The following is a 72,089-nucleotide window of genomic DNA, read 5'->3' as shown; positions in this document are numbered from 1 at the left end:
TATTCCCCATTGCTGCAGGAAAACTCGCAGCTCCTTGGATCGATACGCTGGGCCATTGTCAGTTTTTAAAATTTTTGGGATGCCCAACGAGGAGAAGGCAAGTAACAGGTGTTTAGAAATGTCTTTTGCCTTCTCCCCTGTGTGGGCAGAAGCAAAAACTGCTCCCGAAAAGGTGTCCACTGAAACGTGGACATACTTGGATTTCCCGAACTCATTAATATGAGTTACGTCAGATTGCCACACCTCACAGCTCATCAAACCCCTAGGGTTTGCCCCTGATGGAACCGAGGGGAGCTGGAAGGACTGGCAGTGGGGGCATGTGGCCACAATGGCCTTGGCTTGGTCCCGACTCAGATGGAACTGTCGGACCAGACCCGGTGCATTCTGATGGAACACCTGATGGCTGAGTTTTGCCTGATGGAACTTATCGGGGAGCGGGGCCATGCTGACAGGAGCAGCAAGAGCATCTGCCCTTCTGTTTCCCTCAGCAATGAACCCTGGCAAGTCTGTATGCGATCTCACATGCATCACGTAATACGGTTGCTCGCGGTGGGAAACTAATTGTATTAACTCGGCGAGCAAGCACCCAAGGACTACATTGGATACCTCCTGCAGAATTGCATGCTCTGCGCGCATAACCACGCCAGCTACATATGCCGAATCGGTGACCAGATTGAATGGTTCTGCAAATCGTCTGAAAGCTCGAACAACTCCATCCAACTCAGCCACTTGAGGGGAACCTTCCACCTCTTTAACATCAGCTTCCCACCGCTGAGTTTGGGGGTTCTTCCAAGTCATCACACTGACTTGTGAGAAGCCCCGGACGCGTCAGTAAAAACGGTCAGAGCTTTCAGAGGAATTCTGCTTTGAACCGAATTTAGATCAAGAACATATTCCGAATTCAACAATTTATGTCCGGGTGCATGGATGGAGATTTGCCCCGGGTAGCTGTCAAGAGCAAACTGCAATTCTTCATTTTCTTGCAGCAGGTGTTCCAACATAGCCTTGGTAAAATGGCCAATTGATAATTTGATTGGAAGGTAAATGCATGTGAAATCCAGACCAGCCAGCTCCTTGATCCGCAGGCGGGCCTTACGGATCAACTCAGCCAACAGTTCTTGTGGCCTGGTGATTCTTTTGGACCTATGGTGACTAAGGAACACCCACTCTATTATTAAGAGGGGGTCCTTAGTCTTCCGGTCCTCCTTAGTCAAAGCCTCCCACTGGAAAATCAGTCCATGGAGGTGTGGCACTTTTCCAAGCACTATAAAGTTGAAAGGCAAGCCCGGATGACAACGATGGGCTTGCCTATCTGAGATGGACTTTTGAATCTTTTTGAGAGCAGTTTCGGCCTCTGGGGTGAGGGACCTAGGAGAACACAGCTCCTCTCCCCCCTTCAATAAATTGAAGAGAGGGGCTAGGTCTTCCGTGGGAATCCCTAGCCAGGGTCTCACCCAGTTCAAGGACCCACACAGTTGTTGGACATCGGCTAATGATCGAATTGAGTTCCGAATTTGTACTTTTTGAGGTGTAATAGTTTGTTTGCCAATTAGAAGGCCCAGGTACTTCCAAGGTGGCATCTTCTAAATTTTTTTGTGCTGGAATTCGAACCCTGCAGCAATCAACGCATTGGTTGTTAGATCAAGGCTGTGGGCAAGCTCGTCGTCAGTTGGAGCACACACCAGGATGTCATCCATGTAATGGTAGATAATAGAATTTGGTGCCGCAGCCCTCACTGGGGACAGCAAGGAAGACACATACCATTGGCAAATAACTGGGCTGTTCTTCATGCCCTGGGGTAAAACCCACCAATGGTAGCGCTTCCTTGGGGCTTCTCGGTTGATGGTGGGAACCGAGAAGGCAAAGCGTGGGGCATCTTCAGGGTGTAGCGGAATTTGAAAATAGCAATCCTTTATGTCAATCACGGCCAGATTCCAATTTTGGGGGAGCATTGTTGAGGACGGCATCCCTGGTTGGACGGGACCCATGTCTTCAATGACATCATTAATTTTGCGGAGGTCGTGGAGGAACCGCCATTTATCCTTGTTGGGTTTTCGGATGACAAACACTGGGGAGTTCCATGGAGACGTGGTCTCCACCAGGTTGCCCTTTTGTAGTTGTTCCTCCACGAGCTCTTGGAGCACTTTTAATTTTTGCTTTGAGAGCGGCCATTGCTCTACCCAAACAGGAACATCTGTTTTCCAATTCAACTTTTGAGTAGGACGCTCCTCAATGGCCGCTGCCTGAAAAACCTGGGGAGCCGGAGGAAGGTCAATTTTGGCTCCCCACTGGGATAGCAAGTCCCGTCCCCACAGGTGTTCCGTGAAATCTAATACAAACGGGCGTACAGATGCCAATTGCCCGTCTGGCCCCGTAATTTGAACAATGCTCTTTGATTGACGAGCTAATTGGATGCTGCCAACACCCTGGATATGGTCTCCCACTGTTTGCAGTTCCCAATGTGCCGGCCATTCCCGAGAGGGAATAACCGTCACATCTGCTCCCGTGTCCAGAGGCCCATTGAGGAGCTTCTGATCCCCACCTTTCTGCAGACTGCAGGTGATTCTTGGCTTGTCTCGGCCTAAAGTCTGGGTCCAGGCTACCGACGGAATATGGTTAAGGATGGTAGGCTTTGGTGAGCCTGGCACCCAAGGCCACTCGCGGACAGGTATGGCCTGTCCACGATCTGACCACAATCTGACCCCGAGGCAGAAAGGTAGGTGGGCTTGATGTAAAAACGGCAATAGCAAATTGGTCCGGGTCTGATGACAGGAGACCCGGGATAATGGTGACATCTGGTGGTGTAAATTTTGTGTCTCCAACTACGACGAACCTGCCACGGGTTCGTTGCCAGGTACCTTGCTTCTCTGTCCTGACGGAGATCAAAATCACTTCCGAGGTGTTAAGTAGAAGTGGCTCGGTCAGGCGCAGCCGAAACGGTGGGTGCGTCGAACTAGATGTTAAAACTGGTCGCGGCACCTCCTGAAACAAAGCAGAAGACAAAGACATGTCAGGTAAGAGTTTAGTCAAGTCCGGTAAGTTGAAGTCAGGATCAGCAACAGGTGCACCCTGCTGGAGACTTTCCTCCATCTTTCCCTCCCCGCACGATGGTACTGGTGCACCTTCCCTACTTTTTTCCGCACGCGGGGAGGACACGCGCTCTTGCCCTAGTTTTTTTTTTGGGACCCGGGCGTCCCCTGAGGCTGGGACTTTCTTTTAAATTCATGAAATTCCCGCCTCAAGGGACACTCCGGCATCCAATGCCCCATTTTCCCGCATAGATGACATGGCATCTGTTGCCGACGAGGGAGTCCAGGAGTTGATGGATTTGGTGATGTCACTGCGGCAGTGGTGGAAACTTCTTCGATCTCTGCTGCTGCAACGCGGCGGGCTGGAGTTTTTGGCTTGACATCTGCATCATCTTGATAGGTGGTCACTTTGAGCTCGCAGACGTCAAGCATTTGTTGAAGCACAGGTGGGGGGTCCATAGGCAGGCTGAGGATTGCTGCCTGACATGCAGGGTTGGTGTTGGTCTTGGCCAGTTCAGTGAGCATCCCTAGCCTGGAGGACTCATCCCGGACCTGTGCCTCAACGGCCCGCCGCAACCTTTCAACGAAACTCATAAATTATTCGTTAGGCTGTTGCATGATTTTTGTACATGGCATAATAGGAATTGCAGTCGATCGAAGTGATGGAAAAGCCCTTTCTGCTGCTTTTGCTCCTTCCTTTAATACGGCTGATGGGATGTGCCACGCCTGCACAGCCCCATCTACCCAAGGCCCTGTTCCACACAGGTGGTCTGTTGATATCATGGCCCCCTGCTGGTCTACGGCAGTTGCTGTATCATCCCAAAGACGGGGTAGTAATTTAACAATCTCGCTTTTCCAACGGGATTCCCACACGAGGAATTCCGTTGGATTTAACAAACACGAAAACAGCTGCCGCAGGTCAGCAGGGACCACCACTGAATCCGAGAGGGTGGCCCTTAACAACCCCCGGAAGAACTCGCTCTCCCGGGAGTAGTCCTTTTGGGCCTTTACCAGCTCCCGGATTGTGCTGTGTGGAAGGGGGATCCATTGGGCCTGAGTCCCCCCACCCCCTCCCTGCAGGTAAGTAACCGGGGCCGCCGTGATGGTAAACGGCGGCTCCAGTTTCTGGGCCTCAGCGCCCCCCCCCCCCCCAGCCCCAGATGGACCGTGGGAACCGGAAGGAGGACCGTGGGAACCGGATGCAGGGGTGAAGTGGGAGGAGCCAGTGATGGGGGCGGAGTCCTGAGGTGACTTTGACTCCACCTGTGAGGCGTGGTAGGAAGGAGGGGCTTTCTCCGGAAGGGGAGGAAACAAGGGCGGAGCGGAAGGCGAAGGAGGGTCAATGGAGTAGGAGCAACGGAAAGGGTTATGACGTGACAGGGATAAGGGATTCTGGGAAGGAGAAGGCTCTTTGGCGGGAAACACCATGTGGTGTCCGCCATTTTCTAGATCTTGGGAGCCATTTTGTAGGAAGGGACGAGGGACACGCGAAGGGAATAGAGGGGAAGGAGGAGAGGGAGGAAGGTTAAAACTGACTTTTTTGCAACTGGGAGAACGAGTAACTTTGGAAAATTGGGGAAGGGGTGAACCCTGAGGAGTCTGGCCAGGACTCCTCGAGTTGGGGGTTTGGGATTCCTGAAAGGAGCCCGAGCGATGGTATTTGCTCGGCGCGGTGCTGACGTGAGCTGCCCCTTTCAGGATCCCAGGTCTTAGGAAAGAGGGCGAGGAAGAACGGGTTTCGGGAAGACGGGGAGAACGAGGGACTGAACAAGAACTGGCAACATTAGAATTACACACAGAACCCTGATCGTTTGACTGTCTTTTCGATTCCTTCTGGGTCTGCAGTGCCTTCTTAACCTGAAGGGCCCAGAAAGTAATTCGGGACAGTGAAGGATCCCCCACCTTAGCCGAATTCTCCAAAATTTGACACACTCGTTTCCAGAAATCCAAATTCCTAATTTGTTCGGGGGAAACCTCCGGGAATTGAGAGGACAGCCAAAGGATGAACTTTCTAACTTCTTTCTTTTTTAAATGGGTAAAACCCCCATTAAACAGGATTCCCACAACTACATTAAAAAGCTTCTTCTCAGCCGTCGAGAGGTGCGCACCCATTATTAACGATGTTTGACAACAGCTTTAAAATCCACCCCTTTCCAAAAATATGAAACACAAAATAAAAAGGTGAGTTTCGACCACGCCTTGCCGCCGGACAAAACTGGCAGGTGCTCTGGCCAGAGACTTAGAGAAAGAAAACCAGACAGAACCGGAGTATTTAAAAAGGCAAGGCGGGTTGGGGGAACGGATAGGGAAAAAGGAGGGGACACGGATTACAGAAGACTTACGGGAGGTCGAAACTCAACAGAAAGCGGAAAAGGGATGGCTCCAGCGGAGGATCCGACTCCTTGGGTGCCTGGAGCTGCCGGATCCGGTCCTTGGGGAGCGCCACCCACAACTGTGGGTCTGCTCACCCAGAGGTAGCTTGATGCCCAGAGGATGTCCAGAAAGTCCAACGGATTGAGCCGATGGTCCCTGGGATCCTCGTCCGTGGGGTCCGGAGATGTTCACGGCCTTGCTTTGCCGCACATTGGGCGCCAAATTGCAGCGGCGGTGATTGGCTTCCTCAAGTCCTGAATGCCCACGCTAGCTCGGCCAGCACCGCCGGCAGCACTTGGGGCACTCTCCCTCTCGGATCAGCTGACTCCCGGGGAGAGCGCCTAAGGCTTTCGCCTTTCGGGCAGAGGATCCACAGGGAAAGATGTTAGAATGAGGCTGCAACCCGCTGGAGAAGAAGAGGCTGGAGTCCGAAAGACGGTGAACCAGGGACGGGTTTATTGGACGGGGGAGGGCGTCTGTCAGACTCGACTCACCTCGAGCAGACAGTAACTTAAATATGAAACTAAACAACCAATCACTACCAAGAACAAGGGAGGAGCAATACAACTGACAAGAGCGGGAATCCAACCAGGGGGTAACTGGGGAGGGGCCCTGGCCCCTGAACCAATCACAGGGTAGCCTTTACAGAAGCTTCTGGAAAGATAGGGGTGGCCCCCTGTGATAGACAAGGGCTCAGGGTGGGGTTAACAAAGTAACATTATACAACTGGGAGGAACATTGGGAGGGGAGCAGGGTAACTGACAGGGCGATCTACAAAGCTGGAGAGAGAGAGGGAGGGAACCTGAGCAGAACCATATTATAACATGAGAATATAAAATTATACAAACAATTTTAAGAAAAAATGACACACCACTACATCGCTGTAATTTTGAAATCTATTTTTTAGTATCAAGCTACTTTGTGGTTGAAATTTTGTTTGCATATATGACATTGTGATGTATTGGTTTTCAGTTTATTTTGCCAGTTGGAGCCCAGCACCCTGGGAATAAGGATTTTATCTTCATTTTCATTCTACTTTGGAGATGGGGCATAATCTAGTGCTCCAAAGGGTTAACTGTGAGACTTCTTGTCTTCTGCTTTGAAAACAGCTTTTAATAAACTCACATATATTGTGAAGCTATTATTGGTTTTGCAGATTGGCAGGGTTTATCTGTTATCAGAGCTGCAAAAATTGCTTTTGAGATGGAAATTTGCTTTGAACAGTTTGGACATACCCAAAGAATGAACTTACCTAGGATAGGTAAGGCAGGTTCTCATATTCAAAAATTCTTGAGATTTAATTAATTGTTGTCTGATTGTCATTATTAAACTCCTTTTCATGGTAGCTACTCTGTGAACAAGAGGTGTGAGCTGTGTGAAAAGAGAGGCCTTATTCTGTCTGAGTGAAAGAAAATAAACAATTGTGTAAAGGCAGTTTTTCCCATTCTTCCCTCTTTGCCCAGATCTTTTTTCTGAGGGTACCCTTGATCTTATTAAAAGCCAGGTATGTTAACTGAAAGGCCCTGAGCTATGAGATAGCAGGGATTATGTTGGAGAGCCAGTTGTACTTAGCACTGTTAGTAAAATTTAAAAAATATGTAAGAAACAAGGGGCTCCACAAATCATAGGCTTCTCCAGATATGTGACTGTTCCTAGTTGTTCCCATGTTAAGGGGTTAAGATTAGCAGAAGTTACATAATTTTTAAACTTACTTAGTTTGTTTAGGAAGTAAAAAAAAAAAAAAAAATCCTGTGTTTTCCTTTGTATTCAATTATCTCACTGCTACTATTCATATGGTAAATAATAAAAAATACATTGACGCAAAATACTTTACACTTACAGAGAATACTTCTAATCTAAGCCCTGCCTTTTTTCTCCCAACACTTGCTGTTTCTTTCTGATCTTTTTACCTAATACATTACACAAAAAGACACTATAAATATATCAAGACCAGATTTTAAAAGAAAATATTTATTTGCAAAAGCTGTGGTATTAATTCCTTTTGTGAATTGCCTCTGTCTATTAGTGTTACATCTTACTTCTATGGATCATTAAATCTCACAGGATGAATAAAAATTACTTCATTCTTCGTTTTGCTTCCATAGCTGAGAGCTGGACATGCTTTATTTGCTCAAGGTGATTATGAAGTAATTGGAGCTTAATATGAGATAAGGGTGTCTTTCAGCGGAATAGTGTTTTGGCTCCTGGTCTTTCACACAGGAACCTGTGAATCACAATAGATTCATTATCTAACAGTGTCAGATCACAATTTAAAAGTTATTTCAGAACTGTGGTGACACCAGTAGACATATCTGCGCAGCATATTAGGAATGGTGGTCAAGGAAGATACAATGTAGCTCTCCAGTTATGGCTCTCCCTCCCTTCTCTATTGTAACAATCCTGAAAAGATAATGGGACATATTGTTAGTGGACTGTTTTTCAATTTCTGTTAAGTTTTATGAGTGAGTGAGATTGGATTATTTAGGCATCATGTCCGCAGGTAAAAATAAAAAGGAGAGATTTGGGTTATTAAATAGTCTACCCAGCCTAAAAAATTCACCAATCAGAATAAATGTAAAAAAAGATGCTTACATCTAGACAAAATTTTTCTTGCTTTTTAAGGAAGACAGCAAAATGCAACATCCACAGAGGGTTTTATCTATCCTTAGGAAAACATACTTTTGGTCACTTGAGATCTTTTAGATCATTCAGACTAAATACAGGTTTATTATATTTTAGACCTGCTTTTCATGGTTCTTGGTATACACTGTGTCTCAAATTTGATGGTATATTAAAAAAAGCAGAAACAGTATCTGATATTCATCTCAGTGAATTCTAAACACATTAAGATTTATTCTTTTCTCATATTCTGTGAATATTATTGGGTGATGAATGTTTTTTGAGAGGTGATTGCTGTGTTCCACACTTAACACAACTGGACCATTTAGGAACTTCGTGAATTTTTATGTGAGTATAATGCATTGGGAAAAATCTATCTGAAATTTTAAAACTATATAAAGTTCTCCAGATTTCCTTGATAATAGCAATTTCTTCTTTGTAAATACTGTGAGGTTCACAAAAGCATTGCATGCACTGAAGCATGTCCACATCACTTTGTAATGACATAGAGAAGAAGTGGTGGGAAGTAGTCTTGGCCAGCATGATCATTCTGTGATGGTTCTTCCAAGTAGCTGCACCCTTCATCGGATAGTTAGCACTTGGGGTCAGGCCTGCTCAGGGAAACCAAGGGGAGATTCTAAAGAAATTTTTGCAAATTTAATCAGATTTCCCTTGTCTTTGCCTTTCTCTACCCTTTAGGTGTTAGACTTTGTTAATTGCAATATGCTCTTTTTATTTTTCTTAAACTGGGCATGGTATCAGAGCCATGTACATTTGCAGACTACAAAGTATATATATTAGTTATATATATTTTCTTAGCAATAACTCCAGTCGGTTAAAATACACTTGCTATGTCTGAAGTGCAGCTGCTGACTTGTCATCCTTTTTTATCATGCAGTGCAATATCTCTCTTGGTGAGTATTGACCTTCTTTTTCTTTTCTACATCATCTTTGACTCTCTCATCATCTAACTTTCTCTCTTGAAAGTTGAAGTATTTCAAAGTAAATGGTGATAAAACCTTGAGTGAACCATGTTTATCTATCTACTGCTGCACTTAGTATTAGCTGATCATTTGAGACATCAAGGCATTTGCCTCCTTTTTGCTAGTGAGATACTATGTAGTGTCATTTGTATTCACCTCGGGCAGATGCTGAGCCTCTGTTCATTTCATCAAAGAACTATTTATGAGGCTGTAAAAAAGATTAGTTTCTCCGAATAGCCTCCAAATTAAACTTTTAAAACTTTAATGTTGGCACACAAGAATAATTACAGTTATAAACGATTAAACATTTAGAGGAAATTTATAGTATTGGAGGAGAAAATTTGCAGTAGTGGTTAAATGCAATAAATTTCCTTTTAAGAGCATTTCCACAGAAACATTTCTGAGAATTAAAAAATGTAGTGCTTTATTAACAGCACAAAAATTCACATATGATGTCTTTAGACATTAATAAGATAGGAAGATGTATATTTTTATACAGTGCTATCAAAACCATACAATACATAGTCACATATTTGTTTGTTTTTACATTAACAAGTATGGCTCTCTGAATTCACTTGTTATATTAGACCACATATACTATGTGATCCCAGAAAGGCAGGCAATAGTTCACAATTTTTTTTCCACACATTACACCATGCCTTCAGAGCAGTTAACATCTCTAAGGCTTCGTGAGTCCTTTAGACATTTCCTATTTTTCTCTGTTACCATGCCTGTGTTTTGACATTTTGCAGAATAATCTCACTTGGATCCTCCAAATTTTTCCAATCATAGAGAAAATTTTATGGAACTCTACCTCTGCTCAGCCTCTTGATACCTAATAACCCTCTGTTTTCTAGAAATATCCTCAAATTAAATAAATTTGTTTGAGACCAAGTCCAATGTATAAGTAAGGAAGTAAAAGGATTCACATTAGTATATCTGATCTTTGATTCATGCTTATTTTGACGTTAATATTGCATGCATGACCCTATTGGAAATATTGGAACTTTTGTCTTTTCAAACGAAATAGGATAAAACATACTTCCTTTCAACAATTTATGCCCAAAAAGAAGCAGTATTATTTCAGGCTCCTCAGCTAATTTTCAGTTTGACTCAGTTACATAATTCATTATTCACAGCAATCCATCATATAGTTACAATTGTTTAAAGGGGACAGTAAAGCCTCTCACTGAAATAGAAAAAATCAAATATGCAACTAAACAGGTAAATTAGACTGTAAATATTTGGGTGAGAAACTGTACTTTTTATGATTATAAGTTTGCACCTCACATTAGGACATGACCATGATCTCACAGTTTAAAAAATTGTGTGTTGGTGTTTCACAGTAAATAATTATACAAATAAATATAGTTATATAATTTATTGTGCAGACGTTGTGATGAACTCTGTTGCTTGTTTACATTATGACAGGCAACACTATATAGCACAAAAATCTTGTATTTACCTTAACGGTGCAGTGCTTTTTTTGCAATCTTTTCTTAAAGATTTGAAGGGATTATTAAATTCTTATTGATTAAAAAATACTGATTTAGACAGTATTTTCCAGTCTTTTAATCAGTGAATCAGAAATAAATAAGCTAATAAATTTGAGTGGAGAATCAGGCTCTTAGGTGCCTTCCCTGGAATTAGATGCACTTTTTTCAAAGGTACTAGATGCTACATAGTATTCTTGCTGAGACAATTTGGATGTTATAGGTCTCAGCCCAAGATCTCTAAAGAACGTAAATGGACACAACCAATGGTTTCGTGCAAATTGGGAGACACTATTGTAAGACACTTAGAGATGAAAAATACTTATATGCTGTTAAGATCACTGAAAGATTTTTCCCACTGCAGCAAAATGTGCAAAGAAGCAAATGCTCATCTGTGCCACTGAAGCCCACCCCACTGCAGAACACGCCTCCTGGATTCTGGAAAATAGGACCGTGAGTTAAGCTACCTAATGGGACCTTGTGATAAGATAAAACTGGTACTTATTACCCAAATATCCTAGGTCTAGGGTGAAGCAAATAAGGCTGGAGGACAAGTATGTATCCACAAGGAAAGCCACCTCAGGAGATGTGCTGAAGTTTGGCTCTGGATGGGTCCAGAGGTGGGAGGCCATAGCCCCCAGAATAAAGATGCCCACCCACTTTAAAAAAGAGAAAGAAAGACCACAGGGCTAATTGACTTAGAAGCAAAGAATCTTTTAACCAGTAGATGAAGAGAATGTGTAGCCAATTTGCATCAATTACTTTGTTTGCCAAAATATGTAAATATTGAGAAGTTTTGAGCTATGTCAGGACCCCCACCATGGAGAAGCCAGGCTGAAAAGGACTAACAGAACATCATCTGGATCCACAGGGTGGTGTCTATTTCTACTTAATCTGCCTCTTTCTCACTCCCTTTCTTACCCTATCTTTCTTTTCTATTTCTTTCTATCTCTGTATACCTTACATTTGATATTAAATAAAATCCATGCTATTGACTTCAGCATATGATCTTATTACACCTTAATTCTGAGAGGGACATCTCTCTCTAGCAATTAGATCTTAACAACTATGTTAACTATGTCAGCAAAATGGAGTGAACATAATGTATATTTGTACACATGAGACCACAGCTCAAATAGTAAGTGAAGGACCAAACAGACCTTTGTATCATCTCATTTTTCCTTCTGTCCAGCTTCCTCGTATCACTTTTATGCATTTCACATCTTTGCTAACTTTTACAATACCTCCTTAACTAAAATTAGTCTTTTCATTTGAAAAGCAGTGAAAAATGTTTTGAAATTACTTTTCTACTCAAATGTGGGGAATTTTTCTGAGCAAGGGTATAAGAGAAGGTGACTTGTCTCAGACAATTTATTCATTTACACAAGCTGACAGAGCAAATGAAACAGAAATTGCTGCCTGGCAGCATTAATAAGTGTTCAGATTGATCAAAAGGTCTGGACAGGTGAAATCTAGTCATTCTAGCAACTTATTGATAGTTATTGACTGTAGTCAGGACTTCAGGCTTCATTTGCACTGGCTGTTTATGATTCTGGCTGTACAGTACACACAATCAAAACCAGATAGATCAGATAAATACTGGTCTATCTAAATAAATAGAATATAGAAATTTTATGTAATCCGAATTTGTTTCACACTATCTTAGATTTCCCCACACAGATAACCAAGAATGCAATATTGTGATAGTTTCTACCAGTCACCAGGAAGAAACCTGGGTTTATGCCTCCAGATCTAAAGGAATATGCATTAAGCATACTGCTGCTGGATGTATCCTTTGTAGAGGATGGAGACAAAAAAAAAGAAAAAAAACCCCACCCCAAAAACAACAGAGGACAAAGCCCAGTGAAAACAGTAAGGGAAAGACCTTCAAATAACCCCAGAAGTTTAGGCTTCTGTTCTGGAAAAAAATAAGGAAGAAGATAAGTGGAAAAGAGAGTATTGATTTTAACATGGTTAATGCTTACTTTTATAAAGTTTGTATATACGGAAGTTGCATTACATATTAATATTATATATTGTGATACAATTAGCTAAGGGCGAAACAGTGATGAATTACTACAATTTATGTGATACTAATGTATTTTAATGTTGAAATGCTTTCAAGAGGTGCCATAGTTGCAACTATGCACCATAATTGCCATGACTCCTGAGCAATGATCACAAGAGTTTGCAAATACATATTGATTAGTATATTACTAAAATGTAGCTTTGAAATCAAGAAGTAGGGCAGCTCAATTGTAGCTAGCAAATGTCCAATCTGCTCAGAGCTGCAGATATTCCTGACGGTGAGGACAGATGCAAGAGACTTTTTCATGCTGATTTAATTATAAAATATAAAATAAATATCTTAATAAAACTCACTCCTCTACTTCCTCCTTCAAGTGATGAAAAAAAAACCCAACCTGTTTCGGAATGAAAATTGAGGTTAAAGTTTCTTTGTGCAGCAGATACATGAAACTGCTGACTGACTGCTTGAGTTAAGCTAAAGGTAATAATTATCATTTTGATGTTTATGTGACAGAAGATCTCTCAAGAAATCTATACCTGATAAGTTGAGCTATTTGCTTTCATTAGTTTGATACATAGTCATCAGTAAAGTGTAATAAACCTAATTTCGTATTTGTCTTAGGGATGATTACAGGCTTTATCACAAGACAAGAAAATGGTTGTTTCCTTATCTATGCATTACCATTTCTCCTGCTATTAAAGAAATTCATGTATGGTAAAGTCCTGTGTTGTAGGTTGGCTTCCCTAATAATGGGGAAATGAGGTGAGGATGTAGGTCTAATTGAAGTACTTTTAATTAAATTACTGTTAATTTGAAAAAAATATTTTTGTGATTAAGAAAACAAGCATATTATCTGAAGGGCTGTGTTTGGCATATTCTGACATCTTCTTCCCCTGCCTAAATTTTTGAGGCTTTCTTTTCTCTTCTATGCTAAATGCTAGGTTAGGGAAACCTGTCAAAGAAAAATAAGAATTGAAAACTTTCTAGATTGATTCTGTCCTACTTCTTCCATAATGACTGTAACTGCACATTACAGAATGAATCACATTGTTAAAAAAATAATCATGCCTTTCAATATTAGACAATTTATGTACTACAGTTCTGGGACACAGGATGGTGCTGGGATAGTGGCAGTGTAATAGTACTAACTATCTCAAGAAAGAAGATGTTGAGTGTTTATTGTTGGGCCTCATATTAGGGAACCAAAAGTACTAAAAATATTATTGAACCGCTAATGCAATATAATTAGTTACTGAAGATCAAGTTTCAAGCTAGAGTTTAGTTTATAATGACATAACAGGTGTCAAGCATTGGTAAATGCATAGGCTAATATTTTTAGCACACATAGGAAAACAAGAATGTGAGTAGATTTAGCTTTATTTTTATTAATGTGCATATTAACAAGCTAGAGACTACTCCTGTGGCCCAAACTAAAAAATGTTGGTGGATCATGTTAGGACAATGATTTTCATCCGAATAGTTCCCCACATCTCAAAAATGCACGTCTTTTTTGCTCTTTTTGTTCTTTTATTCCCATTTCATTAAAAGTTAATTGTAGAAGTGTATGTTGGGTGTAAAGGAGTATCTGTAAGTTATCCTTATGCACACGATGAAGTACAGTCATCCCTCCAATGAAACGCAGCAGCTGTACAGTAGATCATGCACAGAGGCTAAAAATTATAGAAATGGAATATGAAAACAGTACTTTTTTTTGCACCCTCTTCACAAGATGGGAAATTCTAAACTTCAGGCAGAAAGAAAGAAATTACTTGAAACTCAAAGGTTTTACCCACTTCTTAGCCTGTGCTTGTATCTAGCACGTCTTGACAGGCAAGTGAAATAAAGTCTTACCATTTCGTCAAGTTTCCACATCTACATTAAGAGCTTTTGCAATTGTTTCATAGCAATCATGTAACCAGGAGCTCGTGGTTCAGTAGTTTCCTGGGCAAGATTTGAAGGATGATGTTTTTTTCTCAGTAACAGTAGAGAGCAATTTCATCCACTTTTTTTACTTCTTGTTGTTGTTATTTGGGGTTTTTTCCCTTGTTTTTTTTTTCTTTTTATTTTTGTATCTGCACATTGTGGAAGCAGACACACATAGCTAAAACCTTTCAAAGTTTTTGTAATAATAATTAGCACCTGCTCACATCACTGCTATTAAATATGGGAACTAAATTACCTTTTCCAGAACAAGTGTCCTTGCATGTAGGAAACTGGGGGATAAACTAACTGATCTTCTTTTGCCTGTAAAGTTAGGGGATAGATGAAACACGAAAACCAAGTTAATTTTGACAGCTCTGTGCTGATCTTGAAATGATTTTCCAGTATTTTGTCTGCAAAGCCACCTGGAGAGGTCAGGCACAGATTTAATGTCCCTGGACAAAGTAAACTTTTTCCAAATGAGCTTCTTGATTTGGGCAGGGGAAGCTAGTGATTGAAAAATAAAACTAAAACTTGGACAGCAGTAAGTCCAGGGCAAGGACCAGGGCAAGAGGAGAGAAAAATGAAAGATAATTGCAAGTTGAAGAAGAAGGTGCAGGGGCAATGCGGTGATATGAATAATGAAGATGTTGATTAGAAAACTCTGTATAATTGTTTTGTTTCTGTATCTGAAAGGAAATTTTTGACCAGACTTTCTTCAAATGTTCATGAAGTCCAGCAGTAAGCCGTGCCCCTCAGTTCAGCAAGACTGCACCAGTTCCAGATCACAACTGTTTCCCAAGTTATTGATCTTCCCCTGCATTTAGTTACTTATGTCTGAAAGGCCAATTTTTGTCCCTGAAACCAATCAGGACTTAGGTCCAGGAGGAGATGCTAACAAAAAGCATCAAACAGTGCATAGTAAACAGGCTGTGGTGTTCATATGAAGTAAATGGAGGATACAATAAATCAAATTGTTCACTTATCCATGAAAGGTAAGAAATGTCTGTGGTTCTATGACAGTGATGTCAATTAAATATCAATTGACAGTTAAAAGAGCATTTACTGAGACTTAATAGGAAAGACGTTGTGTAATCTAGTTAAAATATAATTACATTTTCCACATATAAAAATTGTAACGAATATTTAGACTTTTAATTGGATTTTTAGAAGCTGGCTATATTGAGTTAATAATTGTGACAACTAATAGAATATCTAAGTAAATGTCAGTATGCTTATTAATTGATATTTAATTTTCTGTAGGCTGTCTTGGTAAATGTTAATTAAGTGACAGAAAATTCCTCACAAATTTTAATATATTAATAACCTTAAATTATGCCTTAATTGCTCACATAATTGGAAGTTAACTACACAGCTACATACTTCCTCTGTACCCTTTACACTGACTTCAGAAGGATGAGGTTTCTTATGGGTCAATAAACTTACCTGCATATTAGCTACAAAAAAGGAAAAGTGAAGGCTAACTCTATGTAATTGTGTGGTGTAGAACATAATGTCTGAGGAAGTCCTACTTCCAGCCAAAAGAATTTGAACCAGAAACAGTGTATATTTTTCATAATTTGTAGAATATGTATATGGTACAATTTCATTAACCAGGGCTGTAATGTCTGGGATTCAGAAAAACAATAAGTTGGAATTCTTATATTCCTGATAATCAAAACTTTGCAGTTGTTTTTGATGAGTAAACACTGCCCTTAACTTGTTGTAGCATTTTTAATTTAAATTATTCAGTAAGAGAGAAGAAAATTCAGGTCAGCATGACCAAATGCTTTGCCTTTTGTCAAAACACAGCACATATTTATTACTTGCAGAAATTAGTATTTCTCAGAAACTCTTTATCTCAGTCCAGAGGTACTCCCAATCTCCTGATAAAGCAAGTTCTTAAGGGGAAGGCTCAATACTAGCCAAAAATGAAAGCAAGTCCAGGACTCTTTTTCCTTCTTATGGTCAGACATTTTCAGGATCCTTATGGAGATACTTGGAATTCCACATCTAAGAGGCAACTAGGATCATGAACTTTTGGTGCTGTGTTTTGGTTAGATGTTTTGGGACTTAGCAAATTATGACGTGTCCATTTTAAGTTGTCTTACTTGCAAAGGAGAAAGCTTTACAAATATTGACTTATATCTGAGTCTATTATGTGTCTACATATAATTTTCTTTAATTAAAGGATGGGATACAGACAAGGAGCCATCAAAGAAGTAGACCTAAATTTTTTTGAGTAAATGTTTCTTGAACTTTCACTATGTGAAAGCTGTGGCCAGTCATATCTCAATGATTTACATGAACAATTTCAGCACTTGTGGTTTCCTTGTTTTCCAGAGCTTCTGTGCCAGAGTATTTTATGAAAAATGGGCAGTCCACAGAGAAAGTAGGTGGTCATGTCTTAGCTACTCTATGTGGAGTTCAGTGCACTAGGTATATGTACTCTTTTCTTATAAATACCAGAAACTATTGAAAGAAACATTGTCATATGAGTAAAAACATTGCCATCTTTGGGAATTCAACAGAAGGAAATTCATTTGTATGAAAAGAGCAGACTGTCAGAAAAATCACTTGGGTGCAGTTATTCTACTCCATACACCATCTCTTCTCAACGTGGCTGTTCACATATCTTGTATTTTTCTTCCCAATAAATCACTTCTTCTTTAATTTCTAGCTGAAATAATTTTCTTCCAGTCAGGGAGAATTAGTAACAAATGCATTCTTATATTATAATTTTTTTTTAATCTGTGCCATAGTAATTACATTGCTGCTCATAACATATAGAAAACTTCAGTGAACCAGGCTTCTGCTGTTTCTTTTTTCAAGATGGCACTTTGGAATTCAAATCCAAATTTTTGTAGCTAAGACATATTGTCCAAAGTTGGGGAAAAGTTATCTCAAGGGATATGGATGCAGCTAAAAGTCTGTTCTGCTGTCTTCTAACTGTATTCTGACTTTCATTGATGTTAGGTGATTTCATGCGTGTGATAAGGTATGATCTATGAAAAAATATTATTTTATTATTTAATTTTATCTATTTATTTTATTTAATTTTAACTTCCTGCCTAGTATCTGTGTACTTTGTAATTGTTGTGTTATATAGTGTCATGCGACTTTTTGTAAAATATGAATAATTTTGGCTAGTCATCTTTCTTATATTCCAGATTAGTGATGGTAAACACTGGTTTTTGACCTGTGTAATTTATTCTCATGTTTAATGGATTATATTTTTCTAAATGTCAACCCATATTTTAGAAATAATACATGGCAAACTCTATTTGCATTAATACAAAAAGATAAGTTTCTAGGTGTTTGTACATGTTTTTTTTAATTGTGCTATTTAGATAAAAATATGCACATAATTTATATTGAGGTAGTTTTTGATGTCACAATATGCATGTTGTATATGTTGATATCGAATGTTTTTGTACCTAATTTTGTTAATTAAGAATAAGGGAGAAAATCAGAGATCTCTTGGTCATGGTGGCTGTAGGGGATTCAAAGCATGCTCAAGTGATAACTTTCTGAGCTTAAGGAATGTTTTACTTCTGTTAGAAATACTTCTAAGAACTTTCTCTACCACTGAGCTCTTTACATTAATGTAAAAATATTGATGGAAAGTGAAAAATAGAATTTTTTCACACAAACACTCATATGAACAAACACACTCTTATTTGGTATAAATCTTATAGGACAAATGTGATTATTGCAGAGACTGTGACTTTAAACAGGCTAAGATTTGTTTCTGTATTCAGTCACATGAAGACACAAGTCATAGTTGTTTAACTCAGTAGTGCTAAGAGCTGTCTTGCACATATATATTTTTAATAACTTTCTTGTGTAACCAATATGAGAAACTGAACCCAAAACTTATTTTAGAAATACATTCTTAAGGGCATATTTTGAATAATACTCAGCTTATGGGATAATCATTACATTGCTTCAGGACAAAATTTCAAATTACTTATTTGCTTAAAAAAGGTATTGAAATTTTCATGTTTTATTAAAATTAATATATCCTTCAAGTAACTAGATTATATTAGTTTTATTTTCAGACCAAGTAGTTCCAGATATGAAAAATCCAATATTTAGGCTTTTTTTAGCCCTGACCTCCAGAAAATTTCTAGCAACAAATAATAATTGTTCTCTGTTTAGGTAAATTTTACAGAAGATAATTTTGAGGACAAGGAAACCGTAGGGAAAATGCATAGAATATTTAATCTTATATTATTTATTTTTACACTATAACAGTATAAATATGTCTGCGGGGTTAATCTGGGTAAGTATAAATCAGTTCTGAGTAATACAACTGTCCTTAAATTTCAAAAAGTATATAAACATATATTTTGTTTTCACTCTGCCTGGTGTTCATGGGTTCTTAAGGACATGGTGTCTTGAGTTTGGGTACTTTGATTTTTTTTCTAGTCATAGTGGAAATATTAGCAAAAGAACTTGTGTGCTGTTTTGTAAGAAGCTTTTTAAAGAACACCTCTGTGTGACATTTTTTCTTCCCAAATCCTCCATGACATGCTTGCAAGAGACCAAAATCCTTGTACACACAGTAAGCATATATACTACTCTGCAATACTCATCTTGCAGAATCCAAAATTGAGAAGACTTTAAACGTAATTCAACTGCTTTCTGTGTCAATTTGCATTGCCAATGGTTTGGGTCTATTTTTAAACACATATAAAAATATACATCTAATTATCATTAAGAAGGGCCCTTTGTGTATATTCATTTAAATTTCATATGTTAGAATATTGCATGAGTCATATTGCTCTTCCCTGGAATAAACAAGCTAACTGTCTTCATGATCCTGTAAACCTTCTGACATTCGAAGAAATTTTTTATTTTTTATGGTCAGAGCACTAATTAGTTTGCTATAACCCTGTTTCACTCCCAGCTAATTATCAGCATGTTAGCTGATAATTTTATGAGTGTGTAATATGACCTTGATTTTTTTAAGGAAAAAAAAGACTGCAGTGAATGCAGAGGTTTAGTATGCAATAGGTAAGTACCAACTACAATCCTCAGTTGCGGAGGTTAGGTTCCCCCCACTGAGGCACTACAAAAGTGTGTTGTTAACATTACAGTTGTCTGCTGCCCTACTGAAGGATTTCTAGGGATCAGCAGTACGTGTAAGAAAGTTCTCACTGAACTGGTTAATCCTCCACTAACCTGAAGTGAATGAGACAACATAAACATCACTGCAGTCAGATGGGTATTTTTGCCCTACATGGCATTTTTTTTAAGCTGGTTAATTTCAAAAGTTCACAACCTCAGACTTAGCTATTACAGGGTTTCTAATTTACAGTTATATATCAGATGTGCAATTTAAACTGAGATAAGAGTCCTGCAGTTTTGCTATAACTCCATAGAGAAGGTGAATTGCTGGAGGCAAACTAAGGAAGTAAAATAGTATTTCAGTGACAATTCACAGCTGACAATGATATAAAGTATGAAAAAGAAATTGAGAATAGCTGTTGTAAACTGCAATTTTTTAATTTTGAGGAAAACGAAAGTATTTTAAAGGTTGTGCTAAATAAATCTCTATTATGTGGAAAATGGGAAAAAGTAAATAAAACAGATGGATCTCAGACAAAAGAAGGTCTAAAAGATTGAGCACTATTAATTTAAATAATGTTTTGGTTTTTTCTGTCAGAACAATAGGAAGCAGAACCCAAAATGTTAGAAAACTGGGTAAGAGAAGACGTTGTTGATGGTAATAAAATTATATTTATTCTGTTTATTTTTTGGAACACATACTAGACCTGCTAGAGCAAAATCTGAGCTTAAGTACTTCTGATAAGAAAGTTTAAACATTTCATGGAGACCAGAGGAGTGAACACATTCTTCTTCCTTGCAAACTTACCAAAATTTACCCACTGAGATCAGAAGAGAAGCATCCTTTCTATTTGTGGACTCTGGATTGGATTAAGACTTGAATGAAATAAAATATTCAACTCAGTAAAATACTAGTATACTGCTTATATAAAAGTCCAGAGCTGTTTGGTAATGACTCATTGTCCTGCTTTGAAGAACTGCTAAGGAAGGCAGGAGCCTCCCTTGGAACAGAAAATGTAAACATCCTCCCTTTGAATTATTACAACTTTGAACCTAAGGGAGTCTCAGGCAAAGATATGACAATAGGAATAACAGTTCATTACTGGTATGTATAATAAAACAAACAAACAGCAACAACTACTTTGTCAGAAACTGGGATCTGCTTTTGCTTATAGGGTATGCAGCAAAAATGGTATAGGAATTACTGGAAAACAAGCCCCCTTACATTCCAGTTGGAACTAGCAGAATTGTTTTCCTGTCTGGGTCTTTCTGCCCTGAAGGTCCCCTTCTATACTAGGAATTTTGGCCTGTCCCAAGGAGATGGCACAGATGGTACAGGTAGGGTTTGGTGACTTTGTTGACACATGATTGCAGGAGAGTTTTCCTTCATTTTCATCCCACAGTGTGTGTAAAAGGATATGTTAAGGGGGCCTAAAGAGTGTCTCACTTACTTGTGGTCAGAATTTATAGTTGCCAAAAGTGATAGAATCAACAGTTTGATCCTCCTACAGAGTACTTAGGCAGCAGTCAGGGCTGACGGTCTTTGCAGGCACCCTTACTTACCTCCTTAAGGACTCAGACTTATAACAAGGGATGTTTTTCATGGTGAGGGGAGTGTGGCTATTGGCTGCTACAGAGGGAATGGTGCTTTGTTTCCTTTATTGAAGTAACACCAGTGCATGAAGCCTCTTCTTCAGTTCAAGCACTTAGGCGCTCAGATATTAGGCCTTGCTTGAGGCTGGTGCAAGATAAGAAAGAGTCCCAGATCATGTTTTTCTCAACCAGTCTCATCAGTTCTTCACCATATTAAAGCTGCCCTGTACAATTCTGATAATTTATAGCCACTGTACAGCAAAAGGAGAGAGTGTATTCTATACAGTATTCCTGTACTTCTGCAGCTGACTAATGTTTTGTTTTATTAGAAAGCAATTGTTGCAATTGCAACTTGAATGTGTCTTTCCCACCATTTTTCTGCCTACTGGGAAACCAGCTGCATCTAATTTTACTACCATTTACAATGCCTAATTAAATTTTGTGTTCTTGCTGGGGGGAAGGTAGACGGCCAATTTCCAGTAGTATGTATGCACAACACTCTGGCCTGGATATTTTCCCTATGACTTAGCTTAAACTAGCTTGTTAAAATAGCTTAAACTACTTGTTTCAGTTGTTAATTCTGATGTAAACTAAGTTGCACTTAGAAATGGTTTTCTTCAGAGGATTATTCCTTTAGTTTTTCTCATCACTGTCAGATATACTGACATATAGCTGGTCCTGCAAAGGACTGTTGACCTAACTATCAATCTTTTTTTTCTGTATCTTTTTTTTGTCCTTGCAAAAATAAGTTTGGCCCCTGACTGACATATGTCTTGGCCCCTGACTGACATATGTTTAGACATATCTAATTTTTCATCAAAGAAAGATTACTTGACACCACATCAGATTTGTGCTTGGCCTTACTCTCGTCTTTTAGCAAAATGGTACAGTCTGGCACTATATTACATTCCTTGAAAGACTGGAAAATGTTGGGAATTTTCAGGGAGCAGAGATGTGCAGTAACTGAAAGGGAATCCTGAATAGTACTGTTATCTCTTTGTTCAAAATGAAACTTTATTATGTCAGTTGCACAAAATCACTGACATAGAACACTCTCTTTTTTCTCTCATCCCTTAAAAGAAATTTAGAAGGTTTTCTATTATTGGCTCTGCTGCACAAAGAGATAGAACAAAAGCCAAGAGCACTCAAATGAAAATACTTTACTGAATAATAAAAGGATGCAATCAATATATTTTTATCTGTTCAAAAAAATTTCTCTATAATGGCTTTCTGGGCCCCAGAGCTCTAATACTCTATATGATTACTAATGGCTTTCTAATTTCATAATCTGCAATTCTAGAGTTTTAAATCTATTTACTTTAATTCCATGACATGTATCAGAGGCAAAAAGATGTATTTAGTGGCTTCACGTTACATGTCTCTATTAGATTAGAGAGTGCCCAAAAGTCTTCATCAGGAACTCATATTGCAAGTTCTTGAGGAGGGAAGGGAAAGAAAGGAAAAGTTACTTTGTTATTCATTTCAGTGTTCAAATAAAAAAGACACATCCTTCCTGTACTTTTGAATTGCAACATATCTGGCATTGCTTTCTGTCCAAATTCTTCTTTCAGGAGGCTGCAGGTAGCCTATGAGGGGTTGAACTTTTCCCCTTCCCTTCCCTTCCCTTCCCTTCCCTTCCCTTCCCTTCCCTTCCCTTCCCTTCCCTTCCCTTCCCTTCCCTTCCCTTCCCTTCCCTTCCCTTCCCTTCCCTTCCCTTCCCTTCCCTTCCCTTCCCTTCCCTTCCCTTCCCTTCCCTTCCCTTCCCTTCCCTTCCCTTCCCTTCCCTTCCCTTCCCTTCCCTTCCCTTCCCTTCCCTTCCCTTCCCTTCCCTTTTCCCTTTTTTTTTTTCATTCTCAGAAGGTACAATTTCAATCAAACTATTTGAGCATAAGTGAATATTTAGGGAGGGGAGAAAACTTGTTAATAACTTCTTTAATCTTCCTGATTTTTTTCCCCATCTCAGTGCAGAGTGAGTTACAGTTCTTTCTGAGAGGAGAAATTTTGAACAGGAATGAGGAGGAAATAGTTTGAAATGCACTGTCTCTTACCTGTCCCATAAGAGGACAACAATTTCACAAGCCTTGGATGTATCAATGGATCTCTAAATCAAAACCAGATGGGGGTTTTAGGTCCAGAGATCTTCAAGGTAGCTGTTACATAAACGCTGTTCACAAAAAAGATGAAAGCGCTGGGATTAGCAATTGATGCAAAATCATCTATAAAACTGGATTATTTTCAATCTGTAGACACTTGTAGATTTGACAGTGACCCCTCCTTAAAAAATGCAACAGAACATTTTACCCTGTGGAGAAGCTGGAATAGGAGGGAACACAGTGTGATGCTTCCTTCTAAAAGAACCATCTTGAGCTTATCAGTCAAGAGATGACTGTCCAATCCATGCTGACTCTCTCTATCTGACTTCCTTATGCTGAATGCTCAACCTGACTGCAAAAAAGACCTTCCTCCAATGTTTCTGACTTAGGAAGAGCAGAACTGGATCTCTCCCTCCCATTTTGGACCTGCTAGTTCAGTAAAAGTGTTTGATAGACACTGTAATGTGAATATAAAATTTGTCATTTTTGCTGATGAGAAGTAAAAATTGTACTAAAGACCCTCTTCTGGACTTAGCAAATATATTAAATGAACCTTGAAAAGTAGTGACACTGAGTTTTCCTGTATCTGATCTTCTGCCATGAGGGAGCAGGTGTTCATTGTAAGTTTAGATTATATTCAGGAAGTTTTCAACTAATCTGGGTGTCCTAGTAGAAGATTCAAAGCTTTTATTGCACTCTCCAGGAGAAAGCAAGTTGAAATAACACATTTCTGTTGTGATTGTAAGGGCCAGTTCAGGTTCTAGCATTCTACTAAATCAATTACTCTCAGAACAAGAGGACACAAATCTATCAGATCCAAACCTTGGATCTGCATTTTTTTGACCTTTGTTGAAATTAGATTGTTGCTATTCTGAATCACACCAGGAACCTTTAGAAGTTAAGAAGTTCAAAGGCTTCTTTGAACATATTTTTGTTTTAGTTTAATGATTCATATGTCATTTCTTTGTTCCAACTTCTGTATCCTGATGGCAAGCATCATGTAATAAATCGTGATTGTGCATTGTAGTAGTATTTCATGTAGTGCTTAAAACCATTAAAATACCTGATGGATATCGCCTGTACTAAAATCACTCAGGAGGATGAATCTCAGATGCAAACTATAAAGTATGTTTAGTCATTGTAAATTAAAAAAAAAATACTCTTGCATTCCGAGCATTATATGACATAGCAGTGGTGTCCAAAATAATGTCTAGTTTTACAGGATTACATGTGAATCTCAAACAGTTGTCTTTTCAGAAATAAGACCTAATGAAATATTAACCATGAGTACATACTATAACTGCAGAAAAGAAAAAAATAGAGATTAGCCTAAAAATAACATCAGTTAATTCATACTTTCAATATAATGAGCAATTGCTGCTGAAAATTAGAGGAAATGTTGCAGTAAATTTTGATAGTAGTCTTTTCTGGCACCTAAGAGGCTCTCTTAGAGGTCTTTTGGGAACATCTATAGTTAACTGCATCACCCCTTCTTTTAGGAGTTAGGACAGTGTGTTTGTCATTTATAGCTTTTTTCTACTTTTTAATAATACTTTTCCCCCCCCCTCTATTGTGTTTTGTTGATAATTGTAAAGGTTACTTGTACTTTCATGTCTCTTTTCTAGCTGTAAATGGAAAATATGGCCCATGCAAAGGAATAGGCTTGAGATGAAGTCTACTCACTGTATTTGTCTGACATGGCTTACTTGTGTGAGCATGGCCCATGTGATATGATGTGGTGAAAACCCTTAATGAGGAGCATTAGGAAAATAAAATAGAGCTGTGCTTCTCCCATGCTTTGGCACAAATCAGGACTAATCTGCTGGGGTGAATGAAAGCTGGTAGATCACAGGTACTGATGGTAGCAAGCTTTTTTTTCTTTTAATGTCAGTGACTATAATGCTGCTCCTATTTAAAGACATTGCTGTAGAAGGAGACAGAATATTCTGGACTGTTACTTTAAAAAGCCCTCACAATTCAAATGTTCACCCAGCTACATTGACATTATCTCTACCATCTGATCCTGCTTTCTTTCCAGCCTAACAGTATCCTCGAAAGAAAACACTCAGCTCACTTCTAGTGTATTTTTTTATGCTTTATACACATAAGATTTGAAAATAAAAACTGATCTGTACCACTTGCTTCTTCATCTGTCATTAAAACTTTTACCGAGCAGTCACTGAAAGGTCAAAAACTTTTTGATACCATTCCAAATTGATATCCTAGACACAACAAGAATAACCAGGTAAGGAAAGAATTCTCACACTGTTTTAACTCTTCCTCTGAAGGTCAAGAATGCTGCAGTGGCTGACTTTTTTTTTTTTTTTGTTTCACATAGAAGAGTAAAGGGAACACATAAATGACTGTCACAAATAATACTTGTGCATGGATTATGTTTAATTATTTCCTCTTCTTCTGCATGATTTAAATACAAGTTCAAAACCTTCAAGATTATACTGGGAGACCTCTTCCTTAAGGCAGGGTAAATGCTTCTTGAAAAAAGATAAAACACAATTTCTTTTCTCACCTTTTACATTACTGTATAAGAAAAGCTGTGTGGCACTTGTACGAGAGAGAATTACTGCATAAGATAGTTAAAGGGAGAGTGCTAGATTGAATTGGATGTTTGCTTGTCATAGTTGTCTTTTTCTACCTCCCACACAACAGTGTAAGAAGTGCTACATTTTTATTTATATATGTAGGATTGTCAGGTATCTGAACAAAGAATACTTTGGCTGAAGAAGTCTGAGAACTTTTAAATAATCTAGCTCTTTTCTCTCTCTCTTTTTTTCCAGGTCACTTGGGTTTAAATCCATTTGACAAGTCTACATATAAACACTGCTGCTGCTGATCATCTGTTGTTACTTTACAGCTTCCTAGCTCAATTACAAGGTCATTGTTAGATAGTTTTGTGTGTTTTTCAATAAATTCTCTATTGAAAACTAAGGGCAACTGTGTTAAATCACTTTTGAAATTATTTACAATTCCTTAGTGCTCTTTTCCATATATTGAAGAATATGGATTAAATATGTTTGCTGCCTCCAAACCAAATGGCCTCCAATGATTAATACATGAAAGCAAACAGTCAGGAGAGATTGATGCAGGTTTAACAACAGTGCAGGCAAAACAAGTAACTTATGAGTGATGGTGATTCCACCTTTTTCCCCAAAGAAATAGATGTAGTTTTAAATGGTTCAACAGGCTGTGTTTGGAGTAACACATTAAAGCTGTTTACAGCTCAGCCATCTAATAATGAATATTGCATTTCCTTGCTTTACCCGTGTGATCAACTATCATTCTAAAAGGGTCCAAAGTATGAATGGAAGAGTGTCTCCTTATAGCAATAAATAAAGAACAAACAAGCTATGGTGAGATGAATTCAAAGACTGTTTTGGATGTTAAACTCACCTGTCATAGCTGAGAAACTTCCTCTTGATTACATCCCAGTGAATGAACAAGTAGCTGTGCCCTAAATACTCCTTTCACTTCTTCATTCCAAGATTCTCTGAGCATTTTATTCTGTTTTTACTAGCAAACACTAAAGGTTGAAAAAATAATGTTATAAATTAATAACTGAGATTTTCTGAATTTTCTAAATTAATAACTGAGTATTTTCAAATACTGATCAAAAGAAAACTCCTTTTTTATCTTCTTTTAAAATGATTTTATTTACTGAACAGCATTTTCTTAGATGTACCTATTTCCTTATTTAGAATTTGTGCACCACCACTATAAAATTAATATGTTTTTTAACTGAGGCACTGCTAAAAAATTTAAATTCAAGTACTATTTTCTTTCAAACTGATAGGAAAATCTGTATGATAGTGTTTTCATGCTACTAAGCCTTTGTGCTGCTTTTGATACATTTAACTGGTCATAAGTACTATACTGCTATTACTTTCCAAAAATACATTATGAACTTCTTCAGTGAATTCCCATCTAACATGTGGGATTTTTCACAAAATATTTTTTGTTCTAGTGGAATTCTATTTCCATTCAGTGGAAATAGAATTCACTATCCATGGCACAACTTCATTGCACCAGCCTAAGTGAGCTGACTGAAGACATCAAAGATTGGAGACAGCCTGAGGTGCAGTGTTTGTGATTGGTAGAGCTCACAGCCCTGAGGGACATGGATCACGTGAGGAGAAAGGTTAGGCTCCTAACTTCCAGACTTCCCGATCTTCAGGGAGAGAGTCAGTGGAATTCCATGGAAGACTGCCCTCAGGGACAAAGGAGTAGAATGGTGCTGGCAGATCTTAAAGAAGCCTTCCACAGAGTGCAACAGTGATTTCCAAGAGTGAGAAATCAGTCTTGATTTCAATTGATTCTATTGCATATTTCAATTTTAGTAAATTTTATTCAATTATTTTATTATAGTCATCTAATAAAAGAAGAATAATACCAAGGCATTATTGCTATAATCTGACTAATAACACTAGCCATTATTGCTAGTAATATTGCTATAATCTGACTAAACACTAGAGTATCGCTTTAAGAATATTTTCATTAAGAATGTGTAAGTATGCTTTGAAAAGTTGATTGCCTTCATCTGTATTTTAAAATAAGTAATTTCAAAATGGTAAGTTTTAAGAGGCCAAGAAGAAACCATTGCTATAGCAATGATATATCTGTGTACTTGACACCACATGATTATTTGCACATAATTTTAAACATTTTTTCATTAAATTCTACATTTTTCATCTGACTCATTTTGAGAAATTTTTGTAAAATACTTCTATTGACAGTAAGAGATTTTAAAATTATAGAAAATTTGGGGAGTTAAAAAGAAAGTTAGGCTTAGTAGGCCCTGGGAAAGTGTTAAGGGTAGGCCCCGGGAAATGTTAGGCCTTGTGTTTGCTGGATCATGTGAAACTGCACTTGTGTAATCAGTATATGATAAATTATGTAATTGTTAGATGTGATCATATATAATCATTTTTTAAAGAATCATGAGAAACTATGTTAGGGGTTTGAGGGGGACCACAAGAAATCCATGCTTGGATGAAATTAATGTATACAATAGAACAATGTAAGTTTAATAATTCATATGTAAGTTCTATGACAACAGAATATAAAACATGTTCAGCTCAAAACCATGTCTGAGTCAGATTTGGGTCTGTACGCCTGACACCCATGATTATGTGATTATGTGTTCTTGAAAGCTAACACTATGACCAGCTGAGAGTGATAGACAATCCATTTCATGTGGGATGAGGGTAGAAAAAATGTGGCTGGTTTAACTCTAATTGGGTTAAACATGAATCACTGACCAGTTCAAATCTGATGTGACCTATAGATAACCAGGGCCAGTTTTATCTGTATCTATTTTCCAGTTCAGTACACTATTTAACCAGGGCAGGGCAGGGGGACCAGAAAGCATTTTCATGCATCACTGCACCCTGTGTTCAAGCTGTTCAGTTGTCAAGCACTGTTGAAAATTACAAGGAATTGTCATGAAATGAAAAAGAATCTGAGGTATAGTGGATGCTTACTTGCTTTTTACTTGGGGGTTCATCTGATGCTAGTATCACTGCAGAAAGAGCAAATGCTTTGAAGCAGAAAAAATCTATTCCACATTATGTTGTGCCACTTTGTGAGGAGCTGTAAAAGTTCCTTTATATATTCTCATGTGAGGTACAGCAAAAGAAGGATTCCATCCATTTTGAAAGAGTACAGTATCCTTGTGAAAAACTACTTTTAACAACAACAAAAAAACCCAAACAACTTACTTCAGGTTCTTTGTCTCTTACATTGACTGGAATTTCTACCACTTGCAACAATTCACTGGTCTTCTGTAGCTGCTGCTATTCAAGGCTTAAATACCCTAGGTAAGTTCATTGTCTTTATACGTATCTGGTTAAGTAAAAAACAAAACAAAACAAAAACAAAAACAAACAAAAAAAGCCCCAAAAAACCCCAAACCAAACCAAAACAAAAAAAAAAAAAAAAATAAAACCCCCAAAACTTTTGGTGCCATTTGTACTACTATTGAGCAAACCTTGGCAGCCAAGTTTATGTGAGAAACACTGCTGAAATTATCCTCCTTATCAAAAGAAGTGCTAGAGAATGACTAGGCTCTAGCAGGGATATCCACGTAGAATTCATTAAATCATCAGTTTTTTAAAAAGGTCCGTAAACTGCTATACTTACTGCAATAGACTATTATCAAATTTCCTGCATATCCTTTTTATGCACTGGTTTTTAGACTGGTAAAATAAAAGGTCACCGTCTTTTTATTCATGAGGCTCACCTGGTATATTTACTGACATGTTTAACAGTGAATTGCTTACTAAGTATTAATTTGTATTAAGAGAAAAATTAGTTGTTTTCTTTCCTGTTCTCAAATGGCTACATTGAAACTGATAATCACACTTCACCCTATTAAATACACACATGCCCCAACTTGAAAGCAGCCTTAACATCCCTGAAATGCAGCTTTGTGCACAGGGCGGGGGGCTGTGATAGAGGGTTCATTGCAATGCTCTCCTTTGAAGCTTGGCCATTCCAGATTAGGGCTGTGAAATCTTCGAACACGAAAGAAAAGGCTGGAACTGTGCTCAGGTAATGTCCTGTGCCAGCACCAGCAGGGCTCTTTCAGGTTTTATTTTTCATCTGTAGGACTAATACAACAGCACTTACAGATACTGTTCCAGTTTCTAGCCTGAAAGGGAACTACAATGTATTCAAACACTGCCTGAATAAAAGTGGAAGTTGAAATGTGTAAACTGGAGTGATTTTGAATTTCTGAAGGAACAACCATTCCAAAAAAAACCAAAACAAAACAAAACAAAAAAAAACAAAAACCAGCAAGTCAGCAAGTGGAGGTAAAATAGTATTATCTAATATTATTTAAAAAGTAAGTGATAATGAGGTGGGTCTTGGGTTTAGTTTTTGTTTGATTTTTAAAATGCCATTTTATGTCTTAATCTTATGGCTATAACAAAGTGCATGTTAACAGGAGGAAGACTGTTCAGTCACCTTGGCCAGATATATGCACGGGTTTGATGCTTAGTGGCAGATATGTGGGGCAATCCCATTTAACTTGGGAAGAAGAACTGAACATCACAGGAGTTTTTGTATAGTAGTAGTATTTGTTGTTTTTCTTACACACAAGACTTAGACCTAGGAAATAGCCAGTGACATTTGTATTATCTAGGGGTGGTACAGCATTATTTAATAGAGTGAATATTTTAATGCAGGCAGATAACTGCACAAGTACAAAAGCTGCCTGGGAATAAGAAACACTTGTTTTGCACAACGTGATTTGTAAATCCACAAAAACAAAATTATATGAAGAGGTAATACCAAAGCAAGCAAATAAGGTAATGTGTAGAAATGTAACATCTTAGGTCTTCTTGCAGAGCAGCCTAAATCTCAATCAGTGAAGAAAAAAAGATCACTTCAGCTGTATTATGGGCTATTAAGATTCTCTGCCATGTAGTGCTTTGATGTAGTCATGTCTAACTCTGTTAATATTCTGTTCAGTTATTTTTTCCTATTTTTAAATTTAATTTCTGACTTGATCTGAAAACCTTTCATCATTTACATCTACATCACAAGGGTTTTGTACAGAAGGGAAAAAAAAAACCCAACAAAAAACACCCTAGTAAAACAAAACAAAAACCAAACAACAAACCTACCAACCAAAAAAAAAAAAAAGCCAAAACAACCACACAGCCCTAATCATAGTATACACCACTGACTTCTTATAGATGCTTGGAAGGGGCACATCCAGGACAAATTGACCCAAACTATACAAAGGGATATTCCATACTTTATGACATCATGTTTATCAGTGAGGGAAAAGTTTTAGGTTGGGTAGGTATTGCTTGGAGACTGGTTGTGCATCAGCTAGCTTGTGAAATGTGGTGAGTAATCACCTTGTTACTTGTTTGTTTGGGGTCAGGGATTTTTTTCCTCTTGTTTACTTTGCGTGTTAAAATTTCTTCATCTTGACTACTGAGTGTTCTCTCTTTTTGCTCTGTTATCTCCCTTGTCTTGCTAAGGGAAGGGGGATTGACCAGCTGTGTAGTGCTTAGTTTTGTTGGCTGGTGTCCAGTTACCACACATGATGAGTACAAATTGTTTGCTTTCTAATTGAGAAAGTTAAAACAAATTTTTGCACAACATTTTTAAACTTTTTTTTCCAGACTTAGAGAACATGAGAGGGAAAATGAGCACTGTAACCTCCACAAACACAAGATTTAACAATAGGAATTTGCAAATGTTAGAGAATTTCTCTTGAAAAAGATACTCTTTTCTTGCTCTATGATCACTAGTCATAAGCAGTAGTAGTTATAAGCAAAACCGTATTAAACTTCTATATTTTTACTAATGCATTATTTCGGAGAGAAATTGTAGGGTTTATATTATATGAGGCTACCAAAAAGTTTTAAATAATCTTTAATAATCATTTTCTACAATGTCCATAAACATGGTAATTTTAGCATTTTCCACTTCTTTCACTCCCAGAAATTATTATCTCAGTGGGCCTGACACTTCTGGCATTTTCCTTAATTTTATAGAGAAAACTAGCAACCTGGAAGTGCCTTCCTTGAGCCTCTTGTGACAAGAATTTGTAATATTAATTGCCAAAAACTACCTGCTGCAAGTAATTTTATCTAGCAAAGCTGCTCTGTGGCTTTCTCAAGAAAATATTGTATCCTTTTTGTCACAACCAAGCACTTAACAATGTAAATAGGGAGAAGCTAAAGTATAATTAATATTTAAAAAGCAAAATGTCAGGGTCTGCTAAAGAGTTTTTTTGATTCCATATTTTTTTTCTTAAATTACATTTTCCTCAGAAGAATGTATTTTGAAGCCTAACTGACAATTTTCAATTGATCAGAGCCTTAGTGTTTTACTGCAAAGTGGTGTGAACTACACAGCTATGTAAGCCTCAGGTCTAAAATGGGAAAAAATGCCATTAATTCTTAAATATCTGATCACATAGAATAATGTGTGGTTTCTACCTTTTTTAAAGAAATTAGAAGCAGGGGAAAAAAAACCCTAAAAAAATAAAGAAGGAAAATACACTTGGAGGAAAACATGTTACTAGATACAGAAAATAAAGAAAATTGCCAAATAAACATATGTAAATGAAAATTCATATTTTATAATCTTCTGAAGTCAGTGATAAAATTAAAAGATCTTTTTGCAGATATATGTCAACAATGAAAACTTTTGTACTCACAAGTTACTGAAATTTTAGCATGGTGTTATAGTACAGGAAATTACAGAACAGAGACCTTGAATCCAAGTTTCTGTACAAGGTCAGAAGTCCTGTAACAGAATTTGTAGATAAAGCAAAGCTGGTGTTCAGCCCTAGCTTTCAGAGACAAACTTAACTCTTCTACTAAAAATGTGGGAAAAAAGATCTATTTCTTAGAAAGAATTTAGTCCCTCAGCTACTTATTGTGAGGATGTTGAAGAGGTCTCATTTTTCAGTGCCAAGTCTCCCTGGACTTGTTGCCCCTCAGGACTGCCTACCAAAAGAGTCTTTCAATCAGACTCCCAAACAGGCAAAAGTCTGACCTTTGGAGGTCAGAGGCAGCTGGTCAGCTGCCCTCCCTCCTTACTTCTAGTAGAACTTCAAATTTATATAATTTCATAACCACCTCTGCCCAAGACAGTTTCTGGCAGTCACATCACCCACTAGCCCTTCTCTATTCACAGACAACAGGCCCAGCAGGTGCCTTCTCTAGCTTGGTGTCTCATCACTTGTGGCAGGAAGTTATCTTCCACACACTCCAGGAACCTTACTCTCCATTGTGCTTGATTTCCAGTAGACATCTGGTAAGTTGACATCCCCCCTGACAACAAGGCTGAGAATCATGAGACTCCTCCCAGCTGCTTGTAAAATACATCTGCTGTTTCACCCTGAGCCATCTATAACAGGCTCTTCCCTTGACGTATCAATGGTCTTTCATCTGGTTCCTATCCATAAATGCTCGGTCCTTTCCTTTCTGTGATCGGCCTCTAGATAATCCAAGCACTCCCTAAGAAGTAGGGCTACCCCACTCGTTCTTCAGCCATCCCTTCTGGAAAGTTTATAGCCATTCCTTGAAGCACTCCAGTTATGTGAGTAATCCTATCATATTTCTACAATTCTGACAATGTCATAATTTTCCGTCTTCACAATGATTTCCACCATCTCCTGTGCTGCTTGGTGTAGAAACACTTCATATGGGCTATTGACCGTGACACCTTTTTTGGGGGTGAGACCCTAGTTTCTGAGTGAATGTTCTGAGGTACGTCTGTGGTTTCCAACACATCAACAACCCTCGTGTCTTTGCTGCCACATGGATCTCAATCCCTCACCCCCACTGAGATAGCTAGGGTGTTGCATGCATTAGTACAGGGCCATTACAGCTTGCTCCAGTGTGCTCAGGACATTGTGGAGCATGGGGAAGGACCTTACTGGCACACTTTCTCTAAAACACTGTCATGCCATCCCTAGGCTCGTTTCTAACAAGCGTGGTTTTATCCCTTTCCCCCTCATAGGTTAAAGCTATTTCAAGGAGTCCTGCTAATGTTTGTGCAAAGATTCTTTCCCCTTAAGGAAAAGTGAGCACCCATCTCTTGTCAGCTGGTTTGGTGTCTTGTTGACTAACCCATGATCAAAACCCCCAAAATTCTGCCAATAATACAGGTCTCAGAGCCACGTGTTGTCCAGCTAGGTCTTTCTGTGTCTTCCAATATTCCCTGCAGTTGGAAGGATAGAGGAAAAGAGTATTTGAGTTCCTGATCCCTCAACCAATCAACATTCATCCAACACCTTTGCAAGGCTGTCAGAACAAATTTGAAATGAACATGCACAATCCTTCCCTCTTTTACAAAGTTAAAAAGTTTCTAGTATTTTTATGAATCCTAAATTATTCCTATGATAGTTATGAAGTTCTCCCAGAAAAAAATCATTAATTTCTTAATTTTTATTTTTGAAAGCATAAAACTACTTGTGTTTTCATATTCTTTAAAAGCAGAGGAGGTATTGTATAGTGTGTATAAAATAATGTAGATAGTCCAGGAGGTAGAAATAAAGAATCTGAAACAAAGGCCAGAAGTATTCTCTCAGAAAGCAGATGAATTTTTATTTAGCTGTTTCTAAATTGTTCAATTTTAGGCACAAATGCAATATGGAAATAACATTAGAAAGGTGAATATTTTGAATGACTTGGAAATAAGAATTGACAGTGGAAATTATTTTATATAGCAGCCATTCTCTGTGGCAGTTTTAGTCTTAAAAATATTTCCTTCAGGTAAAAGTAAAGAGACCAAAAGTGATTTGAGACCTTTCAAGCTGTGCATATTTGAAATAAGAGATTCACCATATAGTGCCTATCATGAGTTTTAATATCATACTTATAGAAAAGGTCATTCTATTAAGAGACGCTTATATTTGCAAAATATTATTCATAGCTGTAAAAATGCAATGGAATTACAGAATGTCATGACAGAAATGTTAGTTATTTATTGCTATACTTATTGTCCATTTGAAGCACTTTGGTAAGTGGTACAAAGAATTTGTGGTTAAGCACTATACCAGGAAAAGGGTAACATGGGGTGAGCCACGTATGATCTTGGACAAGGCCTAGCCACTTTTCATTGATTGCTGTTCCCTGTTCCCTAGATTATGTGAATTGATTATGTGCATAATCTCCACAGATGTTGTAACCAGATGCTATAATAGTAGAGTCAGCTAATACAGTTAATATATCCACTACAAGACGAGACTGTTGGGAAAAGGAAATTAAGCAGATTTTCTAGGCAATTCCTAGCAGAAATCCCCCACAAGTCCCATTGAGTACTTGTCATAGAGTACTTGTCATTATAGTGACACAGCTACTATAATAAATGTCTTAGTATTGAGGGTGTGCAGTATTCTCCCTTGGTAACAAAATAATATTAAATATAATAGTTTTTTTTCTTTTTGTCATATTCTGAGTAACTGCTGGGTAACCTGGGGACATTAATGTGATGGAGCAGTTAGTGCTGATAAATGTTGTTGGTTTTTTTTTGGGTTTTTTTTCAGAGTGTTTTACTTTCTTCTTTTATTAGATAAAGCTACTTCATTCCTGGATATTTACAAACAGTAGACCATTAGCAGAATAAAGGACTCATTATCCATATGATCACCCACGAGTCAAGCCCTTAGCTCATGTTAATGGGTTGATTTTTCCTTCTGAAGGGTCTGCCCCTACCTATTAAGTGATAAAATGATATTTCCTTCTGGATTACAGTGAATGTGGTCAGTAGATCTTTTATACCAATCATTGTTGCAGAATGGAGATGTGGCTGGTGACATATATGATATACAGAGCTCCATGAGAAATATTTAGACTTTTCTTGTAACCTAACAAGGTACTACATGAAATCCTTCCAATAAAGAAATACTTAAACCACAATACCAAACAGTCTTCTTATAGTCTGGCTATGACAATTTCATATTCACACAAGTAGCAAAATTTGAAAGAAGGTGGCAAATTATTAACAAACAATAAGCAGACTGACCAAATTTAGCTGGATTCCAATGGCTGTGTTTATTTCTTCCTGAAGTTCAGTTCTACTCATACAGATGCTGAGGTGTACACATATATATAACTTGCTGATGCAGGTTCCTGTATTCTGGTTTTGAAAAAATTTATATCATGTTCCCTGTTTTTTGAACCAAGCGGATAGATTTAAAGTTGCAATTTAAGCCCAAAAACCTCTCTGTCTTCTGCAATATTAGTCAAGCCATACTGGAGTGTAGTTTCTGAGCACAACTTTGCTTTGTACACTGATTCAAACTTTCTGGATCAGCAAGAAAAATAATACAGCATGAAGTAATTGCCCTGGAATTTCACAGAAATACAGGTATACAGCCCTGTGTTAACCTCTAGCGCATCTAGAGAGCAACAATTGACTGGTATTTTCTTCAGAGAGAGTGAGTATGTGTGTTTGATCCATGCATTTTGTGGGAGATCTTGTGCTCCCTGCTGAAAATTATGGAGAGAATCCAAGAGAGAGAAGATACTGTGTTGGGAGCAGGAGAAGCCTGCAGAATGATCCAGGAGAAGTGTCAAATGCCAGAGCTGTCTAGGCATGAGCACTCATCTCTGGGGATGCAAGCAGCAGCAGAGGTGGCTGCTGTGCAGCTATTTCTAACAAACCCTTTTTAGACATGTCCTTCTAGGCTGCTGTTATAAAATATACGTATTTGATCCCTCAAGGAGCCTTTGGGGGCTGACTGCTGGAGGTGCAGCCATGTAGACCTCAGGGGTCTGCTTGTAAGCAGTCCCTGCTTACCCTACAGAGGATGCTCATGGTTTCTACTTCACCAAGCACTGTGATATCAGTGAGAAATGCTGAGGAAACTAGCATTTTCTGACCATGGGGAGATGACAATAATTTGCATCTTTTGTTCATTCTAACACAAGTCTTTATCCTGATCAATATAGAAAAGTATTTTTCCTCCATCCCAGCACAGAAATCACTGCAGGTGGTTAGTGACAGGTGTTACTTCCAAGATCATCCCTATTTCTGCATGTATTATTGTTTGCTTCTGCCAGAGGGTCCCATAAGGCAACTGGTGAGAAACCCCAAAGAGGCTGGGAGGCCTCTGCCATATGTGGTGGTGCCATTGGCACACTCTGCCAGTGTGGTGCCATATACCAGCTAAAACCAATGGGCATTAGTTTCTAAATTTTTTAGTCTCAAAAGAGATGCAGCTGCACCAATTACCATATTTTCTGACTGTAAAGCAACATTTGCTTTTTCCAGTCAGTGGTCTGATATAATACTGCAGCCATGGCAAAGCCATGAACAAGCTGAAGCAAAGTCACATGTTGGTTTCCATTGCTTGCTCAGATTTACTGTATAATTTAGTTTTGCTGATCCTGTCTCTGACCTGTCTGTTTTGCCTAGTTTGGTTTCTTCCCTCTTTTTAAATAACTTTAAGTTACTGTTACCATCTAGAGTACAATTCACATGGTTTCCTCTTTCCAAAGCCAAGCTTAGTTCTAAAGTTTTGCTTGGTCTTTATAAAATACTGATGGTATTAAAGCCTCTTTTCTGCCCTGGAACTTGTGCTTATTACTTTACCAGACCAAGGAACAATACCTTAATATTCTTTTTTTCTGCAGACATATAATAAATTAATCAGCTACATTTGGTACTTCATAGGCAAAGCGGAGGATAAAATATTTAGTTGTTTAGTTGGTTATCTTGCTATGCAAACAGACATGAGAAACTTGCAATAATACATGTAACATAACATCTAAAAGGAAAAGACATAGGAAATGCTGAATAGTTATTGTGTCTTTCAGTTATTTACCTTTGTAGAACATTTTATCTGATAAGCTGGTTACATTATTGAATCTAGAGTTTCTTTTAAATTGCATAATTAGTTCCCAATAAGATAAGTAGTATATTATCTCTATAGCTGATCTGTCTAATTAGTAGGCTTTCTGTTTGCTGTTGTAAGATTAAACCTTATTAGTGTACTTTTGCTTATTAGAATAGTTTTTAAATCTCCATGAAATTGATGCCACAAAAGTTTAGCTAAGTTTTCTAACACCTGTCACCTAATTTGAAACAATGTATACAGCACAACAACCATGATTATCCCAAGAGTATATTTTTCCAACTCACCTATGAGGATTTATTTCTAATAATTACATAAGCTTAAAGCTTTCAAAATACTGATATGACCAGGAGGGGATTGAAATACTGTAGCACAAGGTAGATGTGTGAGGCAATATCAAAGGAAGTAAACACATTTTTTTAGAGTGGCTCCTTTGTTTTGTTTCCTTGTTCCTTTCCTTCATTTTAGTAATTTCTCAAATTATTTTTTAAGAATACTATAGTTTTGAAAGAAAGAACTATCTCCATACTAGAAAATGGAAATGGGAAAATTAATTTATTTGAGAAGAAGTCCACAAAGCCCAATATTTAAGCATTTATATATATATATATTCAAGGAAGATGTTCAGAAAAGGAATTGGCTCTGAGGACCAGAATTTCTGGCTTTCTAGTGTTTTATCTCCTGGAAATCTTGTCTTTAAGTAATCACATTTTTAGCATCAACAGACTTCAGGATGTTTTATTTGTCAAAATAAAGCACAGAATTACTTTATCACTGGAATTTGTCCTTTGCACTCTGTAGTGCACCTCAGATAAAGAGTCATGAGGCTGTTATTTAGTTACTATTTCTTTCCATCTCATGCTGCAAGTGGGTGTGGTGGATTGAACTTGCAAAATTTCTATCTGGATTCTGGTCTCTTTGCTAGAAAATTTATGATCATGAGTTTTGATTCTAATTTTTATTTTGGTCACCATTGTGAAATAAGATTGAAAGAAGGTTTGAGAACAGGTTCTGAAAAATTCTTTCTTGCAGTGTGTCCAGACATTTGGAGGCAGAATCTGCTTTCAGCCAATATCTCTTTGTTACATGTCTTCCCAAGAGAATAACTGCATAGAACATGATTTTCACTGTGTATCATATGTAGTCTTTTGTCAGCTAACTCAACTTATTCCTTATTGTTATAATATATTTTTTTGCACAAAAATAACAACAAAAAATATTTTCTAGAACCAAAAAATATCAGGTTTCAATGCTACGTAGTTTTATGTCTGCACTGAATACAACAGATTCAACAAGGTAGGGGCTCTAGAAGTGGTGCCTATGTGTCAACTCCACTTTGTTCAGTCATCATTTTATGGTGAATCCAATAGTTTAAACAAGAGCTGAAAGCTGAACTGTTCTGTCAAATCTGCCCAGAAATGCACTCAGTGTTGCAGTTCGTCTCCATCACCTGTGACAGTTTAACCTGCAGCAGCAGGTGAGCCCCATGCTACAACTCTCTGCTCCTCAGTGGTGTGGGGGAGAGTATGGGAAGGCTAAAATGGCAAAAAATTGTGAGTTGATGGCAGTTTAACGCAGTCAGCTAGCAGGTGTTTAGATATCTCCAGGAAAGCAAGGCTCCATCACAGAGATAGGCCATCAGAGAAGACAAATGCTGTGATTTGTCTCTCCCTCTTCTTTCCCATCTCTTTAGAGCTGAGCATTGGCATCGTATAGTATGGAACATCCATTCAGATCTCAGTCAGCTGTGCCAGCTGTGTTGCCTTCCAATCTAGTGCAGCTCCAGCTGCTCATGGGAGGGACAGTATGAGGAACAGAGTAGACTCCAATGTTGTGCAAACAGTCCTCAAGCAATAACAGGAGCATGGGTCTGTAATCAACAGTTTTGCTCTTAAACCTAGCATCACATGAACTGCTATGAGACAATTAACTCTATCCTAATGAGCTCTTGAATAACTGAGGGATTTTCATTTGCTTAATTTTCTTGTAGTAAGTTTGTAAATTGGTAAACCAATATTTAAGTGTTCCCTTGACTGAGATTTTTGATATATTGAAGGTATTCCAGCATATGTAATATGTTGTGTTGATTTGGCTAATTTTTCACTAGTAGGGGAGGGCCACACAAGTGGCTTCTGTGAGAAGCTGATGGAAGTTTCCACCATGTCTGACAGAGCCAGTCTCTGATGACTGAAGATGAACACACTGCTGGCCCAGTTAGAGAGGTTATTAACACTTCTCTGATGACATATTTAAGAAGAAAACCAAAACAGGGCACGCACAGTTTTTTCCAGAGGTAGCGAAGCGCCGCCGGGGGCCGTCGCCAGCGTGGTGCGTGGCAATGTGCTGGCAGGGCCGCCACCATCTCGGCGTGGCCCGCAGCAGGCCTTGCCTGCCCGGCCACCCCAACCAACCACACTGGGGGTGAAGAGGGCAGGGCAGGGGCTCCCCGTTCCTGCATGAAGAGAGTGTTAAATATCAGCAGTGCTACAGCAGCCACCACTGCCCGTGCGATGGCGGCAGGGCCGCCTGGCCAGCAGTGACATGGTGAGTGACTCTCCAACATGGAACCTAGACGAGATCAACCTCTCAGCACCAGGGAGGGATCCTGCAAGAATCTTTGAATTAGTGAAACTGGCTGGCCATGGCACCTACGAACAGCAGTTTTTCTTCTAGTCAGAGAAGAGGAGGAAGGGAGGACATGTGAAGGAAAACCACATGGCAACAGTTGAGTGGTCAGTGGAAAGGAAGAGGGGGAGGAGGTGCTTCAAGTGTTGGAGCTGAGATTCCTCTGCAGGCCGTGGTGAGGACTGTGATAAAACAAACTGTCACTCTAATGGTTGAAGTCCACGGGGCTGCAGAGATCCATTCGCAGCCTGCGGGAAAAGCGCTGGAGCAGGAGGATGCCAGAGAAAGCTGTGGTCTAGTGGGAGACCCAAACAGAGAGAGAGCCCCTGCTTCCAGAGAGAGAGTCTTGCTTCCAAACTAGAAGATAGATAGAGCAGCCTATCCTCAAAAGACTGCACCCAGTGCATGAGTGACCCATGCCACAACAGTTTTGGGAAGACGGTTTGCCTGTGAGAGGGACCCCACGGCATAGCAGAGTTTGCCAGAGCAAACAGAAAAATATCTTGAGTAACAAACTGACCAAACCCCTATGCCCCTGCACTGTCAGTGGGAAGGAGAGAGGGGCTGGGGGGACAAAAGGTGTTTTAAAGGCTTATTTTCACTTCTTGTTATCCTCCTCTGAGTCTACTAATAACAAATTTACTTTATGCCTTTATGTATACTTTACATTAAATTTGGACCTGTTTTCTCCCAATCTGTACCTTAACTTATGAGCCCTTGATTAATTTTTTTTCCCGCTCCTCTGCCCATCTCTAGCAGAGTTTTGTCTGGTGCCTGGCAATTGGCTAATATCAAACCACAGCAGATGTCTATCATCTAAGGAGGACTATAAGTTTGTGAATTTAGGATCTCACAGTGTGCTAATGCAGACCTGTTTAAGTTTCACTCTTATAAAGACCTGAGGAAAAGAAGTAAATAAAATTTCTCAGAGACAACACAGCATGGAAAGAAATCAACAAAATCCATGAAAATAGTCCTATTCTACTTTTATTAGTGCCTCAAAGATATTTACTTTAATGTCTTTTTTTTAGTAAAACATTCAAGTCAATTAAATTGACCTCCTTTTGACTCATACAATGCAACAGGACTGGTGATGGTAGTTAAATATCATGTTCTGACTCCCTCCAGAGTCAAGAACAAGGTCAGTCTCAAAGAAAATTTGTTCCTGACCTCTCTCACACTCAGTTCTTCTACACTGCATATGGTGGCCATCTGAATGGGGCTATTACAAAGAAATTTCCAAGTGTTCCCCCTGGAAGGGAGAGTCATGCCCTTAGGATAGGGTAGACAAAAATCTAAAGTGTTTCTGTTATATGTAGTCCATGCATAAGCATAAGAAATTTGAAACAGTGCTGATCTGCTAATTTTTCTTTTGAAAAACCTCCTAAAAAGGGCACAATCAAGGTAAACACCCTCAGGGTTTTCTACCTACTGTGCTTTGCCACCACAGCCAGGACTGACATCAACTTCCGTAGTAACAGATCCTCACTCTTCTCCAGTTCCGCCTTAGATCTCCTGTTTTGCAGGTATTTGTGATTTACTGTAATTTATTCCCTTTGAGAAATTTCCAGTATCAGGTCATCTGAATTGTCAGGATATCACTAATCTTCAGACTCCATGCATGGAGTGCTGGTTACTGGCTTGGAAGACCTATGCATGGGTATAGATATAATCCACACTCAACTTGTTCACATCTATTTGGGCTTGAACCCTGCCATGAGTCTCCACAAACAGCATCATACAGACTGCATGAGTACAGAAATATTATTAAGTGGCTAATCCACATAGCATGCAGCAGACAGACAAAATAAACATGCTAGCAGGCTACTACTGCAATGTGCTTACCACTCCTGTCATAGGCATACAGGGAGTCTCTGCTGCCCTCACACAAGACAGCTGGGAGTGGGCATATGCTCTTTGTACCAGGCTTAACCTCAGTACTCAGTGTTTTTCTTGGGTATTTTATATTTTCTTGGGTATTTATATATTACCTTTTCTTTTCTTTTGGAAGTTTTCTCTGACCTACCATCACATTTCACCTCTAAGGTACAACTTCTTTTAAGAAGCCAGTAACTGATTGACAGCTCAGGAGGACATTTTTCATGACAAAATACAGGATTTGGTCTCAAGTCACATATTGTGTCTAAGGGGCTTTTTCACACATGCATGAGCTGTGGGATGAAGTTTCCATCGTTGATGGCTCAAGGACACTGACCTCACGATTTCCCTCATCCTGTAGGTTTAGTGCCAAGGGCTCATGTCCTACTGCTGTGAGCTGTGGTTGCAAGTCATCTTCAATGTCTTGATGTGATGATGATGATTCTGACCACATCTCCATCCAGACTTGCTTCTCTCCCCATGGTTTGCTAAGGTTATTGTGTCATTTCATATGGCACATTTTAAAGCTGCAATATAATTATAAGAATGGATTTAATCTGTTAACCTGGGGAAAATCTGTTAACTATTGTCAAAATATCTTTCAGAAAACCTTATAATGGTACTTGGTCTTTATAATAATATTCATAAATCATTAAGGTGTTATCATTAGAACAACTCTGAAAAAACACTCAGAATACTCTGTTTGGTATTGATTATGCATCATAATTAACTATTTAGTTAAAGAGGTTTTTTCCAACAGGAATAAAAAAAAATCATAATGGTTGTCACTGAAAACTGGGAAATAAACTCTCCAACCCATTTTTCTAGGTTAGATAGCTGATATTACTTTATTAGCTGCACTGGAAGGATGGGGCTTTCCCCTCAAACCATGCATGCATTCAGGTTACATTTCTGAAACAAATACAAATTAGTCACATTTCCTGAATACATGCATATATGTTAATTATTTTCATAGACTTGTTTGGATATGGTTCCAGGTCTTCTGATAAATCTTTTCTCCTTGAGAGTATCTCAAATATGTGGTCAGGTCATAATGTACTTCTCTCATCATTCTTAGCTCTGACACACAATCCTTGTTTTCAAAACTAAGCTATCAGCTAGGACTCATTAATCACTGATGTAAGTAAACACGGAAGCATTAGCTGACACAAGGCTTATTAGTCACAGATGTAGGGAGTTAACACAAGGCCACATTAATCTCTGACATTTGTACCACGTACTGAGTGGTACAAAACTAAAAATTAACCATGAATATAGATAAGAATATAACCATGAATAATACACCTTGTGTTAAAGTTAAAATAATTCTCCATCTTCACCCACTGCCTAGACTTTTTCTTAAAGGGATGTAACTAGTTTTATAACAAAGTGTTCCATTTTAATCTTTATATGCCAGAAAGATTTTCCTCCTTATTTTTTCCAGATCTCATTTGTACAATAATTTGGAACCATATATAAAATTTTATTTTATTTTCCAAGTATTTCTATTTTATTTGTGATCCTGCTATGCATGGGACAATAAACATCCATACTTAAGCTATAGAAATTAATCTGAAAAAGTAGGTGTTTCAATTCATATGAATTTACATCCTTAAATGATATGCAATTCTCATGGAAATAATTTATGATTGAGGTACAGCATAGTGTAAAAACAGATTAATTTCAAGAGGACTATAATGCTGTGGAGGTGCCCTCTGTGTCTTCTGCTTTAATAAAACACCTTGAAGTTTGCAAAATTTTCTCTTCGCTGATAGAAAGGCAGCAATTGGTAATAAATGTCTTTTGTTATTCTCTATTATTGCTGTGTTGTGCTAAAAAGCAGTAACCCAGCACTGTAACTCAGAAATATCTACTTCTTATTAACCCATTTCTAAAGAAGGACAATATCCATCCTCATCAAGATGATTAATGCTTTACTTGCAGTGGGAACATATAGCTTTCTACATCTTCATAATACAGACCTGGCTGTAAAATTCTCAATGGCCAGTTCTTTGTGATGTTCAGACAAGCAATGCTTTTATACTTTCATCCATACTACAGGATGTAAAATTAGGTCTTTTCAGATCTTGAAAATATTTTTTAAAGAACTATGAGAGCTCTCTTACTTAATCTGCTTTGATTTGACTTGATTTGGGGAATTATTTAAATCTTCTCACTGAAATAACAGGAAAAGCCAAAAAGGGAACATCTTACTCTGCCTGCACTCTCAATTTGCCTGCCCTGCCAAAGCAAATATTAATAAGAAAAACCTGTATCAGACATATACTCAAAATGAGGATGCCAGTGGACTGAAGCTTGATTGGGCACTAAGTATTTGCATTGGATTGTGACCAAACGGATTGCTGAGTTCAAATCTGCAGATGCAGACCCCACCAGACTCAAGCATCAGGTGATGATTCAAGGCTTTGAGCAAGTTGCCTTTGTGCCTACAGGAAATCTTATTAAAAAAAAAAAAAAAAAGTGTTATGTCTTCCAGCTGTACAAAGGGAGATCTCACAGCCACACACAGAAGACCTGTAGAAGGTAATATACTCCAAGTAATGCTATCACACATTTTATCCCTTTAAAAGGTAGAGCAACAGGAATTTCTAGTTTAAGGAAAGTATGCACTGAGACACAGATTTAGGTGTTTATTTAAATCTATCTAGATGTTTATGTTACTTTATTTGTATCTTAAAAAGCCAAAACAAAACAAACCCCCTCCCCACAAAAAAAAAAAGAAAAAAACAATACAAAACAAATAAACAAACAAAAAGCCCAAAAAACCCAAAAAAACCCCAACAAAAAAACCCCAAAACAAACAAAAAAAAAAAAAAAAAAAAAAAGACACCAAAAAAACCCCAGAAAAATTGACCTGTACAAGAAAGAATACAGAAAAAGAAAAGATTTCAGAAAATGAGTGTTCATATTTTCTTAAAGGGACTGGTGTACTCACTGGCTGAGAACAAGTAACTACCATCTGTCCATTCTGAAAAATGACATGTAATGGAGATCACAATTCCAACTCTAAAACAGGAGGTAATCAAGGTCACAAGAGAAAATAAAGGATGTGTGTTTCTCTCCTCATGTGACAGAAATATAGTTTTAAAAACAACCAAATACAAAATCTTGACCAAATAATGGAAAACCAATTATCAAAAAAAAAAAAAAATCTAAAGCCAAAGAAAACTAGATCTTTAATTTTCTTTACATATTCTTTTCACTATTTGAGTATTCACAAACCAATCATATTTACTAGTGGTTTGTGCCCAGATCTTCCAAGGCATTCAAGAATCCAAGTTGTGTTTGGTATTTCAAGAGAAATTGGATTCCTACACAAGGACCAAAACACCTTAAAGAACATGAGTTAAGAAAAGATTTTGATACAGTCCTTTTTTTGCTTGAATTATAATTTTCCCAGTAAAGGCTTGATTTTGAAACACATGTATTTTTCACTTAATGCAGTTTATGGATATCAGGTTAATTGATGTGCATGGATTCCCATGGTTCCAAACATATGCAAAGTTTGGTTTTATGTAGCTCAAAGACAATTTGTTTTTCTCTTGAAATAATGCTTTCCTCAAAGATTACCTCATTCTGTTTGTATGTAGTATAGAATATCTTTACCGTCCAGAAATTCCAAGATTACAGATGAAAATACAACTATCTAAGTTGGTCTTTAATGAGTGAAATTAGAAAAGCAATATCTATATGGAAGTCACTTTAAGCAATTACTCTTTCTGGTTTCCATGACATTAATTTAGGTGAATCAAAGCACTACTAAATACAAAAGATAATTAGAGCATTGCAAGTCTAATTTTAATTCATGTTGCCATTTGTAATGCATTTGATTTAGGTTCAAGTTTAAATGATGCATTGCCACAATACCTGATCAAAGACCACCTGACCTCTTCAGGGCAAATTCGTATGGCCAGGAATTAATAAGTAACATCACCCTGCTTGGAGATGTGGCTTTTTTTGAGTACAGTGCGGAATATTCTAGCTGTTGAATGAGGTGCAAGATGCTTAGTGAAAATAAACAGCTCAAACATGACCTTAAGAAAACTGACACAAAATACCAGTATTCTGTTTTCATGAGCCATTTTCTTCTGTAAGACTGTTAGTACAGTTTGATGGGTTCAGTTTCCCCATAAAGAAGAGCTCTGTGACAATGACAAAAAGTACTTGGTGGTCTTCTGGTGAATCTTGCCCCTGCCCAGACCCATGTACCCTCCCCATTTTAGATTGCCTCTGATAGGCAATATGGTTTGTCCTAAGCTGAGAACATCAAGGGGGAATAGTGGGAGGAGCTGTTTGTCTATTTAAATAATGTGTTGATTCTAGAGATGGAGGAGCTGTGATGATTCTAAATGACTTTGGCATGCACTGGCCCACAAAAGGTTTAAAATGTTGCTGGAGACTGGGCCAGCTCAGTAAACTGATCTCCCAAAGTTACAGGCAGCTTCCAGGTACATATTCCCCTTGGTGGGGTCACCTGGAATATGTGTCCAGCCTTTGAAAAGTGAACAAGTTCTTTTGGACAGGTAAGTAAGATCTGGGTATATGTGGGGATAAAATTCTGAAAAACCTCCAGAGGAGCTTTTTTCCTTTGTAACTGTTCATTCTGCAAGGCCAAAGACAGTAAACACATACATGTACATTTCTACATGAACTGCTTATATGAGAGCCTTTTAGACCTGATTATATTATATTGTGTTGGCAATACTTAGACATTGTCCTAGCAATAAATCTAATAATAATAATCCACTTAATTAGTGTCATACTTCTCACACCTTACTGAGAGTCTTCTCTGTGTTACAAGTTCTCAGTGACATGGCTGACAAACTCTTCACAGCAAGCAAAAAATGTCTAGACCCCTGCTATGTACCAGTTCTCAGTGGAACTGATGGTCAGGTAACTGATGGAGCTGGATTTTCTTGACTCTTCTAACTCCTTGAAGTGTGCAGAAATTCCTTTTTGCTCACCTCAGGCTACCCTACTCTTTGGCTTGAGTGCTCGCTCTTCAGCTCTGAGGTAGATGGTTTTGACTGCCTCATATATGTCAAAGTGGATTTAGACAGTGATGTTTTCAGGCTTTGCTATGTTGAAAGTCATTCTGAACAAATGCATTATTTTTCAAGTGATGTGGAGACAGGGAGGAAGAAATAACTCATAAGCATACAAAAATGGAGGTGCTTCCTTGAGTGTTTCAGCATGGACAGCACTGTGTTCTTATCAAGTGGCTGAAGAATGGTCATGCTTTATCTTCCCCTGTATTTCTTCTGAAGCAAACAAGACTAATAGAAATGTGAATTCCATTAGCTTTTGCACAATGCTTATAACAGCCTGTGCTAGTCAGATCTACTTGAGAAAGAAATTAATTTTAACTGCAAAGGCTCAAACTACTTTAAACACTTCCAATAAGAGAATTTCTTCACTTCCAATATTTTTGAAGCTATTATTCTCAATATTCAGGATTCATCATAAATCCATGTGTGTCTTTTTCAGTATGAGTCGATATAGAATTGTAATTTTATCTCATTGTACAGCAAAGGTTTTACTGTCAAATTTGACAAATCTGGTACATGGTACAATTTCTCTTTTTTTGAAAAGAGCTTGAGGATCAGTGAGGGTAAGAGTAAGATATTCATGAATTGTTTGAATTTCCAAAAAATAGCATAACAATTGATATTTTTAAAAAAGTCCAAAACGTGGGACCATCATGAACATAATTAATGAAGTTATCAGTACCTATACCTTAAGGTATCCTTCTTCTTTATGTGGAACAATGAGAAAAACTGAGGGCTGCATAAGCTGAAGCAGGCTGAGAATTCATGCCCTTCTATGTACCTTGGCAGAGACACCTCTGCAGAGCATGAACATCAGCATACCTATGTGACTTGGCCATGCTCCAACCCCTGTTGTGACTGTACAGCAAGAGAGAATGATAGCAGGAATAAAAGGCTATCAACAAAGGTAAAACTATTACCATAAATAGAGATTTCAAAAGTAATTACAAATGTTTAACATAGCTTTAGATAATTTGGATAGATGAGAATAGATAGGGTTTTTTCATTGCCATAATTATGAATCTACATCTCAAATAAATTCACAATTCCAATTCTAAATTCTCCTCATTTGAATTTTTAAACCATATAAGAAAATGTAATATATGTTTCAGATTCAGGTACATAGATTGTTTTTCCTTAACAACTTTTTGACAATAAAACTTATGTAAAGTGTTACTTCCTTTAGTTTTTTTTTAATATTTTCTAAAGATGCCCTAATTATAGCACTCCAATGCTCAGGAAAAATTCTGGGGAAGAATATTCACACTAAGAGTGAAGAGTGTGTAGGTAAAAATAAGCAACAGGGAAAGACTGAAGGTAAGTACATGATGGCAAAATGAGTCAATAAAATCATTACAGCCTTGTCGTTCCACCTGTGTATAGAAGGTATACTGAACTGCAGTGAACTGCAACTCTTCTGAAAAAATGCAACCATTTTAGTTATTGAGTAAGCAAAGTAAGTCTAGTGTAATTGAACACTCTTTAGAATATAGATATCACTGTTCTAGAGCTTGTCTAACTTTCTGGTTTAATGACTCATATTTTATATTGCTATCCAAAAAGTGGACATCATTAAAATAAATGTATATCCGTTTCAAAGAAACTCTGGAAAAAGAGAAGCACTGAATTTCTGTCCCAGGAACACATACTCCGTGAAAGAAGTTACCAGATTTACCTTAACTCTCTGAAATGGTAGCAGCAGTAGTTATACTTAAGCCAAAACCTCAAAATTATCTGAAGGACTTCGCAGAAAGAAATGCAATAACAATGCAGGAACAGCTGCTGGATTTCTTTGGAAAAACTTTGACCTATTGAAAGAGAAACTCTATAACTTAAGCATTGTGATTGACTTTAGAGAAGTTCTTTGATAACATCTGAGAGTAACTTTAATCCTTTGAAGCTGCACAGTAGAAAAGATGTCTATGAATTTTGCTCCGACTATGCTGCCATTGCACTATTATTGTCAGCACAGAAGCTGATTAGTCAAGACATTGGAAGAGTTTGACCGGAACCTAGAACTCTGTCTGATCATTCCACTCTGTTAATAGCAAAAATCTGCCTGCACTGTGACTGCTTAAAACCCCCAAAAAATCAAAGACATTATGGATCCTGCTACTGAACAGAAAATAAATTTCTTTCCCTGAAGATCAAAATGACAAAACTTGAACTTATTATCAAGATGAGCAGTATTAATGGTTATGGTGTAGAATATACTAGAAAGCTAATTAAATGTCTCAAAACAAAAAAATCCATTAAACCTCTCAAAAAAATTTAAACTCTGAACCAAAGCATTAAAAAAATACCTAAATACTTGCACAACCAAACAAGTAAATAAACCAAAAACAAAAAAGAGAAGAAAAAGCAATAAGACAAGTAAAAGCCATGTCAATGTTTTTGGATGAATATGTCTCAGTTTCTGCAATAGTAAGGCTGAGATCTTGAAAGTTGGCCCATACATACAGTGTTGTGCTTCCCGTTGCACCTTAGCAGCTTGTAAGTGACTGGTGTTTCTTGACGGGTTAGCTGGAAATGCAGGCTCAGAAGAAATGTCAACAGAGATAACAGCTAAGTTTCAAAGATAAAAAAACCAACCCATATCATAAACACTGCTCTTTTAAAAAATCCAAATGGCCTTTCCAGTTAAGAAATTCTACAATGTTCTTTTCTATGCAGGCATTGGTGCTGAGACTTTACTCTATTGAACGAGATATGCTAGTCTATGACTTTTCATTTGTTTTGATTTTTTTTTTGTGCCAGATCATTGAAGATGAGGAATTCTTGCAAATTATCTTAAGTTTATATATAAGTATGACTAGTTTTCTTTTGAAAGTTGATATGTTAAGTGAAGCCTGAACATACTGTTGATTAGTCACTGAGCAGGTGCATTTTCAAATTTCTGAATGTAGGTAAACCTGAATAGAAATCTCATTTACAGGATTTGTGTGTATCTCTCCCCTACAAGTTTTGCTAATCTCCCCTACAAGAAAAAAGCCAAAACAAATTAAACACAGGACAGTGATATTTCACACACCATGTTTCTTGGATCTTGAATTAGTGGGAACTGATTTAATGGCAAATTACTTTGGGGAAAATTACCTCAGTGCTCTACAGAGTTCATACATATAATTTAAGCATCCTCTGTTATATTCCACAAGTAATTTTTTTAATTGGTCTGGTTTTGGCTCTTAAAGTACCGGAATTTACTCACAGAAGGAAGTACCAGCATTTACTCACAGAAGGACTTGAATATTTGATTATATGGAGTAGATGACTGTTTTTGCTTAAAACAAGGCATGTTCTGTTTAAAAACATAGTGGTTTTTAAGCAGAATTATTGTATTTCAGTTCAAGTTAGTCCATTAGGAGCTTACATGCACAGAAATTAAACAATGTATTTACACATCTTTATCACAACCTATTGCAAGTTGTTATTGTCAACACTAAATGAGATATTTCTGGTATTCAGGGTCTGGATATATCTATAATACTATACCACACAAGTTTCTGGTATTCACAGTAAAAATGATGGTATAACCAAACTGCTTTCATATTCTTTGTTGGCTCAGACTTTGAAGTGTGGGTATAAATCTCCTTGTCAGACTGTAAATTTAATTTTTACTTTTCAACCCAGTGTTGTACTCCTTCTCCCAAGGTTAAATTGATAGATCAGCTGTGACAACTCAGCTCTCCCTGTGGATGTTCTGCCTTTATAGCAGCTGTAATATCAGAAGGTTTGGTACCTGCAGCAGAATGCAAGTAACTTCACCCCAAGTTAGGAGAAGCTGCATTGGTAGGTAAGGAATAGATTTAGTTACCATAGGGCTTCAGTACTGGTAGTAACAGTTCACAGGCTCATTTAGAACTCCAGGTGCAATATTTTTCCTGTGGCCTCTTCCTTTGGCTTTGTGATGCACTTGCATAGAGAACTCTCTTTGCAGGTTTCCTGGGTGAGGGAGAGCGGTCATTTCTGGGCATGACCCTTAACATGCCATCCAGGGACTCCCCCCAGGAGCACAGGGTTGGGAGTGTGCTGCTGCCCATCAGGTTGTTATTTGACACCCACACTGGGCTGGTTGTTGCAGAAGAAAAGCAATCCTGTAGTTGGTACTTCTCTAAATGGAGGGAAACTAGCATGGCCATCTATCCCTTTTCTAGGAAGAGTAGCAGTGGGAGGAGTCCATCTGGAGACACGATACCTCAATAAGCATTAAGACTCAACTTAGATGTGCACACTGGTTTCATAAATACACATTTAACTTTGAGACTTAGAGTTGTGTTAGTCCATAGAAAGTGCACAGATCTGCAGAAAAGTGATTGCTTGAAAAAGATATGGGCTTAGAACCTATAAAATGGGTCCCATAACATGAAAGACTGAAGGTAGTGTAAGTTGGAAAACAAAATAAAATAAATTCTCACTTTCTGTAAAACTTTAAATGTATCACTTTTTCTTTTGTCAGACCTTGTAGAAATAAAAACCCATTTCCAGTGTCTACCTTTGTACTTTCCTTTTCATGCCTCTGGAGGGGAAAAAAAAAGCATTTTCATTAAGTGACTTCTTATTTATTTATTTATTTATTTATTTATTTATTTATTTATTTATACTATTTAGAAAAAGTTGACGAAATATCTCAATTACTTAATAAAATAACAAATGATATTTAAATCCGTGAACTTCAGAGGTATGGCCTATCTGAAATTTTTATCAAGTATGGTAAATTCCTGACAGACAGTTAAATCTCTGAGAAGAGTCATATAAGAAAAAGACCTGTGACAATAACAAAAGGCTTGGAAATTTCCTTCATCATACAAGCACTGATGTGGCAAGAAAAATAATAGATAGTGTTTAACAAAAAATAATAATATCTGTTTTGCTAATGTAACTGTATCTTCTGTCACAATAATTTCCTTATGCAGTGAACATAATATTAATTTTTGACACATGAAATATACAGATTGAGAAAGAAAAAGAGGAGAAAAAATTCTTGTGCAAAATTTTTTCTCAGACAAGGATACAATATCACAGTTGTCTTTGTGAAGTAATGTTAGGATTCCTCTACATTTCTAACGTTCAGATTTTACAAATTTGTGAAACTTAGGGAAATTAGTTAATTATTTTTTCATCTACTCCCAGGCAGAATACTTTGTATTAAAGTATTGGAGAGATACTGGGTGATAAGACTTGTGATGTTCTCTCCTTCATAAAGTATGACATCATAACAAATAGAGAAATAAGTTTTTGATTTACATTTTTACATTTTGAATTAGCCATGTGCACCAGAGTTGTACACTTCATGTTATTTATTTATAATTACTTCTCAAATTTAACATGAAAACTGGGGAGATTAAGAACAGAGCATGAAATTAGGGGAGGTAAAGAATGGAGTTCAGAGGGTATATGAGTAAGAGCCACCAAACAGTTGGAAAGGACAAGTGTTTCTTATTTCACCCTGGCCTCAGTGATACTACTTATTTGGTTCTGCTGACTTTGCTGAGCTAAGCTTAACTCTTCTCTGGTACCAGAACCACTGCGAGAGAAAAGAAAATGCTTAAAATGCATTTATAGGACAGTTGTCCTCTTGTTCTCACTTTTTTTTAATCTGTGTGTTCTGGCACCTAACTTACAAAATAAATTATCACTGCTGTGCACTAGACATAGTCAAAATAGATTACCCCTCCTCAGACCCATTTTTAGCAACTAAGAAGCCCAGAAAAATCTGGCTGTTACAGATTCAAGATACTTCATCTAGTGTTTTAAGGTATCATCTGTAGAACTGAATAACCAAACAACAATATCAAGTTTTTTTTTTCCCTTGAAGAACACTACTTATGTGCAGCAACCTTTTATGCAGTAAACCTTTGCAGGTTATTGTAGGCATCAAATACCAGGATTTTGGCTTGGCAGATTAGCAAACCACATGCATTCAACAAACTCCTAAATGCAGACTAACAACAGACTAACAAATCTGCTTAAAATTTTTTAGTCTATTATGAGCTATGATCAATTATTCATTAGTAGACATCTTGGTCTATTATTCAGCACAGTGTAAAGTGTAATTGTCTTAGTGCAAGCATTCATTTAGCAGTTCACTAATATAAGCAGTTTAATGTGTCTCTCAAAGACAGCTACATCCTATTGTACATCAGTAGAAATGAAGTAAATTCAGTTTTAATTACAGACAGCCTCAAACTGTTACATGAGAGGGTAAGAGGAAAAGAGGGATGATGTTCTGATGTTCAAGTCCCTGCTTTGGCTGGTTTTCAGCACTTAAGGGACTTGTAACTTTAGCCTTGCAAAAGACCCTCTGTCTCTTCTTATCCAAAAATCATTTTGTGTTAGTGGTAATAAATATGATGGGGTTTTTTTTCCGGTCTGGACTGGAGACTGGCTACTTTCTAAATAATTTTTTTTATCACCTACCAGTCATTAGTTTCAGCAATCAAATTTACATTTTGCATGGATCTAATATGATTGGTTTAAAATACACTTTTGCATCTTTTACAACACCCTTCCCAAACAGTCGAGTCCAGTAAGAAAATTTACTACATACCATTATGCATCAATATATATCATTACAATCATTGCTGGGGATTTAAGAGTCTGATTTTTGTTGCATATTGTACTGTCTCACCAGTTACTGTCGTTACATATGATAACATTGTGGGAACAGATGTACAGGTAAACCTATAAGCCTCAGAAAAATCCATAAACCCTGCTGTGACATATAAGCCCAATACCAGCAGTGCATCAGTAACCCATATTTAAGACAGGAAGATGTAGTTGTTTATTCAAAGCAAAAGTTTCTGTCTAAAATAACTCCATCATGACATTTTTCTCCAGTGAATTGTACCCATTCCCTGGAGCTGAAAAAATATGCCTCTAACTCAATAAAATCTTCCACAGAGCTCCACTAAATGTAACCCATTCTAATGTAATTATCCATGTTTTATTTAGAAGAGTGATCATCCTAATGGCTCAGAGTATTTCTCCTTTAATATGTGAGAACATTTACATATCATTAACATGAAAAGGATTTCTTTAGAGTATTTTGTGATAACTTAAAAAACCCCAATGACCATACCAAGGAATCCAGACTCAATGCTGTCTTTTTTCAATCTCAGCAGAAGCAATAATACTACAACAAAAAATGTTATAGTAGATGTGGTTTTTTAGCATGGACACTGTTATTTCCTTATGTATGTACAAAATTAAAAAGATGTTGTTGACTTAGGTTAAAGATTTCAAGAGTTTTTACTGAAAAGCCTATAGGAACATTTATTAGCTACTAGTAAAGTAATACATATACATTGCTACCGTTTGATACAGAATTCAGGTGTGTGTGTACCTGTGCAAACAATTTCCTCCCTTGATTTCTGGGCAGAATGTTGGCAGCATGGATGTGCATTAGACATTTTCAATTCCTTGCCCAGAAAGAACAAACACTTTCATTCTGCAGAAAGTTAAAAGGAATGCAAGATACATGCCAAAATTTTTTTCCAAAGTACTTATTTTAAATCTGTGCAGGTAGCTGAGTCAATTTGAGTACGAGATGTAAAAATAACAATATTTTAATTCCTTCTTCTCTGAAGCCAAAAAGTTCATCTGTGTAATGCAGATGCTTGACTATTTGCAAGGCATCTAACAACAAGCCCTGAGTTCTCCGGATCAAACAAACTGAAAGGAGTCCTTATTAGATTGAACATGACAGAGGGTGAGCTGGGGGTGATACAAGCAGCTCATGTCATTTCTCACTGTTATTCTACAAGGCATCCAGGACCTATAGGTCACCATGGTGAAGTTTCCAAGGTGCTGGAAATGGTAGGGAGACAGGCTGCTTCATGATTATCACATTGAAGTACTGATAACAGCTCTTATTCTGTTGCATGAGCAGCAGAACGGACTTCTGTTAGAACACAAGAAGTACTAAACTACAACCCTGTAGGAAGAGGGAAAAAGTTTTGCTCCTATGGAATTATCAGAAATAGAGTTTTCTAATGTGCCTCAGAGTGTTCTGGTGGATGGGAAATATTTTATGTGTATTTTATGGAAAACTAAAAATGGAAAGTGAAACATAATAGACACCTTTGTGGTTTCTTGTGAGGGTCACTTCACACTCTGTAATAACAGTCCTTTTTGTTCCTCCTGGAACAGCATGTTTGCTGTCCTGTAACATTAAGTGATTTTTATACTGCATGAAATACTTGCCTCTGGGAGTAATTTTTTCTTTTTAAATGAATATTTCAGTGCTTTGATTCCAAAGGATTTTTCCTTCTAACACTGACTAAAAGAGCAGTAAAGAAAACTAGAACTAGGGTTCATCAAGATAAATTGTGATATTTACTTTCTGGATTGTCTGACATGTAATGTTTCTCAAGCTTCTCCTGTGCTAGCTGCACTTCAGCTTTTGCTTTTGCAAGCTGCATTTGAATTTGGACATAGTGTCAGCAAGGCATATCAAAAATTGATACTGGGCAGCAACATTTCCTAGAAACTTTTCCTTCAACGTGATGAGGCAGAAAAGAAACCTACTATGAAAGAGAAAAAAAAAAAATTACTCCTAAATACCTATTTGATGAAACTTTGGGCTTATTGTGTACTTCAAGCATCTTGCAGCCACTCCAGAATCCTTAGGAAATGGCATCTGCACGGTCAAACTTCCTCAGGAGAAGGAAATTTTCTGAGGATAGTTTCTGTCAATACTTTCTCAGTTTCACTCATGATTCTTGAGACTTTCTTGGGTGGGAGGGGTGCTGATATCCAACTAATTTCTTCCATGAGGACATATTTTATAAATATAATCAACAACAATATCAAGTAAAACATATTTTTATGCTTTTCTAATATTAACCATTTGTGACCACTACTGTTAAGTGCAAATTCTGCTGCCTGTGGAAGCTGTTCTAGTTTTCCAAATAGAGTAATTCAGATCTAACAGAAGCTGGAAAGAGCCTTTTTTCCTGGAATACAATAGGCCCTGTAGTTTAAAGTCTAACTTGCACAGATTCAAGCTTTAAAATTATAATTTCCTAACATATATATATATAAATTTATAGAATTTACATAATGGACAAAAAGAAAATAGAAAAGGAAGAGAGATCTAAATTTCTGCAAATCCTATTTGCTGCAGAAAGCTTTGAAGACTTGCTTATTGATCAGCAAAAAGATGAATGAAAACATAGAAGGCAGAAATAATCTGACAGCTGAAGAAAAATTTGAATTTACTCTTTACTTGGCAAGAAGCTGTGTATGAACAAGAACAACAATATTATGCCAGCTGGAAAACCTGCTGTCTGTGAGCTTAATGGAACACCAAATATTGTGACTATGTCATTCATAAATTGTTAGACCTGACAGATTCCAGAGTGGCTGCTGCCACTCCAGTGAGATCAAATCTTCTACGCTTAGATGAAGTTAAATGGGGATCATGCATGGCTTACAATGAATACTGATATTTCCTTGAACTTTGACATATAAAGATGTTGCAAATTTTTATGTATGGTTTTCAATAAAAAAGGTTTTATGTATTGTAGATTAATCAATTAATGCAGACCTTCAGAGCATGACACATGTGAGACTTGACATGTTTACTAAGCATATATCAACAGCTACCCTAAATAACAGTAGAGGTGGAAAAAAAATTTAATAAACTCCAAACCAAGGCTGATAATTTATTCTCCCTTTGTGCTGAGGAGTCAACACAAACTACTTGTTAATAAGGGTATTTTGACTCTTGAAGCTTTATTATATTCCTGTCTACATCTTAGTTCCTCTTCAAGAATTGTCTTCTATATTGCTCTCAAAAAACCTAATACTATTATCTGTATTTAATATCTATACTTATCTAGTTCTCTCTTAAAGTGTCAATGCTGGCTTCTTACAGTCAAAGTTTTAACCATGCATAAAACTGCAGTATAAAGCTACCCTGAATAAATTGCAAAATAATACCCTAATGGAATTGAATCTTCAACAATATGTTGAGCTCTTAAACCTTTGTTGTTTTCAAGGTGAAACCTGTCATATAGGTCTGTGGTTATCACACAAAACAACACACTGAAACACACTGGTTAAATTTGAAGCAGGAACAGACATGAAGATAATCTCTAGTCTGCAAATAGGAAATCCCCATTTTGAAAGTATGGCTACAGTGGTGCAAGTTTTGCCAAAGTAATCACTGTAATATTGATAATCACTGCAATATTGATAATCACTGCTTGCTTCAACACTCAGTCTGTAGTCACACAGTCTGAATTACACTGCAAAGATGAACAATACATTCTGCAAAGAAAGGTCTTGCATATTTTTACAATTCATAAGAGTCTACTCCAAATAATTTGCTGTCCTGTAATAATTTCAAAAAAATCCAAGTGCTATACTAATCTGACTCCTTTTGTTGTAGTTTTCTTAATAGATCAAGAGAAACAAATACATACTTCTGCCTCACATTGTCCAAAATCAGGGGTAACACACTACCGTTTGCGGTAGATTTTTCAAGATTTTTTACCTTTAGAAAACACATGTATGCATTTGTCTGAATTTTATTTTAATCAAAATCCTGAGAAATTTCACAGGAAATAATAACTGAAGAATGGTGTTGATGATAGTCATGTGATTTGGAGTGGTTTAGGAAAGGAATTGAAATGAATACTTTGACCTTAACATATTTTTAAGTAAGTACTTACGCTATGAGGGAACCATTTCTCACTCCTTGTAAAACCATGTCTTCTGCCAGGGCTGTCATTATTTTCTTCCATATCTGTGTATTGCTATACAGGTATGACTAAAATGTGGTTCACTTCTGAAAATATTTCCAGGCTACTAATTTCTGTCATGTCATTTGATGGTTAATGCTCATTAAAAACTCTCTCCAATGCTGCTGCTAAATCCAATATCAGTTTTCTTCTTCAGCCTCAAGGCTTTCTTATTTGCTTTTTATTATTTTATTTCTCCTTTTCTGCTTGAAAATGTGTCTTTTGAGTCCACCACTATCTAATGAATAATGTAGGCAGTGGCAGAAGTATAATATATTCATTGGTATAATAAAAATAATGTTCTCTGAAGGTATCAGGAATTTTCTTTAGCTTCAGACTAGTGAAAGTATCTTTGTCAATATTTAATCTCTATTGACTCATAGCTTGATTACAATGCATAATGCTGACTGCATCAATCTTCCCATAAAGCCTGGCTTTTGCTTCTGACAAAACTCTATTGATACATCTGATTAATCCTCATACTGCATCACTAAAAAACTGCTGAGATTTTCACTCTCTATAAATTTGTGTATATTTTTACCCTGAAAGGGCACATGGCAACATCTTGTTAGATTAACTGCTATATTTTTTGTCCTTTTTTATTTCAAATGCAAAAATGGAACAAAGAAATAAAAAACATAAAAAGCTGTGTAACTTGTATCTTCTCTTTTGAACAATTTCTCCTTTTTCATAGAAACCCAAAGAAAATCAAAGCCTTTTATTGCTTTTTTGCAGCATTAAAAATTCTCCCCAAAACATTGTCCTGTGCTTAACTTTTGATACTATGAAGTCCCATTTTGAAGAGGTGTGTGTGTTTAGGTGTTGAAAGATTTTTTTGAGCTTTGTCCAGCTTTACCTACTGGTTTGTAGTCTGATGTATTATAAAGTAAATACTAGTTTGCTATCTTGTTTTTAAAATGAAATGAAAATATATATTACAGATAATATAAATGCATTTTTCAATTTTAATATATTGTTTTCCCTTTGGGAGTTTAATCCCTAAAGTCAGTTAATTTGTATGAAAAATATCACAAATTCACATGAGCACACAGTTCATCAGAATATCTCTGTTCTAAGGTTTGAATCAGATAGTTAGTAGATGTAGGTGTAGATGGGGATTGTCTGAAAAACCTGAAAATATATTACATGCAAGTATTGATATATGCAGAACTGATTTGTTGCATGACAAATTCAAAAAGCAATAAATTAAAACTAATAGAAGATAAATATCTTGCTGTCACAAGACATACTTGAAAAAATAGCTCAGCCTTAAAAAAAAAGATTATTTAAGTGTCTCTTACCTATTTACTTTTACAGAGGCAATATTCAAATCTGTGACAACTTCTGGCTGTAAACAAGAGAAGCACTCCTACAGGTAACCACATGCAAGGTTTTGGTGTAGCAGATGCATGCAGAAATCTGGCAGGATAAAGAAAAGCTGGTATATATAACACAGTTGGGTAGTCATAAATGTATAAACATTTGCTCTGCTATTTTCTACACAACTTCACTTAGAAAATATAAGAACAGGTTAGAGTCTCAAGTATGCTTTCTATTCATGACAACATAATTTTGTTGCAGGGTTGAGAAACTTACTGCAGCATACAAGATGAAACAGTTATAAATAAATTTTAAGGATCAAATAATAGATCTTTGAAAATGAAAATGGAGCAAAATTGTTGTTGCTTATTAATTATGTACTGCTTGGTATTTATGTTTAGGTAGTCTGTTTCTAGAAGTCAGCTCTCCTTCATCTAACATCATCTAGGAGTTCATCAACTCAGATGTAATTGTATATATGGCAACTGAAAATTGAACACTGTATTTGGTCCAAAACATATATGGGACAATTTGTCTACATCAGCTTGGGCTGATCAGCTTTGAATTGAATTAGCTCAGAGAATGCCTTTTATTTTTGCATTTGAGTTGCATTTTTGCAACTTAATTTTTGATCCACCAGGGAGTGATGATTACATTTTGTCTCAGGAGATTTCTAGTCAGCTTTGCATATTTTATTGAGAGTCTGAAGTTAGTAATACGTAACAGTGATTTTTAATTTTTGCATTGTCTGGAATGCTTCCTTTTCTCCAGTAAATGGAGACAATATTGAAAAGTCATGCTTGTACAGTCAGTCATAGAATTATAATGATGCTGCCTTGTTTACTGGCTCAATTCCTAGTTTAGACATCAACACTTTGTAATTTGGCAGAGAACAATGACTGTGAGGTGCTCTGACACATTAATAATTTTATTTTTATGAGTGAAAATATAATTTTTTTCTTACTAAAATATATTAATCCAGGTCTAGAGTACCAGAAGTCTCCATAGGAAACAAGAAGCACAGCTTAAAAAACAGGAAGACAGGCAGGATTTTTTAGTGTACGACCTCATATATTTCAAAAAAACAAGTGACTTTCTACCATGTGAAACAGAGTGAAATCCTGTTTTTGCCCAAGTTAATGTCAATTTTTAAAGAGTATATATCAGGTTAAAGCTGAAAATTCACTGCAGTTCTCATACAGGCATTTAAAGATTTTCCTCAAGCTCGGTCTTGTGTGTCAGCAACACAGTGACAAGCAGCAGTGAAAATGCAAGGGAATATTTATGGTGGTTTTTTCTACCTTCTTCTTATAACCTTACTGTTCTCTGACCTTCAGAAACACAGCCATTTGGCACTGCTGTTTGATGAAGTAACAAAATGCCTCATACTCCAGGCAGGAAAGATAAATTTTGATGTCTTAACTATTTGGGAGTATACAGAAAGAATGTGAAAATTGTTATTTAACTAAATTCCATTATTTTTTTAAATAAACAAATTAATTCAACAGGTACATATTTGCCATATTTTAATTAATACAATTAACATTTTAATAATTAAATACTCTTTTAAAAAGAAAACATGATCTCTAACTTAAGGGTTTTTACTTATCAGCACACTGCAGCATCCAGCCTCCATATAAGGAGAAGTTTATGCTAATGTCATCCTGATTGCAGATGAATTTCTTTTTTTCTTGCAGATTATCAGTTAAAAAAATTTGAATATACATTCACTGTAATGTTCTAAACTTGTGTTTCAATGCCATAAGGACGTTTGGCAAACAGTTCTCTGAGAAGTGACCATTTATTTTCAGCCAGAAGGAATAGCTGCATACACTGAGTGACCTTCTGAAGTGTGTAGGTGTCTGGCAAAGTCCATGTTTTGGGGGCAGATGGTCTAGTGAGAATATAATCTGGACCTGAAATAGTGTGAGAAGTTATGGAGAGGATATTGTTTTTACTGGTAACTGCTGAAGTAATGGAGGGAAGGCCAAGGATATCCAGTTTCAATGAAGAATCTGCTGAATGGTCCACTCAAAGCACAGGCTAAGATTGAGGGTGACATAGGATATGGGTGAATGCCCAAGAACTGGAAGCACAGCATACTCTTGAACTTACTGATAGTGGCTTGGTTTTAGGAGCTTCTGACACTTAAAAAAAAAAAAAACCAACAAAAAACCTAAGGAGTTATCCAAAGCCTACAGATTCCAAAAGTGATGCTTGTCAAGGAAAAGGAGGAGGAATTCATTATAGTCTCTCCATACATGGAATGGGTGTGAAGTGAAAGAGTAGAACAGAATAGAATAGAATAGAATAGAATAGAATAGAATAGAATAGAATAGAATAGAATAGAATAGAATAGAATAGAATAATATCTTAGTTGGAACCTACAACAATCATCTTGTCCAACTGCCTAACCACTTCACAGGACTGACCTAAATTAAAACAGGTTTTTAAAAGTATTGTACAAATGCTTTGGCCACTGACAGGCTTGGAATACAGACACCTTTCAAAGAAGCTTTTTCCAGTGTTTGACTACTGTCATGGTAAAGAAGTATTTACCAATCTCCACTGGTGCCAATTTTAACCATTGCCATATCTTATTTTTGGATCCCAGGGAGAGGAGCTCAGCACCTCCCTCTCCGAGTCCTTCCCTCAGGAAGCTGCAGAGAGCAATGAGGTTTTCCATCAGTCTCTTTCCTTTTTAATGAAACAAAGGCAGTGTCCGCAGCTGCTCCTCACAGAACATGCCATAGATTTTGGTGTGGAGAGAAAGCAGCAAAAACCCTCATGGAAGCAGAACTGAATACTGTAGAGAAAGAGGCAGGTCTCATTCTTCAGACCTAGGTTCTAATTGAACAGAAAAAGCAAATACCTAAGGTGAGAGTGCTATGCTGAGGGGAGATCCTTCTTTCAGATTTCATTCTCTGTTCTGCAGAGAAGGCTGAAGTAGCTTGTGTACAGATAAATATGATCAGCTTTGCTTGGCTGAGACCAGCAGACATATAATAGTACTCACCAAAGCAGCTAAGCCAGGCCTGAAACATACATGAAACCAGAAAAATAGGTGATATTATTAGTTTTATTCTGCAACATAAAAAAGGGAACATGTAAAAAGGATTAAGATGGAAACCTGGCAAAATATCTCATACAGCAGGATGCAGATTTAGACTTTTTCATTTTTGCTGGAAAAAGTCAGTTACTGGAGTAAAAGTGGAAGATTATAAAGTTAAAACATCAGAGAAGCAGGACAATTTTAAAGTTAAAACAACAGACAAGTAGTCATGCTTAGACAGGCAATAGGTATGCAAAGTGCAATAGAAATTTCCATGCTGCAGCTGTAAGATGCCTTCATTTCTGGAGTAATGTACACTGTAGATTCTCAGAAAATATGTGATCACTTTAAACAGATCAAGCACCAAATACAATCTATTATGTCCATACTTTCATGGTCCATATTTATGTAGAAACAAAATATAAATATTTGAAAATTTGAATATTTTTATATGTATATAAATGAAGACACATTAAAACACTGGGATAATACATAGAACTAAATGTTTTCTAGCAATTGAACTATTTTAAGGAGTACTTTTCAACAGTTTTGTATCTTTATGAAGCATGGTTATGTATGTTAAACTCCAGAAACATTGATGTTGGTTTTAGGAAACCCTTTATTTTGAGCTTTGAGTTTTAAAGAAAAGAAATCTATAAACATTACAGAAATACACTGCCTATTTAGCTGCTATTCTTAGATCACAAAAAATATTGATCCCAACAGTAGCAAGAAACTGCTGCTCTTTTGCTAAAGTTTGGATAAGTTTCTTATGTAAATTAATACACAAAGAAGACTGCAGTAAAAATTTAAATGAACACTCAGCACTTTGGTTCACTTATTGGCTTTTTTAAAAATAGATTTTCTACCCAATTTTTTTTTGTTTTCAATGGTTGATATGTTTCTACTGTCAGCGGCTATACTTGTCTGCTACTTTTATTATGTAAAAATCTGATTTCAGAAATAGTTTTTTATTTGCCAGATGGTTAGAACACTTTAATTTATTTATCCAGGTCTTGGGAAATATAATTTGAAGGATGTCTACACTTTAGTGTCCTTGGGAGACAAAGAAGACCTTGTTTGGAGAAGTTTTAGCTGTGATGAAAAAAATTGTGAACTTCAAGCATTTTCCCCAATCACTCTAGTTTCTGTTGACATTGTACCAAGACTGCCACCTTTAAGGACAGTCCTGAGAATCTTAAGATCTTGAGAGCAGGTTTCAGCTCTTTCAGGCCCCAGTCATGTAAGCTGTGCAACAAGACATTGTAAGAAACCACATCTCAAGCTAAAGCCTACTGAGGCTGTTAAAAGGACCCAGAACGGTGTCAGTGCTGCTGGCAGCTGAGCATTCCTGGCACTGGGATCTATATTTGCAGCAGTAGTGCTGCTAGGAGTCAAATGGGAGCAAGATTTTACCACAGATGAGCCATGTGTTTGAAGAGAGCAATCACAAAAGCCAGCTGAGGCACTAATGACCAGAGGGAACAGCTCCCTGACATGAAGAACAGAGCCAACATTCAGGAGTTAAATATCGTTTTGTTAAATATCGTTTCGAAATAGGTGTCAGACCTCTGCGACCTGACCATGTCAGTTGTCCCACATCTTTGACTGAAACGACAAATAGTGATCAATATCAGAGAATGAACATATGGCTTAATGCACCTGATCCACCTCAACATCTAATACTGTCAGAATCTCTGGCTGCAGGGTTTTGCTCTGTTTAATTCTCAGACTCCTTATTGTTTTGGTTTGTTTTTTTTAATTTACTGTGGGATTATTTTTAATTCCTCACATCAGTTATTTTCTTCCCACATTCATTCAGAAAATTTCATATGGTTTTACTCATAATAAATATAATTTATACTTTCCCAATAAGCTAAGAATAAAGTATATATACATTTAAACCTGCAGCTCACTCCTGTTTGTAGTCTATTAATCCAAAACTGCATGTCATCCTTGCAATGCCTGTTTGCTGATCCCCAGTTGTTTCCACACCATTGCTGATTAATTCTGGATTTAGAACTTTGCTACTTTTAAAACTTCCCAGTTACCAGATTTTCCAGGAAAGTATAAGCATAAAGAAAACCATTCAAAAGTTTGAAACACATTTGTTTCAATCAGTGGAAATCCACCCATGAGGTGCAATTGTGCCTTCCTGAACTAAGTGACAAAATAAGAAAAAGATACTTGATGTTCTTGCACATCTTGCATGACAGCATGGATTTTTCAATAATTTTTTTAAAAGGAAGTGAAATACGAAAAAAGCACCACCAGAGTCAGTCACCCATACTCATGCTCCATTCCAGAGCATTTTAGTCACCTACTGCACCTCAGATGGGTATGATGGTAAGAGAAAATTATCTCTTGTCTTATCAAAGATACCAGGATACTTGGCATTTAATATCCTTGCTTTGCCTCCCCTTTGAGGCTGGACTGAACAAGTGCTGCAGAAGATGTTGTTTCTATTGCTATGAAAAATAAAAGTAGTGTGTTGAATTTAAATTGAGTAACACTATAAGGTAACAGGATAGTGCTTTAATTTCCCAATGTGCATAAAAAATTACAAGGAATTAGTCTACTTCTGGATAGTTATATCTTCATGTTAAAAGCTAGCATACAGTATTAATGAAGAAGACAGAAAGTTCAGGCTTCACAATGTTAGGAAGGAAAGACATTATTTGGGAGGAAAATATTTCTAGAAATTAATATCCTATTTCATATATCTGATAGAAAGAAAAGAGATGCATGGACAGACAGAGAATACAAGTATTTTAATGAGCAAAAGAAAGGAAGGGAGAGAAATATGAAGATAATTCCTCCAGTCAAATAATAATAGTTTATTTTAAAGAAATAAAACCCAGACATATACTCACAAAAGAAAAGAAAAAAAAAAGAAAAAGAAAGAAAAAAAAGAAAAAAAAAGAAAAAAAGAGAAGGAAGCAAGAGGAAAATAAAATGAAAAAATCTAAAAGGATTAGGCTAGAATTTATACATAGAAATCTACTTCTTCAGACTACACACTGTACACAGAAATATATATATCAAATTTGTATCCTATGTCTTGAACAGAACTTGAATTGCTTGTGAACTGAGAAGTTTGATTAGGTAGTGGGCACATGTAATTTTCTGTCAAAAGGAAGTATGGAAGCAAGACTCATTTAATTCAGGATAATTTGATAGCTCCATTTTCTGTGAAATGTATAAAGGAAACCAACTAAGATTACAGTATCTTTTTATAGGGGGTAAAAAAAGTTTTAGGGGTATTTTATTATATTTATATTCAACTTGTCTTAGGTCAGGTAAAGGCACTGGTCTATCTGAAAGGGATTGCAAATATATCATAGAAGTAGCATTATACATACATTCCCCCTCTTGCACATATCTTACATCCTTAATGATGCAAAAACCTGAAAAGAAAAGAAAAATCTGGTAATTCAAAACAGGAATAATGGACTTGGTTCCATCAAGACTGATTTTGATTCTCTTTCAAATAAAGAAAAAAAGATCACAATAAATCTAAGGAAGTAAAACTTACTTCTGAAACTGCAATACATAGCTGATTTTGAATAGCTCAGCTGTCTGTGGAAAATGGATCTGTTGATACCAAAATTATGTTGAGGGAAATTTCACTGCAGGTATTGAAGGCTGGGATAGAACTCACAGCAGACACAGTTTGCAACATCAGACAACAAATCTGGCTGCAGTAGTGTTGATAGGCTTGAGTCCAAAAATTTTTTGCCTAATGGGTTAACAGCATATTGATGGATTTAGAAGAATGGATATTAACTATCATTAATCAGAATCAGATCAACTGTAACGAGTAGCTACAAATGTATAGATAACTTGAAAATATTTACCCACTTATTCTTCCTTAGAACGAGTCAAAAATACCCTAACTTGGGAGTGGTATCACCCACCTTTTTTGTTCCCCTCCAGAAAGAAAATGTCATCAACAAGCTGACACTATTTTTCCTAATTTATTTGAAATTAGGAGAATTATTTCACTATTGGATAGCTGTAATTCAAGTCCGGAGTCATAATTAAACCTCCTAATATACAGTTAATATATATCACTGCTGAGTCAATAGAATGATTCACAGATTCACGTTAAAACTGTACTTCAAAGAATATATATGAGTAAAAAGGTGGGTATAAACAAGCAAGTACATCAATATATATTTCCCAATATTTGCAAAGTAGGAATTCAATTTCTTACACTTTTCTTTAATGTTTATGAATTTTACAGACATTGAGAGATCAGTTTTCTTCCACAAAGTTAAAGTCATTAAAATTCTTCAACAGAACGCTTGCTTAAAAAGTATTTTAATTCATGCTGATGCCCTCATTTTATTTATTGGTAGATCAGGATCCTGTATTTGCCAAAAAAAAAAAATCACTGTATATCTGAGTCTCTTAACATGGTTATGTTTGTGTACAATTGTTGTAAAGGTGAAAAGAGAAATCTACATGTCCTAATATTTGTAGGAATCCGTTATATGGAAGGATCTATGAAGGCCTGAAAGATAAATAACAATAACTTTCTATTATTACCCTATTCTGATAATCTGGGGGCTCTTTTTTCCAGAATTCCCCTAATGTTTCAGTGTTGGGATTTTTGGGTTTGTTTGTTTGTTTGTTTTGGGCTTTTTTTTTTCTCCCTTTTTTTATCTTCTTTCCATGGATTCCGATTACATGTCTTGGAAACTTCTTCTAACTTTTAATATGATGAGGGAAAAAAAAAAGCCTTCCTTAACTATTCAATGTTGGTGAAATGTAGCAGCACAGAATTGCCATAAGAAATTTATATATAATTCATAGAATAGAAATACGTTTGAAAAATCTCAGTCTCAACAGATGCTAAGAAAACAGGAAAAGAAAATAATTTCAGGAAGTATGTTAATCAGAATTATCTATTCTAGGTATTTTTAACATTTTCATCTTTCATTGTGATTTAACTATAATATGTTTCTGATAATTTTGACCACATCTGTAGAAAGGAAGACAGCTAGTCCACTGTTTTGCCCAAGGTGGAAATTTTGCTTACACTAACATTTTCAATCTCACCAAATCTTCTCAATCATAGTAACAGATAGATAACTAGTAAGCTGTCATTTTATATGTGTACTAGATCCCTGTTTGATACCCAAATGAAAGTGTAACTTAAAGGAGACACATTGACAAAGCAACCACTAAATATTCATTGTAAGTCATTGTTTAGCAAAGGTTTTTCCTTAGATATGATGAATTTGGACACTTCAGCTGTTTGTGACCCTCAAACTAACACTTCACTTATGTGTAGAAATAGTGAGCTGTCAGTATTTTGCACTGAGTTGTCACATAAAACACTTTGTTTTACCTAATTTTTCTAAGTCAAAATCAACCCATGGAGTATTGTATAAGAAAAGAGGAAATTTGAGAGCGCATAATTTTTCCCTTTGTTTGGTGATTTCTTTTTAAATTGACATATTTTCTTTTAGCATATTTAAGATCTCAGTTAGATGTTAGAGAATGCATGTTTTTTTTCACATGGGGACATTATTTCTGTGGATTAAATAACTTTTTTGTATTCAGATCCATGCCTGCAAAGACAAATATTCATATTCAATTTTTTACTTCTCTCTGCTTAACCCTCTGTTCATGTGGTTCATGGTCACCTGATATTTTCACCAAATTATCACACGTTGGGAAAGTTTTGATACTGACGAGACACATTAGAACAGAGAATTTAAAAGTGGACTTGGGGGAATTTTTCTCTCTTAATTGGAACTGAACCAATGAACCAATCCATAACCATGCAAATATTCATTAAATTGTATTGTATTTACAAAATTTTGTCCAAGACAGGATTTCAAGATTTATGGAGAAAATCCAGATGTCTAAGATTCAAAGATCTTTTCATAATAAAACACTGAATTTATTTAGCTAGGCATTTTCACATGGGTGAAAATAGATGGTATTCTCTCTATCTCATGATTATCACTTTCTCAAAGAAAAAGGAAGACCATGAAATGTTGTAAGTTTACAAAGGTCCGACAGGTACTATAACCACTACAAAATTTTAAATAAGGCATGCTAGTTACCTAGCCTCTTTCTTATATTCTATCTTTTAATAAGCTCATTTTAAGTATTTCTCCACCACCTTGAATGAATCCATATGAAACTGGAGTATAGCTTACAACTGTTTTTAGAAATTATCACCTTGTTAATTGATACTTGAAAATTGCAAGATTTATCTCTAAGATTTATCTTCTAAAGATACCAATGGAAATAATAAATCCAATGTAGAAATAATGGGGGCTTTTTATCCTGTGATATTGTTTCTGTCAGGTCAGATGTTACAAGAATAGCACACATAACAATTCAGCACAATGATTGAATTTTATTATTAGGTAGTGTCAAGATCATTTTGCAAAACTATTTCTGATGTGTCTAAATTAACTTCTAGCAGCATATAAGAAAAGAGTTTGCTGGGATAAAATTTCTTTTATAAAACATAAACCAATTTATATATTGCAACATATTTAATTCTAGCAGAAGTGGTATACACCCTGGCAACATTTAGGACAAGTTGACTGTATGAAATACTGTTTCAATTCAGACAAAAAAAAGGTATAGAGACACGGTTTTACCTTCATGAGATAAATCACCTCATCAGCTTAACTGATGTCTATTTTATTTTGGCAAAAAAAGCAAAATCTACTTTGCTTTTTTTTGCCAAAATATTTTTTTAAAATTTTGCTCGTTTTTTCCAGTCATGATGTACCCTACAGGTGTTACAATGATGACTAAGAACAGATATACTCCAATTTTTATTGCTTTTTTCAGTAAAAAGTTTCAGTGACTTGACACTTTATATTAGAATAAGATTGGCATTTTATTCATTGACCTTTCCTTAGTTTGTAACATTTTTTGTTTAAATTTTTCTGACTCATGCCATAAGGAGAAAATAATTTGAAGAGCGGTACTAATTCTTCAGTGAGTGTTGTATTTATGCCAGTGGTCCATCTTTGGTATTGGTACTTAGAGGTACTTCAGCTGACTAAGCTAAATTTTGTCCTCCAATCTCCTCTCCCTCTTGTGTCTCAGACTGCAGATATCACAGGTTCCTATTGCTCATCTGTAAAACTCATTAACCTGTGAGCTCAGTCTGTGCTTCATGTCCCAGTGTGTGCACACAAGATGGTGTAATATGTCATGTGTGGCAATTACCCATGTAGTGTGATTTGCAGGCAAGACTGTTTTAAAAACAGTCCTATTGGCAACAGGATGAAGAAAGAACCTCAGTCAAGAGTCTCCCTGTAGATACAGTGTGACAAAAAAGAAAAAATTTAGATGTAAGATTTTGCACCAAGAAGCCCCAGTTATGGAATTTAGGATCATATTTAATTGGTTTTGGGCTCTCTATCAGTTTCCTTTTCTTTTGGAAAGGACATTGAATTGTTTTCCTTATTTTTATATACTAAAGGAAAAGGCTATTTTTCCTCTAACAAAACAGAACCAAAGAATTTCCTATTTCTTTCTGGGAAATTTAAAATTAACAGGATTTAGAGACTGTACAAAAATAAAACTGTATAAGAATATTTTATTCTTTCTTTATCCAATCAAAATGCAGGTATACAGGAAATGGATAAATGGGTTTAGTGATTGCAAGGATTTAAAAATATTGATAAATTACATTATAACTATTGATTTTGCAAATGATAAATATTGATTGGCGCATTATCTCCTCATGGACATAGTAATATTTTGATTATGGGATTTTCAGGGTTTTTCCTGTAAAACTATTCTTATCTCCACCTACCTACAAAATTTTTAACTGATTGTTGGATTATACCCCAAAAGTACTGATCTCCTTCAGGTTTAAGTGGGGTATTTCATTCTGTGGGAGACACCTTAAGGACTTTTTCCAAGTCAGTAGCAGACATGGTGATGACTCGATTCAGTCTAAGCAATGCAGAAGGAATAGCAGATTTGGATAGACAATAAAGAAAAAATACTTTCCATGTTCATATGCACCCAGAAGTGGCAGCAGTAGTGACTGCATCTTACTGTGGACTAAGTCCAGGTTTTTGGCTCTGCCAAGACAGCACTGTATTGTTTTGTTGAACAGCTGAAAACTAGAAAGTCTTATCTTCCCTTTTCTACATTATATGAGGAGGTTCAAAGAATCTGCCAGGCTAGATAAAAGTTTATGCAGGATTCTTATGGTTATGTGAAACAATTTAGAATAATAGGATCATAGAACATCTCAAGCTGGAAAGGACTTCTAAGAACCATCAAGACAAACTCCCTATTTCCTGCAGGGCTTGTTAAAAGTATATCACATAACTAATAGCATTCTCCAGATATTCCTTGAACTCTGACAGCCTTGGTATCATGACCACTTTCCTAGGAAGCCTGTTCTTCTGACTGACCATACTCTCAGTAAAGAACCTTTTCCTAATCTCCAATCTGAATTTACCCTGATGCAGCTTAATTTTATTTCCCTGTGTCCTATTGCTAGTCATGAATCATCAACAAACATCACCTGAGTCTCCATCAACTATTTCAAGAGGAAAAACCTGAAAATCTTTTGCTGTGTATCAGGTGTTTTCAGAAACACCTCCAGCTCAGCTTGTTTGTTCTAGGAAAGACACTGGGGTTTCCAGGATGTTGGGGTTTCTAGGAGAAACGATGTGGTTTTCACTGCCACATAACTGTACCTAAGCTGTACCTTGTGGAACTTTATTATTTATTTACACCGCATATATCAAATAATACTGTATATATGCACTCACCTGCATAGATGAAGACCTTTCTCTCCTTTCTATCCTTTCATGGCATCTTTTCACTGCTCCACCAAACCAGAACAATGTTTAAAAACAACTACTCTTTTTTCTTAAAGACAATTCTCCTAAGTTATTACTGTCATATCCATCAGTCTTTTCTTCATGGACCCTGGCTCATTAGCTTTCTCCTATTTCCTCCCCTCTGACCTGACTGATAGAAATGAAAAGTGGTTATAATGCATCCCACAGCTACTATTAGAGGAGACACAGGAAGTATAAGAGATATTTAATAGCTTTCTTAAAAGTTTTATATTAGTCTCTATAGAAGGAATGCTTGGTCAATCAATCAAATCTCTTTGTAGCCTCAAATCACCTGTCAGCTATCCTGAAACACTACCAGTATTTTAGCAATGTTCCTTGGCCTTTTTTTCACAAATGCTTTTGATAAGATTCTAATTGGCATATTTATGGAAGCAGGCTGAGTAAATAAAAATTAATTTAATGGTTATATTTACAAGTACATTATCAGACAGATTGAAATGTTCTGTTTTCCAAGGCACCTCATTCTAGAAAAATTCAATTTCTTTGTCTGCTGAATTGTCTAATAATTCTCACACTCTCATTGTACAGTTATCATAATGAGAGAGAATTTGCTGAAGCAGATATCTAAAAAGTACTGCTACTGAACAAACCTTTAATAGTCACATTTTCCTCCAGAGAAATTGACTGAGTCATTATAATATGACAAGCGTGTGATTTTTAACTCAACCCAATAGGTATTGTAATGCATTAAAATGATAGACTTTATTTCAATGAGACTGAATGAGACTGAGGCATTTGAGAACAGAAAAAGTGTAGATGGCAAGGATGGAGAAGAATTAGACATCAGAAAGTGGGAGGAAAATCCTGAAACAAGAACAGAAGAAAGTAAAAAAAAAAAACCCTCAAACATACAAACTGAAAAAATCTGCCCATTTTGAAAGCAAAATCTGAAGTGAGATGGAAATGATATATTTTTCAATCCTCTGAAGTGGAAGAAATAAAAAATTTAGCATAGCTTAGAAATAATTTTGCGTCACT

The 72,089-nt window shown here is 36.8% G+C and overlaps 2 long non-coding RNA genes across 2 annotated transcripts; one reads left to right on the top strand and one right to left on the bottom strand.

Moving 5' to 3' along the window:
- Nucleotides 1-22,119: 22,119 nt before the first annotated feature.
- Nucleotides 22,120-27,562, bottom strand: LOC135290351 (uncharacterized). Its single transcript, XR_010353118.1, has 4 exons — nucleotides 27,104-27,562; nucleotides 26,614-26,743; nucleotides 23,161-23,276; nucleotides 22,120-22,547 (listed from the first exon to the last, which is right to left on the bottom strand). It is a non-coding gene; the product is annotated as an uncharacterized LOC135290351 (long non-coding RNA).
- LOC135290352 (uncharacterized) lies at nucleotides 27,285-59,245 on the top strand. Its single transcript, XR_010353119.1, has 4 exons — nucleotides 27,285-27,358; nucleotides 47,916-48,031; nucleotides 50,776-50,917; nucleotides 59,187-59,245. It is a non-coding gene; the product is annotated as an uncharacterized LOC135290352 (long non-coding RNA).
- Nucleotides 59,246-72,089: the final 12,844 nt, after the last annotated feature.

Source organism: Passer domesticus, chromosome Z, assembly GCF_036417665.1.
Source record: "Passer domesticus isolate bPasDom1 chromosome Z, bPasDom1.hap1, whole genome shotgun sequence".
Classification (NCBI taxonomy): Eukaryota; Metazoa; Chordata; class Aves; order Passeriformes; family Passeridae; genus Passer; species Passer domesticus.
Note: the sequence above shows the minus strand (reverse complement) of the source record. Positions and strands in the feature narration are given on the sequence as shown.